This window comes from Rhopalosiphum padi, chromosome 1 (assembly GCF_020882245.1).
Source record: "Rhopalosiphum padi isolate XX-2018 chromosome 1, ASM2088224v1, whole genome shotgun sequence".
NCBI classification, from domain to species: Eukaryota; Metazoa; Arthropoda; class Insecta; order Hemiptera; family Aphididae; genus Rhopalosiphum; species Rhopalosiphum padi.
In genome coordinates, this window is record NC_083597.1 from 25,834,456 (window position 1) to 25,905,669 (window position 71,214).

At 28.0% G+C, this 71,214-nt stretch overlaps 4 protein-coding genes across 7 annotated transcripts; 3 read left to right on the forward strand and 1 right to left on the reverse strand.

Annotated features, from left to right (window-relative positions):
* Positions 1–29,083: 29,083 nt before the first annotated feature.
* Positions 29,084–34,004, reverse strand: LOC132917087 (dual specificity mitogen-activated protein kinase kinase dSOR1). Its single transcript, XM_060977637.1, has 8 exons — positions 33,809–34,004; positions 33,508–33,736; positions 33,204–33,316; positions 33,022–33,130; positions 32,782–32,958; positions 32,528–32,714; positions 32,176–32,345; positions 29,084–30,400 (listed from the first exon to the last, which is right to left on the reverse strand). The coding sequence occupies exons 1-8, from the start codon at positions 33,907–33,909 to the stop codon at positions 30,281–30,283; spliced, it is 1,206 nt and encodes a 401-aa protein (XP_060833620.1). The 5' UTR covers positions 33,910–34,004; the 3' UTR covers positions 29,084–30,280.
* A 1,155-nt stretch (positions 34,005–35,159) lies between these two features.
* LOC132917301 (eukaryotic translation initiation factor 3 subunit E-like) lies at positions 35,160–38,164 on the forward strand. Of its 3 annotated transcripts, none has more exons than XM_060977984.1 (10): positions 35,160–35,263; positions 35,378–35,482; positions 35,677–35,793; positions 35,870–36,031; positions 36,722–36,844; positions 36,918–37,150; positions 37,220–37,337; positions 37,426–37,637; positions 37,710–37,944; positions 38,014–38,164. In XM_060977984.1, the coding sequence occupies exons 2-10, from the start codon at positions 35,393–35,395 to the stop codon at positions 38,038–38,040; spliced, it is 1,317 nt and encodes a 438-aa protein (XP_060833967.1). In that variant the 5' UTR covers positions 35,160–35,263; positions 35,378–35,392; the 3' UTR covers positions 38,041–38,164. The 3 variants fall into 3 exon arrangements, with proteins under 3 accessions (XP_060833967.1, XP_060833966.1, XP_060833965.1); XM_060977983.1 differs by having other exon boundaries at positions 35,187–35,282; XM_060977982.1 differs by having other exon boundaries at positions 35,205–35,482.
* A 5,139-nt stretch (positions 38,165–43,303) lies between these two features.
* LOC132917122 (large ribosomal subunit protein uL22) lies at positions 43,304–45,950 on the forward strand. The gene is made up of 5 exons (XM_060977700.1): positions 43,304–43,446; positions 43,594–43,682; positions 43,753–43,887; positions 43,957–44,152; positions 45,767–45,950. The coding sequence occupies exons 2-5, from the start codon at positions 43,602–43,604 to the stop codon at positions 45,910–45,912; spliced, it is 558 nt and encodes a 185-aa protein (XP_060833683.1). The 5' UTR covers positions 43,304–43,446; positions 43,594–43,601; the 3' UTR covers positions 45,913–45,950.
* An 8,898-nt stretch (positions 45,951–54,848) lies between these two features.
* LOC132918146 (SKI family transcriptional corepressor 2) lies at positions 54,849–70,591 on the forward strand. Of its 2 annotated transcripts, none has more exons than XM_060979261.1 (3): positions 54,849–54,989; positions 67,014–67,134; positions 68,299–70,591. In XM_060979261.1, the coding sequence occupies exons 2-3, from the start codon at positions 67,018–67,020 to the stop codon at positions 69,634–69,636; spliced, it is 1,455 nt and encodes a 484-aa protein (XP_060835244.1). In that variant the 5' UTR covers positions 54,849–54,989; positions 67,014–67,017; the 3' UTR covers positions 69,637–70,591. The 2 variants fall into 2 exon arrangements, with proteins under 2 accessions (XP_060835244.1, XP_060835245.1); XM_060979262.1 differs by having other exon boundaries at positions 68,323–70,591.
* Positions 70,592–71,214: the final 623 nt, after the last annotated feature.

Sequence of the window (71,214 nt, forward strand, 5' to 3'; positions counted from 1 at the left end):
AGGGGGTGAACATGTACTTGGAGAATCACCCTGTATAAATAATATCATGTTGCGTATAATATACGACGTGGGATACATTAATACAATTACAATATAAAATATCGATAACGTAGGTATGCGTCGGGTATAAAACATACGGCCTGGAGTAGGACCATAACATAATATGTATTATACAATCTCGGGATTCGCGAGAAGGGAAAGCGTCGCGTACCCAGTTCCCACGGTCATTCGCGTGCAGCCATATACAATATTGTTGGCGTGGAAGACACCCTTGCCGGGAGTGGGGTGGACGTGCAGGGACTGGGATCCTGCCCCGGAAGAATCATCACATTTTGAGTTCAACACCCACTGTGATATATATACAATTATTAGTGAGAAGAATTCCCGGTAAAGCCGGCACATGGCGAGCAATATAATAATAATGATGTCATAAAAATATCATATCGTTCATCACAACATCACCACCGCGGCCACCCAGTTATTGTTGTTATTGTTTTATTATTGTTAATTTGCCGACGTATGACACTGTAAAAATTATACGAGTGATCGAGCTGTATGAGTATATACGTTGAAAAAGAGATATTAAAAAGTACGCGTTATATTGTAGTAAATGCGTAAAACTAATCTTTTGTGCGGGCTTAATACTCCTGACGTAGGCGGCAGGTAAGTATACACCGACGCAATTCCCTTTGAAATCTCATAAAATATTTACATGTGAAACTATTTATATACGCACCAGGTCTACAGGGCCAGCCGAGCCAGGTTAGTTTGATATATAGTAATTAGTAGACCAGAATTATAATTTATAATACACTAATATGCATATAGTTAAGATGTCTTAGTTTTACTTAAAGTGATAATATAACTAGGCAATATTAAAATTAAAACAATAAAATACTGAATAATTTTTAAATGTCATTATAAAAAATAATTAAAAATTTTATGATTTAAAGATTTTAAAAATATTAATTTGCAACAATATGTGTCTATTATGTATATTATTGTACAAAATTTTATCAAATTTCAATATTAATCTTGACTTTAACATTTAGAGGTATGAGCTTTATAGCTTTATTGTAATGTATTAAAAAAATATATCTTTAGTGAATATATCTAGCGGTGGGGTTGGTGATCGCTCTGCGGTTCTCTTCAAGATGCCAATGGAAAAACATGTTACACAATATTATTATTATTTTAATCGTGTGTATAAATTATTATTTATTGTAAACAAAGACCATAATTTATTTCAATGAATTATTTGATATTTAATTTATATAATTATAGACACGCGTCGTTCAAATAAAAATAAACTATAAAAAGTACATGTATGTACTAGAATAATATGTAAACTTTTTATTTTAAATGCTTTATACAGTAACAATAAAATTAGTATACTCAAAGCATTTCCAGTGATTTGTTAAATTACATATTTTGTATTTTAGTAAGTTATAAACATTGGCGAGTATACAGATATGTTCATTGGCGGGGGAGGGTGTACGTTAAAAAATTATAAATAATCAATGATTAGTAATTTTTTAACCATTTTCACATGTTCATGGTTTAAGACCTAAAAATGTTACTAATAAAATTATCAAATGACAAATATATAAATTCATTTTGTGTTTACAGTTGTTTTTTACACATTTTCTACAAGTTACTTGATAAGTACGAACAAAGTAAAACCTATCATGTGATTATTAAGTTATATATTATACGATATACCTTATGCATATACCTAGTACCTATACCTATACTTTTATCGCATTTATTTTATTACATTATCACAATTACTTTTGGTTTATAACAGCATAAAACAATATACATATTGTATAATTACTATTTATTAATATACGTCTTTGTTTAAATTAATTCCAGAAAAATATTTAATGCAAATATGCAATCAGTAATTTATATCATGTATATGTATAATAATATATGTGTGGGTGTATGTGTATGTGTTTGTGTGTGTGTGTGTGTGTGTATGTGTGTGTGCGTCTATTACATATATTAAAGTAAACATTTAGATTGGATTGTCCTTCTATTGCAGCATCACTACCTTAATGTGAGAATGAACTCAAATAACATTTAATAGGAATGATTGTACAAGTGGTTTTTAATACAGTGTTTAAATGTTGTAAACACATACTTTTTAATCTTTTATATTAACATATATTTTTCTTCGTAGATCTATTACTTACGTGTACAAATTATTGTAATAAATTGTTTTGTCCTTGTTAAACACCGTCGGTAAGTATTTAAATACCGATGAATTGTTTAGCGTAATTTTTATTAATATTTTATCCAAAATTAACATTACTTATTAGCATTATTATACAATTATTTGAATTATTTAAAATAAGATATATTTTAAAATTATAATGAATTGTATTTTTATGAGTAATATGCTTGTTAATAAATATGTTGTGCGTGTCTTAAATAACGATTAGTTTTATATATGAAGCCATTTAATTGCTGATAACATTTTTAAAAACCTAGATTAATATAAACAATACATATTACACATAGAAGAAAGAATTATTGCATTATATATTATTTTATAATTATGAATTATGATGTATAAAGGTACAACATTTTAATACTTATATTATTTAGTAAATTATTTGGTTTTAAAATTATAACTAAAAAAATATTAAAAATATAAAAATTAAAAAAAAATGTGACAGTAACAAAAGAAATATTGTATATTTGTATATAATTTACCTACGTACAATAGAAACTATTATATAATATAATGGTGTATCCATGCCTGTCATATGTTATTAAAATTGAATTTATTCATCCATAAGGAATATAGTTTACGATCATACTACAATCCAGAAAAATTGTATAATAACGTAGTAATCAATAAATAATATAACACACGTTAAAAAGGTCCTTCATCGATAACGTTTTTGTTCTTGCATAATTTTATTTGTATACATGTCTAATAAACTTTAAAATTTTAAACAATTTTAGGTAGTACAGATATTATTAAAATATTTGTTTGGAGTAATGAGTAGTAATGAGTACCTCTCGTAGTATCACCGATAGCAGTCGAAATAAATATTTTTCAATTCACACTGTATAGTGTACAATGTTCATTAATCTATTTATAGATTAATTAATATATTCAATATTCATTACAATAATTAAAAAAGGCCAATTATTAATATTTGCGAATACGATTTACAGATTATTTACACATATTAATATATTATCTATCTATATTCTATACTATCATTATCATCTATCAGTTCGATGCATTCAAAAATAATAATGTAAATCGAATACAGTACCTTTACCAATTGCGGTCACCAATGTTCGATATTACTCAACCGGTAATCAATGAATCAAAGATCAATTATTTACAAAAACTATACAAAAAATAAGACTATATAACATAAATACTTATAATAAGTATAATATTAGTTACATAACGAGTAATTCTTTAAAATTATGTCAATTATATTTAATGTATGATAAATTATGTCAAGAATCAGCTATAAGTAGATATATAAAATACGATTTTTAATTCATTAATATGATTGAGCAGGACGTACAATTTCATAGGATTTAAATAAATTAGAACAAATTAATAGTTAAGAAAAATAATATAAGTTTATAAAAACCAAAAGAGAGCTTATTTTTTTACACAAAGAAAAATAATAATAATATGTCAATATGTGTATATCGTAGATATATTGAATGTTACATAGATAATAAATCTATAATATAATTGTTACACAAACTTTGAATTAAAATAAGAACAAAAATTGCGCAGTCGTTGACGCCACGGAAGTGCTGAAAATGCAACTCATTGTTCATCTCTCTATAAATCTCAAACTTCTTCTATCCTTATCATTAAGGGTACATACCAATCATTTTATAAATAACGCACCACATACTGTTATAATTTATAATATTATAATGCGCAATAAATTATAATAAAAAACCGATGAGTAATCAGATTTCTACTAAATTCAATTTTGAATACAATTGTAGTAACAACCAACAAACATCCATTTCATTTCATTTTTTGCTATAACATTTTTTATTTATTTATCGGTGATTAATGTATTATTGTGTTAATAATATACGATTTTATATAATTATTATGTTTTTTACTCGAAAACTAACTGTATAACGCTGTGACATGAGATAATCTATTGGCATTGTATGCAAACCTATATGATATTATTGAATTATACGTTTTTACGTTTAATAGTCAACAATTTAACGGGGTTTAAATAATGAAATAGGTAGGTATATCTAATTACGCACTAACACGCAGTAACGCGAAAAAATAATTGCCCACCGACCGTGGCCTGATGGTATATTGTCGGGCACGTCGCACGTGATCCGCAATAACATATTTTGTTACGCGACTTTAATATAGGTTATAATAATATGTAATAATAATAATAAAAAAAAATAATAATATAATTTGCGTGACAAAAATGTAAATGTTATAGAAGGTTCGGTTTTGCACGGCGTGTGCCCATTAAACAACCAGTCAAATGTTCGGCAGTTAATTTCCTGGTCAAACGGGTAAGTTATAGAGGACACTACGACATCAGCCACAATATGTATTTTACTGTTTTAGATTTATTGACATGTCTACTGGTAACAATATTTACAGTAATTCACCAAAAGCATGAACGACTCCCACCTCTTCCACATTTATATACCTATTAAAAATATTTAAATTCTGAACTTGGAATTTTTAAATTCTCAGTTTATACCATTTATATTAGGATGAGTGTCATCCAGTGTTATTAACTCATTTAAGATTCTAAGTGGAAATCTAATGATTTTTCAAAGTTGTGTCTGTATCTATGTCTCAGGGACATACACAGGGGTGTGTTTTGGGTGTTTAAACACCCCCCGAAATATACTTGGGTTTTTGCATGGTGATTTACTTATTCAATTTTAATGTTAATTTTGTTTTATCAATGTTTGTATTTTAAAAAAGTATTTTAAGTATACCTAATTTTCGTAAATTTTTTTTGTATATTTAAAAAAAGTTCTATACTTTTTAATAACTGATTTTTAAAAACACCCCCAAAACTTTTTTCGGCGTACGTCCCTGCAGGTGTGTCTATACTGAGACTACTGTCTATACACTTTTTGAAGGAACTTGTAAAAATATTTAGATTATCAACTTAAATAACTTTTCTAGTAAATCTAGTCAGTTGTTAGGTACATAAAAAAAATTTAAATACTTTTCTTAATAAATGGAAAAAAATAAAAAAAATAGTTAAAACGGAAATTTTTATGCAAAATTAATTTTTGATAAAATCGATTTTCTTGAAATATTTCAAAAACGAATAATCTTAGATTTTTTTAACTTCTTGAAATGTTTAAAATTATTTTGATTAACAAACGTATAACATTTTTGATTTTTTACATTATAATGTAAATATATATGTATATATTGTTTTATATTATAATATCTCATATGCGCATATGCCTGAATGTTAAAAAACTTGTTTAAACAAAACAAATGCAATATTTTTGTTTATTTTAGTTATAGTAACGTATTATTTCACGAGGTGAAAACTAAAGAAATGACATGTTCCCAAATACACATTCGTACATTTCCATATTTTTTCTACATTAAAAACACAAAATTATATTTTGCATTTTTCCTACCATAAACCATAATTAGTTTTTGCTAAATAATTACTAATTATAATTTGAATTATTTTGTTTTAATATAATAATACTATACTAATCATGGGACTTGAAACTATATAATAACTATATTTTATTAATAATTTATATGCACATTTTCAAAACATTCAAACGTTGAAATTCATTTAATCTAGTTATTGCTTATTCATGCCACAGATCTATTCACACCGTTCTACAGTAAGACAGCGTTGACACACAATTTAATAAGAATAATAAATGAAAATGAAAACGATATAAATATGTACTAATTATAGTATTACAATAATTATAACTAAATAATAATAAATAATAAAATAATAAATACATTGATTCCGGTAAAATTTAAATTAACCTATACTGTAGTACTAATAGTAAAATGAATTACTTAGTAAATATCAAAAAAATATATCATAAAATATACTTTGTAATAGACTGACAAATCGTCATCGCTCATTTCAATCATTAAAAATATAAGTGTCTAAAAATTATTGTCCTCAAGTATAATATAAGAATACTTAAAAATTCCAAAAATCAGAACTTGATTAAATTCATTATTGAAGTGAAAATGAGGGTGAGAATACTGAGAACGCTTGGTCGACCGTATGTCCGTATATAATGTTAATGTTATTTGTCAAATTTGTGTAAAAATAAAATGGCTTATAATATTTTTTATAAAACTAAAATTGTGTTTCGATCAATGATAAAATAAATTAAAATACTATTATTTGTGTGGCTTTATTTCTATTACTATATTATTATATATTAATACTGTGGTTGTCCCGTAGGCGTATCAACGCTATTTGACATTCTAACCACCATAATTTACATATTATTATAATTATGGTAATATGGTATTTGGGTTGTTAATCTTTGTGTAGTCGTGTTTTTTATTCAATTCGACAGACGTATTTTCGAGAACGTATTTTTTATTGTCAACGTTTAAAATATACGATACTTATGTATCCTGTACTCTGTAGGCTGTAATAAGTGAAGTGAAGCGTTCGTATATTAAAATATTTAATATCTGTTATTAAGTTCATAGTGGTTTCTTTAAATTGTTAGTTAATTTGTTCCCCTTGGCCCTTATACAAAACTAGGACACCTATATAAACTAGATTATACGGCTTTATTTCCGTCTTGGGAAATGGATTATTGACTTATTTCGAATCCCTTGAATAATCGACACTGATGTAATATTAAATCATATAATAATAATACTATGGAATATAGCAACATTACCTATATTATATTTAATTAACAAAAAAAAAGGAGATCGCTTTGCCTATAATATATTTCTATTTTCTAAAGATATTTTATAATATAAGTACTTACCTATATTTTTTTCTTATTGTATTAAATTATAATATACGATAAGTTACATTAATATTTTGGAATATCATTATCTTTTTATACATATAGTCATAAGAATAATATACGTAATGGTTAAAACTTTACTTTTTAAATTTACGAATAGTATTTTTTTGAATTACACAAACATAATTATATATATTAATATAAATAAAAATTTTATAATTTTTTTACTACAAACTAAAATATGTAGTTTGTAAATTATTTTTAATTTTGACTACTTTTGAAAAATGTTAACTTAAAATTCTTTAATAAAAAAATGTTTTAATATTTTTATACTGATATAAGAATAATTCATATGCAAATCTGTACTAGATTCTCAAAAATTTTGATTCTGTGAATAATTTCCCATCGTCATTTATAGAAAAATAATTTAAAAATATCAACAATTTCTTATGCATAAAAAACTTTCAAAAGAGTCAAAATATTTTAAAAATGATACCATGCATATAGAAAATTATAATATAAACATCATGTTATTCGCTGTTGAATTACAATAAAATTACGAAAATTGTTTAAGGAGAAAAAGTTATTTTTATTTTACGGGATAAATATGCAATGATTGATGCAGTGTCGTAACAATTTAAACTTCAAACATTAGGAAATATGTAAAAACTGTTTACATAAACACATAGTGAAAATTTCAAGTATTTGTGGTTATTCGTTTAAAAAAAAAATCGGTTTTGTTGAATCTGCGTAAAACTCCACGTATTTCTCGATAATAAAATTTAATTTTAAAAATTTTACTTTTGATTTCTCAAAGTACTAAGAAAATTCAATTTACTTACAGAAACCACCCCTATCTTTAAAAATCAAAGCATTTTTACTGTCCTATAAAATATTTACAAACACAAAAAAAAAAACATTGTAAAATCAATATGCACATTCATCATCACTTCGCATAGAATCTAAAATAAATTGCTTAAAGTCTTTAAACATTCAATAAAATATTTTGAAAAATAGAGGCTGATGAATGACGATTAACACACTGTCTTAGAATCTTATTTTCTATACAATAATTTAATATTGAATCCTGTTCCGAATACAGTCATACTGAGTACTGACGTATACTCAATGACAATAAGATATACTCTAGAAATTATAAATATAATATAATAGTATATAAATAGCAGACAACTGCAGACATTTTCCTGGTTTTAAATAATTATTTTGCTAATCATTAACTTACTAAAGACACACCGGGAGCTTATTTTCGATAAAAACTTGTGTAGAAAACTTAACTTGAAAAATGTCGTTAGGCAGCTGGATGCTGGAATACCTATACAATTCTGCAGCGTTGACTGGAATACAGTTTTACACTTTTCTACCGTCATTTTATGGAATCTGAAAAATTATGCACTGTTTAATGCAAAAATACATTATTTTGCGTCCGAGTTATTATTATTCTTATTATTTACAATTCAGCCCCCTCCCCCGCCATAGATACGTCCCTAATTTAAATCGTTCTTTTATAAAATCCTATAGGATTGTTGATAATTGTATCCAAAGCTATGAGTCAGTCGTCTGTCGTTTCGATGTACCGTTCCGCGATTGACGATTGTACATTTGTACTTTTGTGTGCGCGGAAAGTGCGTCGTCGTGTCCACTTTATCGGCCCATGTGTCGTTCACTGTATAATAATATGATATTGTTGCACTGTTCGTCACACAAAGTATATACTTTGTAAAATATTGTACGTTCTTCGGGTTCTTCCAATAATATATCTATGTTTAACTTACATATTATTATTGTTTTAAATATAATAATTGTTGAAAAGTGATTTTTATTGACATTACATAATAATATCTACCGGCTACCGCCTTTTAATTTAATTGTTATTATATGATTTATAAATTGTGATTAATATCGCTAATAATCCTGTAAAACAAGTGGCACTGCTGAAGGGTGATTTATTTTATTTATACCTGTCGTGTCTTATATTTTCTAATTAAATAATATGCTTATTCAGCTTATTGTAAATTGTTTTTATCACAGATTGTATATTAAATTCTTAATAAATATTGCTAACGAATATGGGTATTGCAACATGATTTCAGCAAATATTAATATTTTTCTTTTGCTATCGTTCCTCTATCTACAAATATAAGAAGATTGTGAGTTATGATAAACATTTTATGTCAGTTTACCTTAGTTATTTTTGACATTCGTAGTCATAATAAATAGGTGTTATTGTCTTATCTTTTTTTCCATCGCAAAAATGTAATGGACGATAACGCAAAGTTTTTAATTAGATAAATCTTATGGACAAGGCTAAATTTATTAATTTTGCCACTCCACCTTGTTTTCATAATGATTTTCTTTTATGTAATTATAAATTAGGTATATTATAAACATTTTGTTTTTTTCGAAAACATCAATAATAATTTATATGTTTAATAAATATACATAATATAAATATTTTATTAACTGTACAATTATAAAATAGAAATTAGCGTATACTGATGAAAAACTTAAACTTTACGCCATGACTGTTGATTGCGAATTCGTTAATTATGTAAGTATAAGAATAAATTTAAAAAAAATGTATTTCTCTTAAAAATAAGTATTATTAGAAACATATTTCTTTTAATGTTTTTGGTACCTATTTATACTTTTGATATTTAAATTAGACGAATTTAAATGTACGATTTCTTATAGAAATTATATTAGGTACTAAATCATCAGGAAACTCGATTGCTAGTCAATCTATACTGCGTATATAATTAATAACTAAAAGGTTATTTTTAATTTACGTATTTTGTTAATATTAATAATAATAAAATGGGTATATAATGTTCTAACCACTCTAATCCAATATTAAATAAGTCGAAGTTAATTAAAAGAAATTTTATAAATTAAAATAATGTGAAATGTGGTATTTAAATTTTTTTCACCAATTGACTTTCCTATTTAGCTTGACTAAATTTTTATACTTCATTGTCTTAAATAATATATTGCATATTGGATTCCTTTTTCAATTAATGAACAAATATGTGGATGAGTGGAATACAACTCTGAATTGAAAATTTTAGCCACATTTTTTTAGGAAAATCAGTCATCATAATAGATATCCATAATAATATCTACTTTACAGTAGGAACTCGTATACTCATATTATATACTGTACGTCTGTACATATCAAAATAATATTATATGATTATTCGCTCGTTTGCGTTTATCGGTCTCGTGCAGTAAATATACATTCTTCTTTGACACCAATAGTATAATGACTGAATTGTGCTAAAAATGTTATGATAACGTGCTAACATAAAAATTCCAAGTATAATATGTACGTCTACTGCGCAATAGACATTCTGACGCCCGCCGTAACACGAAATTCGCATGCGTATGGGAAACGGACAAAAAAAAAAATATTTTTTTTTTTATTTCATTCTCTTTCAAGATTGAATAAGCAGGCTGATCTTTTATAATACCATGTAAAGGGATGTCAGTCGTGCAGTTTTACTGGGCTCATAAACATTATATAGATCTCTATTATAATATCATCTATATTCTATGCCCGGGCATAAAATAATGCGGGAAAACAGGATATCGCGCTGGCTGACTGGCTACCCTGTAATTTACGTTGAATTTTGTTTTTCCGGGCTAACCTAGATGCAGCTTGCAGAGGTCCAGTTGCCAGTTGGCTGCTGCGCGCCTGCGCTCTATTAGTTTTTCTTGTGCCATAAGCTGCCCGCAACACGTCTATTACTATAATATATCATAAACAAATATCACACGATGATATTGTCTATTTGCCTGCGTTTTCTTATGCGAATTGCGTGATCGCAGCGTCTGACATTTGTTGCGTAGGATGAAACCGCGAACATTTGCAGGACTTCAGACGGATGTACGTGGGATTATTATTATAATAATCCAAAGAATATAATTACTTTTGTCCTATGACTATTTCGTGCACGTACGCGTATTTACAAGTCCAGACTCCAGAGTAGTCGAAATAATGAATTATCTGCTGCAGTTACTGCGGACCTACAAGTCTCTTGCTGACGTATTGCATATACAGTAATAATATTGTAAAAACATATAACCAAAGATTACATTATATATTCATAAAATGTAATCATAATAAAATACATAATACGTGGTGTTTTCCGTATATATGCGAATAAAAAGTAGGTCGTAGTTTTTGCCAAACTCGTGGAAAAAGTATCATATTGCCTTTTTTTTTGTTTCAAAGCCATTATATTATTGTTATATGCGTTATGCCCACATAATAATATATGGAGACTCTTCCGTTATTATAATAATATTTTTTTATGCAATTACGTCGATAACTTAATGATGTAATAATGTTAAAATAGTTGAGACTTGACATCGATTTGAGTTTGAGCAATACAATTTATTTTCATTACACGTGTTTATTCAATTTAATTTATTAATTACACAAGATTTTCTTTTTCCCCTTGTTAAAACTTAAATCCATTACACGCTACACTGAAACACTGAATGTCTGCTTATAATACACGGCTCGTTGCACTATATATAGGATTAATTTGTTTGGCGGATGTCGTACTGCAATAGACTGTGAATAGAGAAAAATCTGTTCACTGAGATGTATTCTGCAAAATATAGAAACACGTGAAAGAATTTTACTTTCCGACGAATTTCTTTTTTTGAGACGTATTATTATTAGCTTACGTTCTCGTTCAAACGCCGTTTTTTTGTGTAATATGTATTTAAAGAATGATTTTTGACAATTTAATATTAAATTGTATATAAGCCATACCTCTATACCTACATATGAGATATCTCTATAATATATGATTAGATTGTATGATTGCGTATGTTCATTGTTATATTTTATAATTATTGTCACTACACGTGTTATTATTTTAACGAATGCCACATTTTTCTAATATTTTTTTTAAAAATTAATACGTTTTTGAGCTGCATACAACTTTTTTATGTCCACTGTTATTATTATTATTGTTTTTTTTTTTTATTCGGAATTGTTGTATTGTTATACCCCTAGCAGCGGATGATTAATATAATTACGATGACATATTTTTGTAATCATAATTTCAAAAACATATAAAGAGCACTAAGTTTCTCTTTTTTTCTTTAATAATGCAGTTATTTAAAATCTGATTTTTGATATATTGAAGTATAGCATTTGAAGATTATATTTTTGAATACTTGAGATTATTTTTTATACCACTTCTGTGGTTCTGTGGCAATAGAAACTTCTGTTTTTTTTTTCAATGGAAATTTCCCTTTTTTCTGTGAATTGTTGAGCAGATTTTTTTTTTAAATTTTGATGTATCTAAATTGGAATTCGAACAAGAGGTTTCCGAGTTGTTGAACTTGAAGTATAAAGAATAATAGTTCGTGTCTATAGCCTGGAAGTCAAGTCGCCGACAATCATTTTTCATATTTATTTTATGAAATAGGTAAGATAAGAGATACGATAAAACGAAAAAACGAAAAAAAAAATATATCTGCCCAACAGTTTACAGTATAATAAGGGAGGTTCCTATTTGAAAAACAGAAGTTTGTATCACCAAATAACCACAACCTTAAGTGATAAAAAAGATTTCAAATATTCAAAATATAATTTTCAAAACAAATTTTGAATATTCCATTGTTAAAGAAAAAAAGGTGGGGGAATCGTCTTATATATGATTCAATATTTTCTTATGCCTTGAAGAAAATATCAGCTACCAGATTTTTTAAATAAATTCATACCATCACGTTAAATAATTTGCATTATTCTTTTATATACGATTACATTTTTAAAACATTAGTTTAGTGTCTAAATAGTATCATCAGTTGATATCTGTTGGTAGGATGATTAATTATACTTTTAGTAATTTTTGTTTAGATATAATTAAAAATAATAATCAAAAGATCTCTTATTTGTATACATTGAAATTTTATGTAGGTCTGTCATTTAGTATTTGAAACATTTTCTTACTTTTAATAAATTAATCGATTTGTAAATAAAACAATGTTTTTCTAGTTTAATTGGATAATAATTTAACTGTAGAAGTAATCAATAAACATTCAATATGTTAAAATATACCTAATTGTTTTCATATTTTTTATTGATTTCAATTTAATATCAATATACATAAACTACGAATTTTTATTTGGTTATATTTTATTGTTATTATAATGTGTTTTTGATACATAATTCAATAATTGTATTATAATTATACTTTGATACTGAATAGTGAATACAAAAAAAACCGTATAGAAACAATTAAGTATAGTTTAAAAGTGCGTAGTTTAAAATATTATATGATAAATCATTATTGAATTGAATAATTATAGACAAAAAATTAATATAGGTACATTATGTATTTATGTGTATTAATAATAAAATACTCCTAATGATAAAATGTTATTGTAATATGACGGAAATTCGAGAATACGTTTTTAAGTATTATTAGTTATTACGATCCTACAGTTATACTTATTTTCAGATATCTACATATCTTTTTCAATATTGCTAAAAATTAATTTAGTATTTACATTTAGGATAATTACTTCGACATAATCGCAGTCTAAATTCTAAGACCATATTTGAATGTCGTTTAGAAAATGGTTGTAAACTTATTGTATTTTTCTTGTCTTGTATAAATAAATCTTGGCTTGGGACACTTCTGCTATATTAGTACATTACGCTCGCGAATAAACTAAAATAATAGTTGATGGATTGAAGTATCAATTTATTTTATCGACCATTTGTGAATTTCTGAGCTATACTACGATTCATCGTTTACAATAATATAGGTAATAACGATCATATTTCATCATTATTTTTTGATTATTACAAGTATTTATAACGCAGAAGTGATAAATTTAAGTGGTCTTTTTTGTAATAAATACCTACATATATTTTCAACCGCTTTAAAAGAAACTTTTATTGATTACCTATAATCTATATTGTGTTATGTATATTTTTGATACTCTTTTAGTATTATTCTATAGGTAGATACTAAGAATAAAATAATAAATCAATATTATATAATTTAATGTCAATGTTAAAATAAATTCTACTTCGTTGTAGTAAAACTATTCGTTGTGAGCAAATGTAAAAAAATTGTATATATCTATGAAATTTTTTAAATATATTCTGATCGATCGAGTGGAATATGATTAATTGAACTTGTTGCTAATCCAATAAGTGATCACCGAACTACTAAAACAGAGTATACAGCAAATCGATATGGTATGATGTAATATTTCCCGAAGTTATAATCTACGTTTCGTTTTTATTTAATTTTTCTTTTGTTATTTGACGTTCACGTCGGTTGGTTTATTTTTTCTCCGTTTATTCTTACGACGACGCGTTTTTACTTACTACTTATATATGAAATCGATTTTGATGTCCATAGGTAGTAGATACAAAATTGTAATTTGTATTTGTCTTGCTATATATGATGAATGACCATTGTCCAATGACCATGTTACACATACTGTATATACTGTTGACAAACAGACGGACACATACAAAATCGGTCCCAGAGGGTGTAACTAAAGAAGTTTAGATAGCATAGTGAGTTTATATAAGGTATTTTTTTTTATAAATTGTAATACGAATCTACAAAATAAATATAATAACGTTATAGTCTTACTTTTCATTAGTGTATAATGTATTATGTATATAAATATATATATTATAAGTAGGCAACGGATTAATTGCTCTAAAAAACAAGAAAAATGCCTTAAAAAATACGATTTAATGCACTTATAACAGACATTTTTTTAAAAAACGCTAAAAAAAAAAACAATAGTAGAACACTATAACTGTACTGAATATACTGCATAATTATATATACTATATAGAGTATAGACATATAGTGATTAATGTTGGAAATAACTAGGAATTTAAATATCCAGTATTTGTATTAGCTAAATCATTGATATAGTTTATTGTATGAACCTAAACATTCTATAAAAAAAAATATGTCTAAGCTCTTTATAAAGTTGTAAATACATGTTTAATCATTCACCATTATCCGATAACATTTTGATAATACATTTTAATAAAATAAAGAAAACTATAATATTGTTTACTGAACTGTAATAGAATAGTCTTAGTGCTGTAATATCAATATTAAATATTATATGAAGTTGATATGTAATGCTTGATTAAGAAATTAGCACAAAATACCATCTCACAAAATATGTCATGTAAAAAAAAATGCCTTAACATTATGAATATTATAAGTTTGTAAGTAATAAATTAGTAAATTAATCACACAAATTGTAAATGTGTCAAAATCATGTGCTTTTCTGTTTTCTCTATGTGTGTAACATACTAACATGTCATTTATATCAATTGAACTGTGAATTTTGATGCTGTGTCTATCCGTTTTCTCGTTATTTTACACATTAATAGTCAGTTATAAATATTATATAGTATAGAATATTATACATTTATACTCATACACATACACGCTTTATACTACCGTTTGACGTATGGAGCTCGCACGGATTTTATTAATAGTAACTATTTATCTATTATATTACGGATTCATTCTTCTGTCCTGCTGTCCTCGTCCTGTACACTGCACGTCACATATTAACTCCGGAATTATCTGTTCACAATTATATGTATACATCTTATTAGTTATTGTGTATGTCAACCGTAATAAAACTTTATACTTGTCGTACGATGACCTTTGGTTTGTATTCAAAAATTATTATCGGACTCGATTGACTCGAATCATATGTTCATTTATATACCGCAGCAGCACGCATGGTGTGTGACTACGGTGACTCAGACTTCAGATGCTGTAGACGGGTAGACGTACAGAGTATCTATACATATTGTATATATATTTAGTTAATATGTATATAATGCATATGCTATGGCCACGCGGTAAGGAGCGCAAAACCTCAAGAGCCAAAGTATGCATGAATATATTATAATGTATTCATGATGTTAAATAATAAACCTATTGCATAACTTAAAATATATATATACAAGAACAAGATCCAAAACAGACTAAAAAGATTTCTAGTTCAGAAATACGGTGTAGCCTATTATGCACATATAATATACACATACGGCTATATACGTCTTGCATTTTATAATATGCTATTCCCATGCTCACGACGTAAATCCGCAGTGAAAAAAATTAAGACAATTGATTTAATCAATAGGCGCCAAGTTTTAAAAAACTTAATGGGTGCCTTGGTGCCATAGGCATATAAATGTACAATTTGGGGGGTAGGGGCTTAGCCCCGGGTCAATATAATGTCTCCGTAAAATCCAATATTCTAATGGGTGCCCAATATCCCATAATAATTTCAATGCGTGCCTGAGCCCCCGGGCGCCCATATACGATATACATTATATGATTGATTGGTATTCGGTTTGTTTGTCAAGTATCATAAATCATAATTTGTCAATTTCAAATTTCTTACGCGTTTTAAGATTTAACTTTTAACTGATCTATGTCGATGTCACTATACACGTACGCAAACGTGTCATTATCATGTGGTATCGAAAATAATATTATGCAAACACTGAAACACGTGTTTTGTTGATTGACGGGAGAATTGCCACAAATACAAATATAAAATTCATCAGCGTAACTATGGTTTTAAAATCAATATAACTAAGATCGAACATCGTTAGAGAACTAATTGGCCAAATAAATGTATAAAATGTATTATATATAGGTATAGACTATAGATACCGAACACGATATACGTTTACGGTAAATGGCCTAATACGGCATTTGATAGAACACACGCGTATAATAATATATAAGTATGAAGACTGAAGAGGGATCCTATTGAGTATTCTTGAAATAAATTTCTTTTATTCTCACTGCAAGTACTTAACTATACGTCTATACCCAAAACTGTTATATGTATAAGTGATGGTGATGCGTGGACTATAGCCAGTAATGGTGGTGTAAGTCAGTGGTCTTCAACATTTTCGATACGTTTTTCTTTCATTAAATTGTTATGGCTCACTTAATCTCACATTCGCACTGATGCGTTTGACGTTCAGTTATATTATCAAGCGCATACCCAAAAAGGGTTGGTTATAGCTTTATGGGTTCAAATACACTCTGAAATTTCAGCAAAATTAACATGCATATTTTTATAGAGTAAAAGTAGTTTATGTCAACGAATTTGTTGTTATAAATGTATGAAAATGTATAACCTTTAAACCCCTTCAAAATATTTTTTTCTATACGAGCCTCTATATTAAACAGATAATATTCAGATATAGTATAACTAAGTCTCTTTATTGTAATAATTATTTTCACCGATTACCGATAAACTTTGAAATACGAGCAAATTATACTACACACGTATGAAGCTCTAAATAGAATATTCAATAAAAAATATGATTGTAGCTTGCAGCTTGCAGATCACTTTAATAATTTAATGGACGTGTTAAATTTAAATTCAACAATAAATTATTGTTTATGATGAAAAACGATTCAATACTAGAAAAAAGTGTTCCTTAGACACAAAAAACACACATTTTTGACATTTTTCAATCATTGAGTAATCAATACATTCATCGCTCTGCTCAAAATCTAAAACATGTATAGGTAGTTCTTAATCTTTAGGTGGTCGAAGCGTTTTTATTTGTTTAATATCATTAATAAGAAAAAATTATATCTGTTATAAAAATTAAAAAATGTGATATTTTTACGTTTTCTGAATCTAATTAACTCTTGATATATTGATCTTGTCGAAAAAATAAAAACGCTGCACACAGTTAAAATTCTCTTCTATTGCTGAAAATTTGGTTAAAACTATCGTGAAAACACCTAACAGCGCGTTCTATCGGTCGTCAGTCGGTTTCGTTTCCATGCGTGGCGTCCTGGTAAATTATGGTAAATTTTTTACTAACTTTATGTTCTATACGAAATCATCAAATAATCACCAATCATTCGGGATTTGTAAATTTGGAGTGAAACAAACCAATCTTTACATGGTTTGGTGATTTCCTTGTAATAAATTTTATTAAATAAAAATGTATTGCTCCATAAAATCGAATCAAACATTTTTTTTCCTTTTTCATTGAAGTAATATTGCAATAAAAATTATATAAATATATTCAAAATGCTTATTATTCTTGACATTTAATAATTAGTGGTAAATTGTAATTATTGTAAGTTTACTGTATGTCTGGCCGTATAGGCTCGCAAATACATTTAGTACAGTGGCCCAAAATTTGATGTTGATTACAACACACAGCCAGGGAGACTACAGAGTGGCGAGTGGTGCCCTATCCCTGTATTATATGTAATTTCTATTTTTGTTCATATTTTTTCCCGGGACGTCACGATAAGTGACTAGGTCCCTAGCAGGTAGAAGGTACCCATTATTATCGCAAAAAAAAAAAAAGTATAAATGACACATTTTATAACATGTTATAAATATATGCATATATTTAACCTGATAACTCTTATGTAGACATTTTAATCATATACTCGTATCTAAATAAAATTGTATTAATGAAATAATAATAATGTTTATCATTATCTTCAATTTTACTCCCCCCCCCCTCTGAAACGGAATTGATGTCCGGATTTGGTCTAAAAACATTATGGTAACCCTAGTATAATAGGCTATACGGATATGTATTTAAATCTACTAACAGTACTAACATAGGAGTGACAGGACTGTTGTAGGAGTACTATTTGTATCTCCGATGATGCACAGTGCAGTATAATATAATAAAGCGTTCGCACGCGTAAAACTATAATATATACGTTATTATTACCATTGTATAAGCATTACACGTACGCAGTATTGTTGTATACCACTATATTCGTGTGACTTGCGACTTTTTAATAACCATCCTTTTCGTTAACGTCTCGTATCGACAATAAGTAAGTATTTAGTATTTATATAATTATATTTACCTACATAATATTAATATAGCATATATACGCGCGTGTACCTGTGTGGCTGTGTACGTGACTCGTGTTCGTCGGCGCCGCGCCTTTATCCACAGCATATTAAACTATTGACACGGAATTTACAACAACGCATGCAATAATATTATAATATAATATAATACATCGCGAAGATGAAAAAAAAATACCATAAATAAAAATACCTCACTGACGCAGTGTATATACATGTACCGATCATGTATATAATACAGCTGAAATGTTTAACGATTAATGTTTTATCTATATTCTATATACATACCGGTTTACAAGCACATTATCATATTATAAATATATATTATTATATTATAGTAATAAATAATATATAAGAGACTGCCTGGGTAGCGCGCTCGATGAGGCCTCGCCGAGTCGGCGAATAATAACAAATTAGGGTTCATTAACATCAATTATACATTGTGCTCGCGGCTCGCGAACAGCTCCTCTAAACTTCGGGTTTTTTCACGTGTTTATTATAATGATAATAGTATAATATAATATTACAACCATCGCTGCACCGCTTTTTGATTGCGGCGCACAAATTACTGCAGGTGTAGCTGTACATATATAGGTGACAAAGAGCTGATCGTGCGATACAACATTATTACACGTGCGTGAAAATTCGCAAAATAATGTACACTATCGTTGAAGCAAATAAGTATTGGGGAAGGATATATAACTTATAAGGGTTCAGTGCGGTCCTCCTCGAGTCGTTTCTGCGCAAATCATATTTTTTCTTATTTACAATGAGTGAATCATACATATTATATGACCTAGATTCTAAGTATTTAGCTGCAGAACTGCAGAAGTCGTGGAGATGGGAGAAGGGAGGCTCCCCATCCTCTACACAAATAAAGTATTTATAACGCAAGAGATAAAAGGTCCCAGCAACAGTAGTACTTTTTCATGCGTTTTTGAGTAAGGGGTATCATACCTGAGATTTCGCTCAAGACCTCGTATCAATATATATTAACTTTTATATTATGAATACGATAATGATTGTTATTACTACGAAAATACGGAGTGATCCAGTTAACAATTTAACATAAGATATCATTATTCATTCATTATTTGAGAAAACACTAACGTTTTTGTAAATATTTTCTTTACATAATTAAAAAAAAAACTAATTTTATAAAATTTTAAATTTTAATTCGTATTAAATCCGCTTTTTTATTTGCATTTCATAATTTAATTTTTGAAATACTTCAATATCGATTTAAACCTCTGATTTCTCAAATTTATTTTTGATTTATTTGTTTGTAGAGAATGCTTCAGAATTCAGATAATATGGATTATTTTGTGTTTTAAGTTTCGTATTATTATACTCCGTGAAATGAGTTAAAAATTTGAACGTACTCGTATATGCTATAAATATGTATATTGTATATGTTAAATTTCCTTCCATTTGGGATTTTTGTAGTGAGAGCTTTCAAAATGAATGTAATAATTTTTTATTATCGAATATTTAAATTATATTATAAATAATCAACTTTGCTCTAAAAACTACAAAATCACTAAATATGCAAAAATATGGACTTTAAGCTTTTGTTATTTTTCACCGGGTTGAGAAATTTATATTTCCCAACTTATTACTTAGCAATACATTTAACAACACAAAATAAACATGCAAATATATGCAACAACTACCGAACCCTAATCATAATCTAATCTCGTTCAAAATTCGAAATTTTCAATATTTTTATCGTTAAAATATAATAATATATTCTGTTTTGAAATATTATAAGAAATTAAAAATGATTGTTTTCATTAACAAATATATACAATTTTAAATATGATTACGATAATAAATAATAAAAAAAAATATTAATTATTAATCACTTAAATTTATGCCAAAAAATATTTTCATAAATGTCAATACAGTGTTAGAAATAAATTATTTCAAATAATAAGTACATATTACATTATATAAATACAACTATTATATCTATAATCTATACCGGCACAGTGGCGAAGATTTTATTCGCGAAAATATTTACAAATATACTAGTATTATTTTTAGTTATCCCCAATTATTTTAAAAAGGACTGAGAATTTTTAATTTTGAGCTCTCAAAAGTTCCATCTAAATCCAATTTGTTTAAGTATACAATAAACTTTTATCAAAGTTGATTAGCAAAGAATTTTTTTTTTTAGAAATAGTGTCTTCAGAGTTTAAACACAGAAACAGAAACACGTATAATTGAAAAATCAATACATTCAACGCTCTGTTTAGAATCTCAAATACATAGATATTATAACTATAACGTAGATAAGTATAAAAAAAAAAATTTCGAAAGTATTTATTAAAAATAAACTTTTTATATAAAATCGTTTAACCAAAATATTAGATTATATATATATATATATATATAATGCAACATTATTTTCCTCCCAAATATGTAATAAAAACAAAAATAACAGCTGTATGACGTTATACTCGTATTATGTGTGCGCTGTGGACTATACAATTTATTTTTAAAAATGTGTAGAATAAAATGTCGTGTTCTGAATTGAAAATAACTCAATCTAACTTGTAGCTCACTTTTTTTTAAATCCAGAATGAAATTAATTGTTACCCTGTCCTAGTGGTACCTATAACCTATGTAAAATCATCAAGTTCACAGCCCCGTGTTCGCATATATAGTGTATAATACGTACAGGTACTTAATCTATAATACTTAGAGTGGATTCGCGATAATGAGTATTTTGACTAGTGATCATTACAAATAGCAAGTTCGAAAACTTTTACTATTTCTGTAAGAAGTAAGTACTATCTATCAGTCGTATACTGCACATTTTCTATTCACCTACCCAACTCGTTTACGGTCAACCCGCCATTCTAAACCTATTTTTATAATAACCACCTAACACTTATACCTATATGTTTAACATTAACACGCAGGTAAACATGACTAGACAATATTATAATGGAATAATTATGTCGAATTCCATTTAAAAATTCGAAAAATAATTGTAATTGTATAATACAGCTTTGATTTTAAAGTAAACATAAATCGGTATGGCGTATGCATTGTAATCAAATGTTTAAACTTCTGCAATCGTTATAGTTTTTTTTTTATAAATTATACATGCAACATGTAAATATGTAATATGCCTTACCTACATAACAAATTATATAGGTACGTACACGTTCATGGCATACGTTCTTATCTTTTACATATATATGTTTAATAAATGTATATTAAATGGAATTCGTATCGATTGTTACAGTTAAATTATTTATAATAATTATTAATTAATAATCTGTACATTTCATTTCGTTGGCCTAATTGTGTATCATTTAAAATTTCATGAATATTTGTTTTTTGTCTATAAAACAAAATACAATTCAACTCCAAATCGTACGCGGGACGGTCAGTTTTAATTTTGAGCATGTTTATCACAGTAAAAATCAAAATAATAAATCACTAAGTATTTCGGAATTCTGTTTTCTGATGCGGACCTGTAGGCTGCGATAGGATGTTGGTCTGGAAATTTTCATATCCTACAATACAAGTATTAACCATTATTATATTTATAATTATTTACCTGAAATATCCACAAAAAATCTATTGGTATAAATAGTTTATATTGGTAGTATTAATATATATTGTAAAATTAAATTAAAAATGTAATAGATATCTTTATACCAAAAATGGGTTCAAAAATAAAAATTCCTTAGAAGTATACTGGTATATAGACTTACAGACCGCCACTCCTCAGAATCATTTTTTGTATGCCATGATTTATCATTGAATCCAAATTTAATACATCCATTAAATAAATAGTAACTTACTCAATGATGAGATAATTCAATAATCGACACCACCAGAGTGATTTTCCCACTTTTGTTTATAATGTAACTTAAAATATGATAATTAATAAATCTTATTAAACGTAATTTTAATTTATAATATTATTCACTATAGCAAAGTCCAACAGTTTTGAATAGGTAAAGAAAGAAGTCAAATGATTAGTCAGGTAATTAAAATGAATAAACAAAAATAAATGTGAGTCTTGTATGGTTTTACTAACAATTAACTTAATTGATTTAAAACTGTAATATCAATAATATCATTTAATTACTTTATTCGCAATTCGTGTAATACTGCAATGACTGGTAAATAGAACAAGTTTAGAGTTATTATTCGTTTAAAAAATATAAAGAATTTAATAAACCTAGAAAATACCACATACGATACATACGAGAATAAAATAAATAGGAATGTAAGCGAATCCTAAAAGATAATAAAAGTCTATGAATCTCTGTATCTTGCGTGGATTGCTATACGATATTACAATTTGGCATTTGCTATAAAACGCTTAAGAGTTAAGAGGACGTCATACCCGAATGTGTTGTCTGTCTTACGGACGTAAGACATAGCAAATTTGCGTTCAGCCGATTCAATTTCATGCTGTTAGCTTTAATATTTAAGTCAATTTACCTGTTATCAAACTCAAAGGTAATAATATTATCTAGGGCATCTCATAGGCTTTTGTTTATATTTTAATTTTTAAACGAGTTATGAGCATTTTAAAGTCTTAATTTTTACATAACTATAACTCACTTAAAAATTAAGATATCAATAAAAGCTTATGAGATTCCCTAGATAATATTATTACCTTTAAGTTTGATTAAAAAAAAGGTAAATTGACTTTAAGATTAAAGCTAACAGCATAAAATTGAATTTGCCGAACGAAAATTTGCCATGTCTTACCTTCGTATGACTGAGACAACACATGCGGGTATGACGTCCTCTTAATAATGTAATTTTATTAATTTTGAACAGATATCAGTTTAGAGTCTAAAATTCTAAACCAAAAACATGTCACTATATTATATTATAAACTTGATACCCGAGGTATATTAATAAAAATTAAAATAAATCTAAAAATTATATTAAACAAAGTCTGCTCCAGCACTGAAGCAGGAATAGTAAGATGACTACAATCTACAATAGTCTAATTAGGCAATAATTCTAACTTAGTTATTAATTTATAGATCAGGCACGTGTACATGTAGGGGTTTTGAGGCCCTCAAAATTGAGGGTTCAATCAATTAAATAATTTTTTAAGTACTTACCCGATTGTTTAAAATCGTTAATATAAGCCATTAGGTATAAGTTTATTTTACCTAATTTCTCTACTGTGTTTCAAATTGACAATTTTACGTATATATTTGTTGTATAGAACTTATTGTCAACTTGAAATATAGATGATTGATAAAAGAAAATTATAATTATTGTTGGTATAATGGTATACTATATGTCTATATATATAATATAACACTTAATACGTATGTTTGTATGTATAAACACAACTATACTATATTATATTTATTCGTCTATGGTCTATAGATAGTTATCGCTTAATGTTTTTCAAAAATACCAACTCGGTATAAAAAAAGAACAGAACGACAATTTCAAGTACAAAAGTCAATGTGATAACTGATAATATTGGTTAAAAGCATGAACATTAGAGAATGTTCATGGTTAAAAGTAAGCTATCTTCATTTTGAATTGCTAAATGTCTCGATACACAATAATAATACACATGACGTATTGATGTACCTAGGTATTTTATAATAGATATATTAATATACTATATACTTATTCAATACAATAATATCTACTTTAGTTTCAACACAAGTATATAATAATAGATTCTTAGTGGGGTTCATGGTTCATTATCTTTTTCAAATATATAAATAAGTAATAATAATAAGATCCAAGTTGATAAAAGTAGAAACTGTAGACCAACATTATATAAATTGTATAATGTTTGGTGGTTTGGCCGGGTCCGATAATAATTTGCTGTAATAGAATAGTTTATTCTTTTAGCTAATACATTTTTAGTTGCGTTTAATAAAATTAACCAATTAGTCATTACTCATTACTCATTAGTAAGACGTGAATTTATATGCATTAAAATCCAACCAAATATGCGATAAAAAATCTTAAATATGCATAAATAGTCAAATAAATGCACTTAAATGTTAAAATATGCTTAAAAAATTAGCAAAAAAATATTATTTTTTGGACATTTAATTGATACAATACATTTTAAAAAATGTATAAAATTATTTAAAATTTATCTTTGTATACTAATTTTATTTCCCCGATTATTGATCTATGGTCATATTTGGGAAAACCGTTTATACTTACAACTTACAAGTATAGGTACCTATTAATTTATGGTGGCGGCGAAATGTCTGGGTTCGGTAATTTATTTTAATTTCAATCGAAACTATAAAAATATAATATTTTTTTCTAATATTATAATAGACAATAGTACCTATATATTTTCAAAAATGTCTGAAAAAAAAATAACATCAAAATATGCACTAAAAGATGAAATATGCAATTAAAATTGTAAAATAAGCAATATGCAAAAATATGCACTAAAAAAGTTAAAATACTTACTACTTACTACATATCCATTAACTAAATCCTAAATACAGTAACTAGTTTTAACAAAATAGTAACTATAGACTATAGTTACCTTTAGGTAATATACTTTAAGTAGGTTTTCATAAAATACATATTACATATTATACATAATATATTATAGAAATACGTTATTTTCATTTTGCTGGTTTTTTATTACCATTAATCGTATTTAAATGCATAAATAATTTGCTTGTTTTCCACTGCATTTAATAAAACAACCAATTATCAATAGTCATGTTATATTAACGTTTGACTATGTAGTAACTAGTAGGTACAAATTGAAAAATCTAATTATATTGTAGATACTAGATAGTTTCAAGTTAGTAATATACTAAATTACTAAATGGTAATATCCAATTGGCAATAGTATTATTATTGGGAAGTATAAATATAAGTAGGAACTAGTTTAATAAAAAGTTGTTTTAATCATTATTCATTAGTTCATTACCTATCCATTGTATATCATTGATAATTAGTAAGTGTAAATCTAACAAACTAAATGATTAAACAATCTAAATGTTATTATTAAATAATAATAATAATTGAAACATGTAAATGAGTCTTACACGCCTATACCTATACTTATTTAGTTATTTATTTTTAAACACATAGTAACGTTCTGCAGTCTGCACTCTGCATATAAATATATTATTATAATATGATTGATATAAGTATATTAAAGTGATTTATATTATTATAGCTTTTTCTGAATTAAAGTAACATAAACCATACAGCCAGTCCTTACCGCGGGGCTGGATTACCGGAAAATGCACTATATATAGAGTCCTAAAGGTAATCTGGGACCTAGACACCCAGTACTCGAATTGGTCGATTTTAATCTTTGCCCGAGGAAGAAAAAGATCTATTGCAAACTCGGCTACGATATTTTTTAGGTTAAAATTATTGATTTAATTTATATGATTAATTCGAATCGGATTAAAAAAACGGCTCTAATTTTATCACATCATGAAAGGAAAATTTTCATTATCCTTCAAAATGTTTTTTATTAAATCGTTGATAATTGTGAAGGTTATGTAAACAAAAACTAAAACATTTTTAAAATTTCAATACGAAAATAAATTGATTGTTTTTCAATAAGTTAAATTGCCCACGATGAGATATTGGCGCGTTTTTTATTACCCTTAAAATAAAAAAATAAAAAATATTTTATTGGCAAAAATTAAATGTTATCGGGCGGTTTACAGTCGAGCTTTTTTTATATCCGCAATTGTAGGACAATGTTGAACTACACTTAAATTTGCCCCCTTCCCCACCAAAAAAAATACACTTTCGACTTTTCAATTTTTTTAAGTAGATGTATACCCGCGTGGCCGCGTGTCTTTTATCCACGATAGTATGAAATTCCATCTTAAAATGCGCGTATCATATAGTATAGACAATTTCACATTCTGAAGAATTAATTTTATTCTATGATTTTTAATATAATAGTGAATTTGCGTTTTACCTAATATATTCATAAGAGCGATTTCTATCTTTTACTTGGGGGGGGGCTGTAAGACTTTTACCAAACAGACTCGTGTAGACGTGTTACAGTCGTATCCCTGATATCCCTCTTTAGCTTACGTTAACTGGTACGCTAGCGAATAGATAATGATGATTTAATTTTCGCTATTACTTATTTATGTTAATTAAACTATAACAATAAAACAAAAACAAAATACTGAACTTGGGTACGAACAATAAATAAACAGTATATGTTCTCGATGGTATAAATATATAAATAAACCTACTAATAATTTAATAAATATTATATTTTCGGAAAAAACTATACCAATCTACTGTAATACTAAAAGTAAAATAAATGTATAAAAAATTATATTGTGGAATATATTTTTGATATAGCTAGGTAGGGCAGGTAGGTTGAACGATGGTTTCCGCTTAGAATCGTTTTTTGTTTGCAAATTTGCAATGAATACATCACTGAATTTAAATTGAATACACCAAATGCCAACAATAGAAACCCATTCGACACTTAATGTACAGCAGAGCGGTACTCACTTACTTACCTTTTTTTAGTAAACTTGATTAAATTTAAAAAAGAAGTATATAAATTAAAAAGAAAAAGTATTTAAAATACTTTACTAGTTATTTTTTTAAATTTTTAAAGTACATATTTGTATACTTAAAATGTGTTTGAATACCTTTATTGAAGTAGGTAATTTGCAACATTCGTTCAATGTATACACCAAAAATTAACCAAATGGCTTAAAAAAAGCTATAAAATACTTTAAAAATGGAAAAACATCGAAAAATGAATAAAAATTCAAAATAATCTATAATTCTATTAAATGAAACAATTAAGTTATTGAATATATTATGTATCAGTGGCGTCATTTCACATTTTTTAATGGGATGCAAAACCAATATCGAAAATCTATTCAATCTATTATTAATAGTAATATATAGTAATACTAGTCACTCGCATGGTAGAGTCATCCCATGAATTTTTTTCAACACAGTTTTTGTGTAAATGTAGATCATTTTATTGAAATTATAGTCTAAAACAAATAACAATAATTTTGTTCGTGGGATGCATTTGTACACCTTTGCATCCCACAAATGACGCCACTGTCGCCACTGTAATATGTATGTAAACTATTCAAATAGGTATTTAAAATAATAAAATGTAATGTTTAGATCTACAGAAAAGAAAATTTAAATTATTTATTACATTTTTTAAGGTGATAACCATGAAGAAAACTAGTTTTACAAACACTTTGAAACATTCTATTAATGTAAATATATTTATTTTAATTATTTAACCTAAATATTAAATACTATAGTAGGTCAATTCACTCTCAGAAAAAACGATGTTATTAATATTGTACCTATTGTACCTTTTATACTCTTGGTCTTGATCTTTGTAATAAAAAACTGCATCAAAATTTGAAGGTGACAATTCATATACAAATGATCAATACATTGAAAAATATAAAATAAGGTTAATACTATGGAATAATCATATAATATAATGTAATATGTATAACACTAGTCAAAAATAATTAGTTCAATTTTATGAAATTTAATATAGCAGTACAATAATAATTGATTACATTTATAATGTTTAGAAATTATTTAATAATAATAATAATAATAATAATAATATATTTAAATTTAAATATGTGAAACTTATCTATTGTCATTAATAATATTGTTTTAATTATAAGATGTGAAGATTAACTTTTTTTACCTGATATACATTTCACTCCTTACATTTTTAAATCTCTTAATATATGCTATAGTATATAAATTGTCAAGGCTTTGAATAGATAATTGGTATCGATGCATTTCATTGAATACCTTTAATACAAGGATTATTTATTATAAATTTTATATGCAGTCATAATGTAATAAATAAAAGAAATCTGCATTTATTTTATAGATATTGATACGGGGATAAATTAGACACACTCTTAAACCTTGATTTTTTTTTCATACACACACCACTAAATATTATTATCAAGGATGTTAAAATAATATTTTTTTTTAGTTATTAATTATGTTATTTATAAGTTTGTAAATATTATTCAAGGTCTGTTTAAAAGTAGAAGGATCATTAATTCTTATAAATATTGATAAATATATTTTTTTGATATTAGAGCTAAGTAAAAAATAAAGAAAACAATGAAATATAACACTGAGAAAAATTACTAGTAAAAAAAACTAGTAAATATTTCAAGTGAACTATTTGTATAATTGTTTAATTAATTTAAATCAAAAAAAAAATGTATAATATTTTTTCTATGATACATTTATATAGTATGAATAATAGTTATAATTATATTTAGGAATAAAATATGACATATGGTTTTCATCCCAATATTTCGTCATTAAATATTATAGTATAATAATACATAGTTTACTGCTCCTGCTACTACGGCTCCCATTGGCCTAATGATATGCCAAGACATTCAATGTAATTTTGATTATTTTACATTTTTAAGTACTATTCTATGTAATAATAATCATTACAGTTAATAAATAAAGTAACATCATAATATAAAACAATGAATATACGGGTAAACAATTTAAAAATAAATATTTCTAAATATTTACTAAAAGCAATCGCATAAATCTAAACTGGTATTTTAATAAAATGGACGATGGTAAAATGAAAAAAAAGTGAGTTAAAAGGGTGCACTTTGAAGTAGCAGGAACAACTTATGAACTTAAAATAAATAAAGGTATTTACATTGGAAAATTAAATTTAGCAAATAAAATATAATATAAATAAATATAAATGTTAAAACTAATTATCTACATAACAGTAAAAAAAAAAAATATACAAAAAAATCACTGAATTAATTATGTTGGAAATGTTAGAATTAAAAGCATAATAGATCACACATATTAATTTTAAAAAAAATTTTATAACTTGATTAAATATAATTTAATTATTTATTTGCTCAATAATTATATGTACTACTAATATTTTAAGCTTGATAAGTGTTAACTCCAAGACAAAAATGTATATTATGCCTATCATAACCCAACTTAAGCCTGTGAATAGAAGCAGGCAAGTAGGCCATAAAGTTAAAAAACACAACAAACTAATACAATTTAACAATGGAAATAGAAATTAATGCTTTTATCACACAATACACGTAGAAAAGTTTATAAAAAAAACACCCTTGGGATTATTAATTATAAATTATCCCTAATATATTATAAAATTACAATCAATTTCCTAATTAATAATTATATAGTTTATAATTACCACCCTATCAAAGGCTACATAAACACAATCAAAACAATTTCTTGGCAAAAGCAATTATATTATATTAAGCTTGGGAGGGGCACACCTCTAGACATTTCTGTCTAAATAGGAGTCCACAGCAGTGAGCCTTTGTATTAGGAGCAGTGAGCAGACTCATGAGGCTGAATTCGAAGCCATTCTGGTTGGAGTAGTTGGAGTTAAACCTTTTATCTTACAAACCCAACCAGCGATATCAACTGGTTCGCTTTCTGCCTTCTTTATCCATTGATGATCCTATAAAATATAAAAATAATTATTTTAACATATTGTTTTACTATTAAATGTATATGATAATGGCTTATTTATTTAATATAAATAGTATATAAACTCTGAAATTATCATAAAAGTCACACAAAAAGTGTTAATGTTCTGTTGATATGCCTTAAAGCCTAAAGTTTGTATTTAATTGCATACCTACTACCAGTGATTGGAAAGAAAGGCGTTCACGTTCATATTTAGTGAACGTCATTCGTTTTTTCAAATAGAATGTGAACGACGTTTATATTTTTAATGAATTTGATCGATTTTTAAGATGTTCAATTTATTTATCATTTAATAAATATATGTATAAAATATGTGTTTTCCCATTATAATTCCTATGATATTTATTTGATTGTAACTCAAATAACATGTCAGATATTAACAATATAATTCAGATACTTTATAAATTGTATATACTCTAAAGTACAGAAATATGCACTACATGTCAAAAAATGACAAAATATGCAAAAATATGCAAAATAAAACTTATATTTTGGATCTATTGACTACAAATCAAACTAGTAGCTTACCTAGCTATTTTTTGGACTGTTAAAAAAAACATGCAAATGCATATAAATCTGAGCCCTAATTATAATAATTCAATGTATACTTTTAAGTTGAGATTAGGCAACAATGTATACACATGGTATTGGTTGTTATATTTTTAACATTTTAATGTACATATAAAAAGCTGTTTAAAATTTTATCAAAATAAAAGTATACAAAAATGAACTGCCTTTATTTATTATATACATAACTGGACATGCATTTGTAATTTTAAGATACAATCATTAAATTTGGTTTTAGATGATAAACTCCACTGAATAAAACAGAAACTAATAACTGATGTTAGGGTGAATGTAATGTTAATATTATTAACTTCATACAATTAAAAACCAGGAAAGTCTTGGAGGTCACTCTGCTGTATATTAGGTGTAATGGGTATATTAAATTTGAATTCAATAATGAAACATTGATTGGATGCTCAAATTTTTAGTCAAGTAGATTATTTATTAATATAAAAATAAAAATTTGCTTGATGGTTAGACATTATGAATTTCAAATTCTATTTACCATTTCTTTAAACAAATATTTTTTATTTAAATTTAAATTTTAAATATTCATCTAAATATTGTGAATATGTAATGTATAAGTTGCTTGTCAAAGACAGTAAATTCATGATTAAATTTATATATTTATAAATTACAGGGTTTGGTTTAACGTCCATTTAAACTATTTGTTGCAGTTAATAGATAGGATAGGATTAATAAGCTAAAAATATTTTAATATATTATAAGAACTAATATTGATTTGATATAATTAGAAATATCTAGGCAAGTAACTTATTTATTGTTAAATTAAATTTAAGAAGATAAGTAGACAACTGATAAAAGTGATGTTTATTTTTTGAATGTGATTATAATTTTAATTTATCTAAAATTCCTTTATTTTTTATCATGTTTTACATAACATAAACAATTTATTTATCTGCTATAGCAATGTAGATGATTCAATAAATGAATCAGAAAAATTTAGTTAAAATTGATTATTTGATTTTCAAATTAAAAACAAATAACAAAATTATTTAAGAATAATTTTTGGCTAATGATGAGACATAAGTTAAGTGTAGAAAAAAATGTAATATGACAACAAATAACTAAATTCAAGGTTTTTCCAAAAAATTATTGCTTCTAAATTCAAACTCAGCAATTAGAAAAGAAATTAATATTAAGTAATAATTATCTTACCATAAGCATTTTGAAATCTCCTCTCTCATTAGGATTTTTTTTTAAGCATCTGTCTACAAAATCTTTGAAGGCATCAGAGAATATACCAGCTGGTAAAGTTGGAGGTGGTTCATTAACTATGTAATCAAGTAGTTCGAATATAGCCATTGGCCTTGGTCCATTCCCGTTTGCTAAAATAAAATCATATGGATATAAATAAGGAATCTATGCAAGTCAGGAACTCATAAAATATTTAAGAAATGTTAATATTTAAAAAAAAATTTATAAACATAAAAAAAGAAAATTTTAAATGTTGAATGAGAATCAAAAATTGTCAATATTCAATCATTAAATATATTTGAAACTTTCTTACCGAAGACATCACCTTCAATGTTTTCTATTGTTTCAGTCGTCTGAGATCTAGGTCCAAATATTGACGCTAAAGTTTTAGCATCAGGTGCAGGTATGGGATACATTCCAATGGCCATTTCAACCAAAGATAATCCCAAGGACCATATATCACTTTGTAATGTATATTGTGTACCTTGTAGTCGTTCAGGCTTAAATTTAAGTTCAATAAAATTAGTTATTAAAATTAAATCAGGGTTTTTTTTTTTTTAAACTTACAGACATATATGATCTAGTACCAACAAATGAGTTAGCCATGGAGTCTATCAATTGTCCAGACACACCAAAATCACATATCTTAATTTCTCCTGCACTATTTACCAAAATGTTACTGGGTTTGACATCTCGGTGAATAATTGAATGTTGTTCTCGTAGATAAATTAGACCTTTGACAACCTAAAGAAAAATTTAATAAATATATGTTTTTTCTATAATAAAAATATATTGTTGTTGACGCACAGCAGCAGTTATAGTTCCAAGCATTGGCTCGGGTATTCGAGTTTTTTGCAATATGAGATCAAGGGAACCACCGTCCATGTATTCCATACAAATACTAATTTCACCATCACTATAATCATATGGTAATTATATAAGTCCATTAAATGATTATTTTTACAAATTATTAACATTATTAAAATTACCTGTAAAATGCTCCATAAAAACCAACTATATGTGCGTGGTTACATTCGTGCAAAATTTTAAGTTCCCGAATAATTTGTTTTTTTATTGCAGGCTTTACTTCTAAGTGTATGAGCTAAAAACAAAGTTTTAATATTTATGTATAAATAAAAGTGAGGAGTAAAATCACAGAAATTATAATTATAGGAAATTATATAATACATTAACTTTATATTATATCATTTTCTACAATACATTTTAAAGGTTTAAATATAAAAAATAATTATACACGTTAGAAAATCGATAGAGATTATTAAGTTCTATTACTTTTCTGGCCATAATGAGTCCGCTAGACTTGTGTTTAACTTTCATGACTACTCCACCATTGCCAGCACCTAGTTCACCATCTTTCATTTTCTCAAAGTCTGCATCACTAAGTTCACCCCCAATCTTTTCTTTTTGACATAAAAATAATTCCATTCGTTTTCGTTGTTCGTCATCCATCCCAACTCGGTCCAACTGTTCTTGTAAACTTGCTACACTTAACTTGTCGCATCTATAATGTACACAACAATTATGTGAATGAAGCAGACTTAACAGACAATTTTAGTCTTTGTGGTTTACTTACCCTGCGTCTGATGCTGCCGATAATGGTGCAGATGGTGACACAGGCTGTTGGTTGTCAGCCACACCAGGAGGAAGGGTCAAGTTTAATTTGTTTTTCGACATATTTCTTAGAGGTCCTAGCAGAAGAATTACTTTAATGATGAATAGAATAATAGATGAATGATGATTGATATTTGACGGGGTAACGTTATCGTTGTAGTAATGATAAGGAATGTGTTAAGGACCAAAGTCAATTTGGATTTTATCCACCATGGTTAAGGACCTAGTGGTTCATCTCAACCACGTCGGTGGTACGAATAAACATTTGTCCCAAATATTGTTCAACAAATAAATTAAGTATGCAATAATTAATAAAGGTATACCGGTATAAGTAGATACTAGATAGTAAGATAGACGTTAGACGATAGTTGTGAGCAATTCTGTAAAAATTTTTGTTCGAACAAAATATAAGCATTGAAAATTTGGAACAAAGGTAAAATTTGAGAATTGTAATTATTGGAATAAGGACTCGAAAACAAGTTGTGGAACAATAGGAAGTAATCCCAATTATTCGAGTAACAAAATTATTATTTATTAATTCATTCAAAAATATCATGTTCTTAAACAGTTAGTCATACAGAGAAATTTACAATTACAATATTTGCTAACCGTTGTTAGTAGAATAATAACGTTTAGTATCATTTAGAGTATTTAGACAATTAACTACTTAAGATTGTCTCAACATCACTAGTCTAGTACTCTATAGTCAGGCATTGTATCTGAGATTCTGAGGACATAAAGTCTTTTTCTTCTTTTCCGGGACGTCATGTCTTGTATTTTGTAATATATATATTTTATTCACGTTCTTGTATTTTAACACCGACCACCGTAATGTGTGAAAAGTTAGAATGTTCTCGTTTAAGGAGTGAACGCGTTCCGCAATATAAATTTGTGAGTTATACATGGAAATTGGATATATGGACTATAAATTTAAAATATAATCTTTTAAAAATGTCATGTATAATTATAATTATGTAGTAATGTCTAATAAACTACACGACACATGTCTTATTGAAGTGGGTTACCAGATTGTGGTAACAAACATGACAAAGTACAAAAAATAAAAATATTTTGTCATGGTAGCAAGCTAGCAATTGTATAGTAGACAGTAGTTCTGTGACGGTACTACCACGATGTAGAGAAGAGATATATTTAAGTATACTTAATCTATGGTACTACGGTAGTGAGCTTTAACAAAAATATTGGTAAAAATTATTTATCAAAATTCAACCTGGCTACACTGAACTCTGGGACAGAGATAATTTATCTAGATCTTTCTATTTGTTTATTCTCTTTGGTCCGAGTCATGATAAAGATTTTTATAATACTTTATTATCATGGTACGAGTGGACTGAGCGTCCGAGTAGGATTGAACATATTTTGAACCAATTGAACCACGATTTAAGGAATATAGAAGGTACCTTTATAGTTTATAGGTACAATATACTTCATCTGTTTCAATTTCGTTTTACACTACGTTCTGGTAAACACTAAATAGTAACTCCATTATTTATTTTTCGTACGTCCGTAGTTGTCAAACATAAACATGGCTAAGTTCGATTTGACGAGTAAGATGACGAAATACCTGGACCGGCATTTGGTAGCTCCGCTGCTGGAGTTCTTATGGGCGAAAAAGGTGAGTTTTTCTGTTATTACTATCTCGACCAAGAGAGAAACTTAAACCGATTGAGTACAGTTCATAGTAGGTATTATGTTTTGATGAATTTTTGGTCATGAAAAACAATTTGTCCCTCACATAATGTATATAATTTCTATCAAAAAGCTTTAATTTGTTGTATAATTTGTACTGATCTTATACTGTTTATTTAGATCTACAATGAGAATGAAATTTTGCAAGCCAAATTGGATATTCTTAATAAGACTAACATGATGGATTATGTTATTGAAATTTACAAACAGTTGAATCCCGATAAAGAAGTACCCGAGGTATGTACCTAGGTTTATTATTCTTGAACTTAAAACCTTTGATATTTTTTATTTAATCAAAAAATTATAATATTAGGAAATGAAAACAAGAAGAGATCAAATTGTGTCGCAGCTTAATCAATTTCAAAGTGAAGTTGATGTTGTGATGAATTTTCTCAAAGATGATAAAGTCATGAAAAATATGGAAACTATGAGGGATCCTAAAACATTATCAACATATTTGACCAATGAATTCGACGTAAGTGTTATTTCTGTTCTTCATAAATTATTATTAATTTTATTTAAAATTTTAATTCTTAGAAACCTAAGTTTAAGATTTTATAGTCATTTAGTATTACTGAGTACTACCTTCTCACTCTGCAATTTCTGCTTTTTAATAAAATAAAAAAAAAAGATTTTATTTCTTCTAATTTTTTTTAAATTTTCTTCTTTGTGTTAAGTACTTTTAAATTACTTAAACATATAAGTAACTATAGTTAAATGTATTTCTAAAACTTATAAAATATGAATTCTAAAAACTACACTTTATATATTATATACTTAAATGCTATAGTTTTTTAATTTATTTATAGTTAAAAATCTTAAATCTTTATAGATTGTTAAATAATATATTTATATATTTAAAATATACCTTATAAATGGAATAAATTGGTCATTACTCATTACTATTCATAATTGGAATATTAGTGCTAAGAGTTGAGGTTTTAGTTTAATGCATTAGTAAGAATATGAACATTATGGAATCCTTTTTAAGATAATTACAATATAGAATTAAATTTTACCGCCATGGTAGTTGCAAAAACTGGAAAGTATTTACCATTTAAATTAATTAAATAAAATGATGTAATGGAAGTCTAATTATCACTTAGTATTTAATTAATAATAATTAATAACTATAATATAGCAATTTATTTTTTTGTTTATTTAGTTTAAAGTAGAAATGATGGAAAGTATGTACAAATTTGCCAAGTACCATTATGATTGTGGAAATTATGCTGGTACGACAAGTCATTTATACTTTTATTTATTAGTTATGTCGCCTTCTGACAAGGTAAATTCATCAATGCGTAAAATTCTTATTGGATTTTTAGTATTAAATTTATAATATTTGAACTATTCTTTAGAACTATTTGAATGTTCTTTGGGGAAAACTAGCATCTGAAATTCTTATTCAAAACTGGGAAACTGCTCTGGAAGATTTAAACAAACTACGAGAGTACATTGATTCCAATACTAATGGTTCTCCATTACATTTGCTACAACAACGAACATGGTTAATTCACTGGAGTCTATTTGTTTTTTTCAATCATGTTAAGGGACGTGACCTTATTATTGATATGTTTCTGTACAGGCCAAAGTAATATGTTTTGAATACTAATAAAAATATTATATTATATTATATACTTACAAATTATTTTCTTGTTAGCTATTTAAATGCTATTCAAACCATGTGCCCACACATTCTTCGCTACCTGGCCACTGCAGTAATTATCAATCGTTCAAGAAGAGCAGCTATGAAGGATCTTGTCAAGGTTATTCAACAAGTGAGTTTTAAAAACATTTCATAACATTTAAATTAATTGTTAATTATTATAAAATTTAAATATTTATTAATACTAATATTGTGTTCAGGAATCATATACCTACCGTGACCCTATAACTGAACTTCTAGAAAATCTCTACGTTAACTTTGATTTTGAAGGAGCTAGAGACAAATTACATGAATGTCAAATTGTTCTTTTTAATGACTTCTTCTTGACTGCATGCCTTGATGATTTTGTAGAAAATGCTCGTTTGATGATTTTTGAAACTTTTTGCCGTATTCATCAGTGTATTAGTATTGGGTATGTATATTATGTATACTATAATTATAATTTCTGATTTCATAACATTTAAATCATTTCTTTATTGTTTAGTATGTTAGCTGAAAAGCTTAATATGAACCCAGAAGAGGCTGAATGCTGGATTGTGAACCTTATCAGAAATGCCAGATTAGATGCAAAGATAGACTCAAAACTGGGACATGTTGTTATGGGAACACAACCTTTGTCGCCCTACCAACAGCTTTTAGAGAAAATAGATACATTATCAGTACGATCAGAAGCACTACAACAACTCATCGAAAGAAAAGTCAAAGCTAAAACTCAAGAAGTAAGTTTAATTGTTAAATGTTTTAATTTTCTTTTGTAATGTTTTTTCATAAATCGATATCTATTTCAGCAAGATCCACTTTGGTACAATCCCTGAAAAGCTGTTAACAATGATGAGATATCAACATGTGTTTTTTTTCAATAAAACAAGAATAATATTATTCATGAAATGTTATTTTATTTATTTATTTTTAATTATTTAAATAACATTTAAATCATCATTTGTTGAAGTTTTTTGAAATATTTAAAACCCTTAATATCCTATCTAATAAACTAAAATCAATATTATAATATAATATTATCAATTAAGATTGGGTGTAGATATCTTGAATACTTGAAGATACCAACACAGAATAAATAAATATTCTGTGATACCAGTTTTATTTCTATTCTGTCCTTTTTCTAATGATGGTGAGCTGCATACTGGTGTTAATCATCAAATGAATAAAAGTAATTAACTCCCTATTTTTTTATTCTCAATAAAACGCTTATTGGTGGTAATTGTGGTATTAAATCGATACAATCTAAATCATAAATAGTAAATTTTTAATTTTTTAGAATCTTATCTATAAAATAAATGAGTAGATATAAATGTAAGAATTAAAATTATTGAAATATATATTACGGTATGTATTATATATACATGTATAATAATACTAGCATAACCGTCTCGGCTCTGCCCAAGCATGAGTGTGAGCAATCACAGGTAGGAGTAGGTTGCAAATAAATCTAGAATACACAGAAATTATTCGAAAAAATTTTTATTAACGTATTGTATCCTAAGCAAAAAAAAAAAAGTTCACCTTATTAAAAAAAATGAAATTTACAAAATTTCTGTATACATAATAATATTTTTTGTTTTATCCGTCGTATTGATTAGAACATATTTTATAAAACAGGGGTGGCCAACCAGTCGATCGCGACACCCTTTCGCATTTTCTTAAATTTTTGAATTTTTTTCAGAAAAAAATTGAAATATTTTTTAAATTTGTACCTATATACATATTTGTATATCCCACGAATATAAAAATTATATTTAGAAAAAAAGCAATAAATAACTATAAAAAACGAGATTATACATAGCTATATTGACAACCTTTTTTTTTTTTTTATTTGGTCGATCGTGACAACCTAGAAAATCTCGTAGGTCGATCACAAGTCGATTAAAGTTGGCCAACCCTGTTATAGAAAACATATAACTATTTAATTAAATAACTAATTCCATACTAACATTTTAGTGTAAACGAAACATTATGTACCAATGAAATGAACTCGTCTCTTCGAGTGGTTTCTGCTAACTAAACAGACACGCTAGTATAATATAATATAGCAATAATAGTACCTGATATTATATAAACCTATGATAATAAAATTGTTGAAATAACATGGTATGGAAAGTATTTTACTTCTAGGAACAATTTTTCATATCTACTCGCCGATAAAACACACAAAAGAAAAAAGGTCAGGTTACAGGTAGCTGGAAACCCGCGGGCCACCATACCGCACAATATGTATAATAATAAATAATAATATATTATAATATAGGTATACAATTTTTACGTTTATTTTAATTAATAATAACTAATTATTTATTAACTTTATAAGACTAAATTTATGCATAAAACCTTCTCCGTGATGTCCTCTTTAATTTAAAAAACTACACGACGATTGAATAAGTAGTTTCGGAGTTTATCTCGAACATACAAACAAATGCTATCATTTTATATATTAGTATAGAAGTATAGAATATTGATAGATGCGATGATCGATTTTACAATCTTGATAAAACATAAAATACTGTTATTGGGCCAAGATGACTAGATGACAACCCTATTTTAAGAATAGTAAAAAATTATATGTACCTATTATATATAAGTAGTTTATTTTCTGTTTACATAGTGAACAAAATAATAATGGATTAATGATCATGTCCAGTTTAATTTTGTTAACACTTGTTTCATCCCATAAAAAAACATCTATCGGGAGCTACAATTGAGCTATATTGAGAAAATCAAAATAAATTACTTCTCAACACATTATTTCACTGCTAATTATTATTAATTTGTCGTCTAATTAATTATATTTATTATTATTTAAATATATTAAAGTAAATGAATGAAGAGGTACGTTGTTATTAATAATTTTATTTTTATAGTATTACGATATTATAAATATCTTTAACTACGATCTCTATTTTAGTAAAGAGTCTTTAGTATTAGCAAAAAATAGTAAAATCAAAAAAAAAGATAAAAATAATACCTAAGCACGTAATTTATTTACCACCCGGCACCCACCCTTTCAATTTTGACAAAGAAGCCGCTCCAAAGTAAAATTATCAACACGTTACTGTGCACAATTATACGGGGACTGGTAAACGAAACCGATGGACAATGAGGGAAGATGTTAGATGATTTCTTTACATCTAATTATTTTGTTCTTGTATAATTATTTTATAGTAATATAATATTATATAATTAGATAATATTTTAGTAGGTATTTTACAAGAATATAATCGATATTACATTTTATTCTTAATAATATAGGTATGTAGAAATATGCCAATTTTACGTAGAAAAATAACAGCTTTAGTTATGTAATTGACAATTGTAATTTTAAGTATTTTAAAAAATAGCACATGTTTTATCATCGGATCATTCGAATCGGGTAATATTTTAGAAAACCATAACTGATAGCTGGCTGCAGTTTACATCATGAATTGTTATGATTTATGGCATGTCATTTGAATTGTATATTTGTATAACTGAAAGAATATAATAATTCATCGGTTTACTGTATTTTATGCATAATATTTTTTTGAATATTTCCTAGACATCTACGGGTAACGTAATACGTTTAAAAGTAATAAAATATTATGCTAGCTGCTCACGGTCACAGCTTACATACAAATAGCAGAAACGTAATATATAAATATGTACAAGTTATAACCAAATCATAGAGTCATTATATATTTATATTTTATTTGCATCTATATTAATTGTATTACACTGCATTACATATTATATTTCTCAATTTCTGACTACTGAGTTGAAGTTGATCCGGTTGACCGACGACCGTACACTATTTTAATGTATATACAATTGTTGTTTCCATTGTTATCATTGGTAAATAAGTAATATAAATAACTGACATAATACTTAATATTTTTCCAAAAGTCTAATGTAATTTGAGAATTATATTATAAAATGTAATGATATTGACGATATTGTCATAAAAACGATTAACTAAACATGATATAATTATCGGCAACATAACCACATTGCAATAATGTACCTATTTTGCCTATACTATACGCCAGGTAACACTTTATTTGGAGCAATGTATAAGTATAAACAGCAATATGAATAATTATTGAATATATGATTACAAATATTTGTATTTTAAATACTCATACATTTCAAAGTATTTAAAATTATTATTTATTTTGGTGTTAAATATAATTTAGATGGCAGATATAAAATATATTAAAAATATCACAAATAAGAGTTCTTATAAAAAACGCATCATCTATTGCTATCCATGGCAAAAGGTAATCGTTGATGTACACCTTTGTACACGTTGCATATTTGTTCCGTAAAATATAAACATTATAAACATATTTTCATAAAATATCTCATTAGTTCATTTTCCAGTTCAAGGTTGTGTTAAATAAAGCTATATAATATTCATTTTCTGTAATTAATTGTATTAATACATAGAATCAAACAGAACTGTAACGCCCGTAACTATAGGGTGAGTCGAGCGAAGTGTCTGATGTTGGGGGGCGTAAAAATATTAAATGATCAACTCAATAAAAAATATTATAGACAATACAAGATTTTTCGCCAATCCGTAGTCAGATATAATTTTGAGAATAACATATTTGTGGCTAAAAAAAAAATGTGGCACGTACGGCTATAAATTCACCTCATTTTTTAATTCATTTTCCGGTATATTTAATTAGATTCCATTTCCACCAATTAAACATTTTGAAAACATTTTTTTTTTGTTTTACATTGGAGGTTGTATATAACTATATAAGTACGTCAAATACTCATTTTTATATTTTCAACTTCAAAATTAAAATTAAAATATTAAATCAACTTTTTTTCTTATTAACTTATTAAATAGTAAATACTTTTTTATGTATATATTATATTATTATATTAATACAAAATATCAATAATAATTTTTTCTGCAGGAAAAATTGACGTTTCGGAATCAAAATTCGAATAAGTAGTTTTTAATTTATTTAACTTTTTGTCCTAAAGCTAAAGGTCCAAGATAATGAGTTTATAAGATATGGGGGTTACGGCGATTTAAAAATATTTAGTTATTATAATATTCTATCTCTATATACTTACATGATTTGGCCGGTTGCACAAAAAATATCCAATATTTATTTTATTGATCCGATAATTTATTGGCTCCATAAGTTTTATTGGTTTGATAAAATATTTTATCGATGGATAAAAACTATTATATACTATTAAAAATCGTTGCACAAATCATTGTTTATATATTATTATATTATATTACATTAATTATATTTGTGAATATAAAATTATATGCAAATTGACATTTTATTCAAAAAATAATAAAAAATAAATATTTCATTATTATGTTGATAAACTTTCATTAATTTTATTTCAACGTTCAACCGATATAACTTATTTGACCGAAATCGGGACTATAAATTAATGAATCAATAGTGATTAACAGTCGATAACTTATTGTATCAATAAGGTATTATGACTTTGTGCAACGTATTTTAATTTTTATTGATTCATAACTCAATTTAATAGACCAATACCTATTTATTGAACTAATATAGTTTCGTGCAACCGGCCCTAAGTATAATATATAATAGGTAGGTACTACTGGTACTAGTTAAAAAATTACGTCTATATTATATTTTTGTAAAACCATTTTTAAGGACTATTATCTTTAATACAAACATTGTAATAACTAACGACAAAACGTTTACACAGGTAGATTGGAATATTATAAAATATAAATTAAATAGTTTTAGTTTTTAAGTAGATACTTGAATACTTCAGCTATAATAATATGCACTTTTTTTATGAATTAAAATGATTATTGGTAATGAAAATATGAAATATACAATTTTACGTAGTACAATGATGTAGGGGTATTGACGTATCGTGGTAATAGTTCCTAAATTTAATTATTTTTTAAATTCGAAGTAATATTAAATCGTGAAAAGTATTTATATTTTATTCGTAGGAATTGATTTTCACAGTAACTGCATTATAATAAATTCGGTGTAGTTGATCGTCGTAACTTTCAATGTTCGAGGTAAACACTGCAACCCATTCCAACCATGATGGTTAATGTTATTTTTTACGTTCAGATGAAATGGTCACACTGATAACTAACCTAAAATTATCATCCGTTCGTATCGTCGTCAAACCTAAACAGAACATTTGTATTCCACTATTTCCATTTATGTGTTAGTTCTTTTTGTACTCCGTCTTTTTTTCGTGTAAGTGTTGGCATATTTATCTGTTTCCATCCATACATTTATTCTTATATTACCTAAAGAAATATTTTATTTCGATTCGTATTCTCTCGCTTTACGTATATTCGTCATAATTTTTGGTATTAATTAAATTTTTATTTTGTTTGACAGACCCAACCATGGGTAGATACGCTAAGGAACCGAAAAACCCAACCAAGTCCTGTAAGGCAAGGGGCTCCAATTTAAGAGTTCACTTCAAGGTAATATTGTACATTTATTTGAGTTGACGCGCCGTGATTTAGTTGTAATACGCTGTTTTTGTTGTTACAGAACACGAGAGAGACAGCTAAGACTATCAAGAAGATGCCTCTCCGTCGTGCTGTACAATACTTGAAAAATGTTAAGGACAAGAAAGAATGTGTACCTTTCAGGAGGTTCAATGGCGGTGTTGGTCGTTGTGCTCAAGTATGAAATAATAAGCTATATTGTATTTGAAACATTTTAACTTAAATTCTATCTCATTATTATTTGCAGGCCAAACAGTGGGGTATGACTCAGGGTCGCTGGCCAGAGAAGTCTGCTGAGTTCTTGTTACAGTTATTGAGAAATGCCGAATCTAATGCAGACATTAAAGGTTTGGATGTAGATCGTCTGTTTGTTGAACACATTCAAATAAACCGTGCTCCTTGTCTGAGGAGACGTACTTACAGAGCCCACGGTCGTATTAACCGTAAGTTGAATTGATTTTTTTAAAATTTTGTTTGGTTTAATATTTCATATAATTGCAATATTGTTTTTGAATGGTTTATATGTTATTAAACATAAATACTAGTACTTGGAGTTTTTAATCGACAGTATAATTTCCTACCTTTTTTATAATGTATTGCTAATTTACATGACTGAAAAAGCACAATTTATAATTTAATTATCTTATAGATTTATAGTAAACAATTCTTCATTCCAATTTTTATGATTATTATAATTGTTATATTATTAATTATTCAATCTTATACCAAATAGATTTATGTAAATAATATATTTTTTTATACACTTATTTTTATTAACTTCAATAATTGGAAAAAAATCATAAAATAAGAATTACGCTCAACTAGTTTTTGGCAAAATTAATTTCTTTATTTTATTATAATCAAAAACGAATAACTATAAATTTAATTTTCACTATTGTTGTTTATATTATCATTGTATATTCATAATATAATAAACAAAATATTCTAACTGTTTTTGAATTATTTATTGAAATATTTGATATTTCTTTGATAATTTAATTATAAAAAAGTACAACAATTAAATGTAAAAATTAACCAAGAAAATTGTAATATTGTTTAAACTTAAAAATTTTGGTTTCGTTTAATCTCTAAAATTAGCAAATTATTTTGTGGTTAAAATTTCATATTTTAAGATTTGAAATTCTAATACACAATTCTTTATAAGTACGGTAATGTCGTTTATAGTACTAAAAAATGTTTGTTAAAATTTATTTTTAATTTAATTTAATCAATCATTCATTATATTATTTTTATCGAGTGCATAATATTATGAAATGCCAGATTATTTTGTTATCTACAACAGTTGACTTTAATGTATTATATTATTATACATAGTTATGTTATACACACAGTAAATTAGTTATTAACTTGATTTTTAATGGTTATTTGATTATCCGCACCCCTTGGTCCCATTTAGTATAGATCAGCGTTTCCCAAAGTGTGTTCTGCGGAACTAGGGTTCCATGTTCCGCCAGATGTATGTGATTATTGAAAAAATTATATTATATTTGGATTATTTATATTATTAAAAATTATTTAAAGAAGGGGGTTCCGCAAAACTAATTATTTCTCAAGGGTGCCTTGGTCGTAAAAGTTTGGGAACTGCTGGTATAGATAATCAACTAATGAAAAAATTTTACAGGAAAGTCAAATTATTTTTTGTGAGCATTCCAAGTTCTAATTTTTATGACATAACATTTTAAAATAATAATTTTTGCATGTATTTTAAAATGTACATAACTCTCTTTTAAATTAAAATACAAAAAAATGACCTATGAGGTTCACTAGATAATATTATATTAAAAGGATGTTGCACCCGCTATGTTGTCTGTCTTACACACGTATGATATTGACCAAACGCAATTATGCTATCTGAGTAGAGCTTGTTCAATTTTGGTTCCATGTAGAGTAAATATACCTACTAGTATTATAACATTAAAAGATGATAATATTTTGGAGGATAAATTAATTATTTAAAAATAAAATTTAAAATATTTACAAGTAATATGTGTATTTCATATTGGTTAATTTTTTTTTTTTTTTTTTTTTTTTTTTAGCGTACATGAGCTCACCTTGTCACATTGAAGTTATTCTTGCTGAAAAGCAGAAGTTTGTTGCTAAAGTTCCCAAGGATGAGGCTGAAAAGAAGAAAGTATCCAAAAAGAAGTTAGCAAGACAAAAGGAAAAGTTGATGCACGAATAGTTTGATTTATGTATGACAAATATAAAACATTGAAAATATTTTTTTTTTTTTTTACAAAATTTGTATAAACATTCCTTAATGATTTTAAGTAATTTCCTCACTTTCTTAATACTATAAATATTTTAAATATTTCTATATGCTCATATTTGAATATCTTTAAAGTTAAAGTATAATCAAATTAAAATTATTATTTTTTTCTATGTTGGGTAGTAAAAAGGTAAATTAAAAAAAAATTATAGTTGAATTTTCATATGTTCAACAAGTGATGAAAGTTTAAATTTAACTTTATAAAGTTTGTGAGAACTATAATTTAAAACTTTCTTTTTTAAAATGATCTTTAATTTCTTATAAATGAGATAATCAAAATACATATTTACATTATTATTGGAATAATCTTAATAATAATGTATATGAATTTGAACAATAATTACACTAATTTTTAGCTAAAAAAAGAAATGAAAAATAGCTAACTAAATTCAAAATTTGTATAGGCTCTATATCAGGGGTCTCCAAACTTTTTTATTTAAGGGCCAAAAAAAATATCAAATGCTCTTAGCGGGCCAAAAGTTTATTAACACATAATTTTTAATTTTCTATATAATCTATATTTTATTTCACAGTCTTCTAAGACCGTGTTTTATTTACTGTCCTATGGGTGCTGCGGGCAGTTTAAAACTTGTTCGCCCCGGCTCTATATTATAGTATTAACAAATTAAACTAAATAGTTGTTTTTTGTTGTATAGTAAAAATGTGGAAGTCAGTAGTTAATGAATTCACAATCAATGTATCATGTCTTTTAATAGTGTAGTTATACTATAGTGTGTGATTGTTTTTAAATTCCTCATGCTTGATGTCTCAATTGAAAAAAAACCAATGATTTTATTTTGGTTTAAAATATTAACACCTATGTTGATTGATAGCATTTGTTATACATATTTTCTTAAGAATTTATTAAATTGCAATATTCCGTACACAAAACGACCAGATTCTTTTTAAAAATATGAATAATAATAAATTATTCTTTAATTTGTATTTTAGTAGTGATAATTGATTTTACAAATCACCTATTAATAGTTCTTTACCAGGTTTGTATTTTACAACTAACTCGTATTGTTGCAGTTTTATTAAAATTCTTTGTTATCTCAAATGCACACTACTAGTGGTTTTTTAAGTATGGAATCTAGTGGACGATTGTCAGTTTCTACTTGTTCTTTTCTATCACAAATGTACTGGTGAAATCAGTTAAAAATCTAACCTAAATCCTCCTCAATTTGAATATATTCTTTCTGAGTATTTAATTTTTGCTAATATGTATCATTACATTTTATATGTTAAACACTTAATAATAGATCTACCTGGATGTGTATACCAATAAATACGTAATGTGTGTGTATATTGTAATGCTTAAATATTTTTGTTAGGCCTAGAGTTGAGGTAAAGGAAAAGAATACTATAGGGGTCCGATGTAGTCGATTAATTGTTCACCAGAATATTATATTAAAATTTATTTTTCATAAGGGGAGATATCAGATAATGCATTTGATTAAGAAGGGGTAAAATATATGTACCACATGTATCGAACGGCGTATGTGACGAGAGACGAATTAATATGTGTTGCAGATTGTCTATATTGATTAATATTATTGTCAGTTTCGGAGGTGCTGTGTACTGCGTATTTCCTGTAAAAAAGTCGTATGTTTATACATGTAAAATTTAAGGGGGAAATGATGTAGTATGCCCATTTTCATTCTACAACCGTTTTCATCTAGAATCCCAGAATCGTTATTCGTAAGCAATGACTTACTATTTAATTCAAATTGACTACCTACTTAATATTACAGTAACTTATGTCTTATTCAAAGACGAAGTACCTACATTCGACACTGTTTTTACTGCATAGGTAGCGTTTATCTGGGTAAAGGAACTCTTTTCTCCAATTACTAAGAAGAATAGTATAGCAGCAATCTATTTTTGACTCGCTAAGTATTAATGAGATTAACTTTCCTATGAAAAGTGTATTGAAGTTGAAGATTAAATTACTGCTTCAAAAGATGGTGATAGACAAAAAAGATATAGGTATTTAAAAAAAATTATACATTCATCAACTAGGTTTATCGATTTCATTTAAATTTACAGTAGGTATTTACTATTGTATAGGTAAACACCTTTTATTTTAATTTATAAATAACAGTGTTAATAATTATAGTTAATTTATTGGTTTTGAATTAAAAATTGTTTAAACAGAATATGCATATCTAATTTATTTAATTATTTTATGCACAATTCAGCAATGATTAACACCAGTACACCACAATATAACATAGGTACCTACTATAGACACTATAGTACTATAGTGTACCTTCAAAACAAAATTAATGAAATAATGATTCTGTGTCGGTGGTATTATTTGTCAAACCATTGTTTTAGTATAAAATTAATCTGAACTTAAATATAATTGAATAATTAAGATGTTATTATCAGCATGAGGTATTTTACGAAACATTATAATCAATTTATTTATGAGGGAATATAAATAATAACTTATTGTTAAGTCAGAAGTCGGCTACATACATTTATTATATATTTATAAATTTATTATTTTACGTTATTCTTCATAATATATTCATCTTTAAATATCAATTAAATTAATTCATATTTCACATTATAATATAATTTCCTTAAACACCTATATATATATTAAAGTATATTTGTCATGTTATAAGATCAGTGACTATAAAATGTATCAAAATCCGTTTGTATGCTGTATTGTTATGCATACAATTTTTTTAATAAAAAAAAAATTCCGGAAGTCAAACACGTAAATACCTATTATTTAAATGTAATTGTAGTTTGTTACTTAAACAAAAGAAGAAACATACTGCAAGCTATATAAATATATAATATTAATTATACATATTATATATATTGGGAATTATTAGTTAATAGAAAACTACAGCACCACTTACAACGTCATAGATTAAAAAAAAAAGTAATAGAGAATTATTCTGTCCAATAAAAAACACGTTGATTGTGCATGTCCTTACTCATCACACTGCTGTTATCGAGACTAGATCCACTAAAGCAGGGTGTCACGTGGAGATCAGGAGATGAGCAGAAAAATTGTTTTTCGTCGGTCCACCGCGTATTTTCTCGCTGGATAGAGTATAGTTGTTACACAATGCACACCCGCTTGATACTATACTTACGCTGGTTTGGTAACAAGCATTTTCTATTGTGACACGAGATTTTTATATATTAGATATATTTTATTTATATATTGTGAGCATTTTGTAATATTTGTATACTTAATATACTCCAATGTTGTGCATTATTGAGTAGTACCTAATCTATCTTAAATAGTCTACAATTGCTCTATATTGCCCTTACATAAAACGTAATATATTATATAAATATATCATAATAAATTTACTCTGGCTGTCATCACTCATCGCCCATAATGGCCATTCGACAGCGAAAATTACAAACATTGTACGCGTTGCTTATAATAATAATCAGATAAACAGTTGACAAAAGTATCTATATTATAATTAGGTATTTAATAATTTTGAATATTGATCATTGAATATTATTTTGATATTTTCATCGCGCCCGATATCATTATTATAACTTACATATACCTACACCATCCGTACAACAAAGCTTGCATTATGTTTTATCGCATTTCAATACCTAATCGATAGAAAAAAAAATATTTGTGTACTACGGTTGAAAATGTTTCGAGCGAGATGGTCAATGCTAATAATACAAACTTATCAAAATATGGTGAAATATCTGGTAAATAATTTATTCAAGAATATTAGCCATATATTGGGGTTTAATTTGAATATTTTATAAAAAATGTAATGGTTAATAAAAAAATGCAAAAGTATTTTTAACCTTTGTAAGTTTCTATCCTTAACATAAAATTAGTATTTATTTTCATTATTTAAAAAATCTTATTATAATTGTTTTTTGAATTCATAAATCTGAATTTTAGCCTTTTAGGTATGTAACTATATATGCTACAACCACACATCGAAAATTAAATTAAGAAATATATCTCAATATCACTATATCAGTATATAACCATATAGTATACATTAAATATGACTGTTAGAATAATTGTTAATTTTACTATCTTATTTTTTAACTGTTAGGTACTTTTATTTATTTTTATAGAAAATTTGAGTGGTGTAGGTTGGAGGCCTGTGAATGGATGTCGATCGGTACTCGGTAGTACATACGGAAAAAAATTACACAATAAACGCGCGCGTAATTCGGTAGTTCAACATAACGAACAGCCAGCTGGAAAATTGTTCTCCATCGTAGCATATTTTAATAAAATAAATTGCTCTGTACTAACCATTCTTTCCAGATACAGGAACGAGACAAAAAATGGAAGACTAATATGGCGGACCTCTCAGCTGGACTGGTGTTCGGTGATCAGGAGGAACCGCGAAGGCAGCTCAGGTAAACCTGATGTCCACCCTCCAACAACTGCTGCAGGACCCAGTGCGGGCAGCTATATACCCAACCTAATCCGGGGTTGGGCAGATCGGATGGCGGACAACAGTTGCAGCCGAACAGGGCTCCACTCCGATCACAGCCGTCAGCAAAAACAACCACCGCAGCAACAAGCAGCGGTAAAAACGGTGAGTGGACCAAGTTTTGTGATGTCCGGGAAGTCGGAACCGGTACCTAAGGCATCAGGGGAACCTTTCGCACTAGCGGCGATGGTGAGAACGGAAGCACAGTAGGCGTGGAACCGTAGGAAGTTCTAAAAGCTGAAGGAGAAGAGGAAGGTCAGTGAGTAATTGACAAACCAGCAACTCCGGCTAGCCAAACAACGTACATGAAGTTGACCCCCCCACATTGTGCAATTTTTTTCGGACAAAATGTTAAAAATTATTTACAATTGTTTAAAATTTGTCCGAAAAAAATTGCACAATGTGGGGGGGGGGGGGAAATTTCATGTACGTAGCCTAACAATTTGCACCGATCTTGAACACGGAGGCTGTCAGCCGACCACTGTCGGAGCCAAAACCAGTTGTAGCGATGGAGCAGATGGAAGTGGACCTACTGGTGACAAAAGGAGAAATGCCCAATGAGCTGGTACCAGCCACCAGTCAGGAGCAATTCAGCCAAAGCGCCAACGCATTTCAACATACTGCACCCTGTTATAGACCCGATATCGATTTGATGCCTCTGATTGGTCTATTTAATTTTGCCTCTTAATAGTTCATAATGATAATGATAATTTTTGACGTTAGTTGTGTTATGAATAATATATGATTATAAAAAAATATTCTTCTTATTATTACCTATAATGAAATTATTTTTGGGAATAAAAATTATATAAGGAAGTTAGGAATAACTTACGGAATATTGAAGATATTGATAATAAATGGATTAAGATACCAAAAACTAACTAACATTAAATGGAATGTTCGGAGTTGATTATTAAATGCTGAAAATATTGTATCATATTGTAGGTGTTAATTACTATTTACTTAATATGTATAAAGTGTATACATTTTAATTCTAATATAAGTAATAATTTATAATAAGATTAAAATATTTTTAGAAATCTATTTAACTAATTATCATTAGTAGTATAACTAAATAGCAAATAGGTACATTTTATTAAAAACAAGACGCGTGGCAACATAATATATTTTTAACTTTGTAACCATGCCCGTACTAGATTGAAGCGAAAATAGAGTGTCACATTCCTCTTATTTATTAAATACCATAATATAATATATTTTTATTATTATTGATAAAAATCAATATTTTTTAATCACCAACAGTATCAAATTCACAACATATATACCTATTCTGGGTAGACTTATTAAGTATATCATTTAGATTTTTATAGTCATTTATCTAAACTAAAGAAAATTTACGGAACATTAGAATCCTTTATGAAGACTTATTTGCTTTTAAAAATAAGCTGACAAAAATTTAACTCATCCATTACTGTGTCCTAGGTCCTTGGTATCTGCTCGATATCAAACTGTCAAAGTACAGTTGAAACCTGCTATACTCAATAGTCGATACTCGATAATAACGATAGATCCAGGCAGTTTTTTAGAACTCAACTTATATGTAGGTACTCGAGCAATTGTATACTTATTGTATTTAATAGCTTATTTCTATTGAATGAAAAACTATATTTTTTTGTGTACACAGATAATACGAGTATAATATAATACATTATAATGTACAAAAAAAAAAAAAAAATTTAACATTTAATTATTACACCAGACAGATAAAAAAAAATTGGATGGAGTTAAACGACGCGACGGCTTTGGTGTAGGTTGAACGGTTTTGGTTCGCGTTCTAAGTAGATAGATTATAGATAAGTATTATAGACACTTATATTTGTATACATAATTATAGACCTTATAGGTTATACTCATACACAAACTTTACGTCCATAGGCGTGCGCAGACTTTAATTTCCGGTCGAGCCTGGAAGAATTAGTGCCCCAATACTTGAACAGTGCCCCTAATTTTTTTTGACACATTAACATACTAGCTACATACATTCTAATTGTAATAATTGTAAATTTAAAAACTGTATAATATGTATATACCTATACAAATATAGAATCAAGTTGTATGTGCAATGTGTATACGATATTAATGTGCTAGGCATATGTACTTGTATATTTTTTAAGTTAAAAATAAAATAAAATATTATATTAATACATACCCAACGATATTTTTATATCTATCTATACATATAAACTTAGTAGGTAATATATAAATGTGTAATTACTAATTATGTAATAATTGATAAATGAGTTTTCTTATTTTCCATAGGCGATAGGCCATTGTCTATACTATAGACTATAGACTCTTTAGTACTTCTTTAGTCATACTAAAGGTACATATTTTGACATGTTTAAGTCAGATAAATAAATCAATAAAAACTATGTGGTGACTGGTGGTACACAAATATTTTTATTTTATTTCACTAGGTATTACGACAAAAACAATTGTCGTGATCTCCACGAATATAATGATAGAGTTAAATATAATATACACAAATTTGAAATTTTACTATGCCCCTAAAAAGATTTCGGCTCGCTCCATGCGCACGCCTACGTCCCTACATATATATTACTAATATCATGCGTCGTGAGCCGAAATATATGGCGCGATTAAGTGATTGAGTAAGCAACGCAGTTATATGTATATTTCTATAATATATAGTTATAGTTTATACTATACCACCAACGCTTTTCGTGAATCCAATTTCAATTCACAGGGTATAATGGTATATTGAATCATCAAGTGTACGGTAAATAGAGTATATATATCGGACGATTATATCGTATAAAGTAGGTAGATAAGTATCGTAAAAGTTAACAATTTGTTTTGCTAACTTAATAACTTGACAAATTTAAAAGGATTTAATAATCAAATATTGATTTATAATGTAGCCATAGCTATTGCTATATAATATAATGTTAAAATAATTAAAAAATATCACATTTTTACTTTTTACAATACTTGATCATAAATGCAAGTTTTTAATTTTTCAGGTTTAGTATAATTCAAAAAAATATATACTATAAATTTGCACTGTTAATGTTGTTTTTTCATGAATATGTTTAATACATTTTTAATTTATTATATAGATATTTTGTCACCAAGGCTCAGATTAAAAAAGTTAATTTACCATAGTATTTAAATATTTTATGTTCTGTGTTCAACAATATCAACATTTTTAACGTCCACAGGTGCTATTTTTTCTGTTTAAACGTAATAATAATATAACGACGTATTATTAAACGTTATTTTCTGCTTATTGTTATGAAATATTTATACATTATTTTAGATTCTAAGCGGAGCGACGAATGCGATGAATTCGTTTTATACGTTGGTGTTTATAACACGAAATTAGATCGAATAATTTTTGAGTTATTAATCTTAAATATAGTTACTATAAAGATAGTCCATGATAAGTAATTATAAAATAGGTAAAATCTGTTATGAACTAAATAACTAATAAGTTAATATACCACATATCTAACAGTAATAGAATGGTGTGAATGGTAATTGTATTAAAATATATCTGAATATTTTGAACATTTTATTGTTTGAGTATAAATATAAATTTAAGTGATAGAGATAGATGATAGTCAAATATTTAAAGTAGGTATCTACTATTAATATTTTTTGAATGATAACAAATATCGTTTTTTCATAATTGTTTACTAATTACTTAGTAGATTAATTGTAGATTTTTTTTTTATTTACTTGTTATTATACAATATACTAAATACAAAAGGTTTTTTGGGATTGTTGACAGTTTAATTCATTGATTTCTAATATTAGTGGTCTAAATGTGGACTCATCTTAGAAACTTCGTGGTGCCAAAAAATTTTTTTTTATTTAATCAATTATTGAATTTGAAAGAGATTATAACTTGTTAAATTAAAGAATAATTAAATGTATAGTGAATCGACATTTTCATATGTGAAATTGAAATGAGTGGTCGCGATTCATGGCTAGAGTTGAGTCAATAGACTCATTTGGTTTGGATAGAAATCATCTAACATTTTCCAAATACAATACACCCTGTATTGTATAAATATAGATACGCACGGTGTGGTTTTATGAAATGTATTCCGAAATCACCGCGTATAGCTGGAAGGGTGGCGGTAATGGGGACAAGGGGTTGGTGCAATTTACTTTGCCCTGCGGCTTGCAGAGTAAGTACGCACACACTATATATAGAAATAGCGTGTCAGGGTGGCGGTGTCGACGCTGTATTTAAGGACCACCCGCCAAAGGGTCGGCCAGGCAGGACCGCGCGTGGCAAATCGCTTCGGTCTCAGCCATTGGCCCGAGTCCGAACTCGGGAAAAGGACCCGCCCAGGGACGCTGCCGCCACCAAAGCTTTTAGCCGAATGCGTTGACGGTGTAATCAACCTTCAGCCTGCACTCGCACTGCACCGGAGTATGTGACACGCGCGCGACGAAGACGACCGCTGCACACGACCGACGGAAGTCTTAAACAAAAGTCGCCGTCTATAGTACGTGCACGACAAAGAATACGAATAGGTAAGTACTAAATAATACCTATATTGACTATACCTTCTATACGCAGATCATTACTATTTTATTTTAACTGTTTGTGAAAAAAAAATGGTTGTAAATTGATGATTATATCACTTATATTTTTTTAAGTCCAATATCATATACATCCTACAACTACTGATACATTTTTAAAAGATACCTATATATAACACCCCTTACGTACGCATTGTCGACAAAAATCAGTGAATCAACTTATAAACCCTAATTCAGCTTGGTATACAATCTGACAATTATAAACGTATACCATGTTTAGAAAGGTGGATTTTGGACGATAGGTCAGAACCCAATTTCTGGTCCTGCGAGGTTTATGTAAATTTAATAACGTTAAAATAGTATACATTTCATTCAATTGTTCGAAGTAAAATATAGAATATAAATAATATAATAGTAATACTAAATTAGTTAAAAGTGTTGAAACATTATTTTTTATATCGATCTAGCTGTTTTATTATAAACATATGTCTCAAAAAATTAATAATATTTAAATAGGATCGTGAATCTAATAAGGTTGAACGCGAAGACTATTGGCTTAAAGTACAGTTATGGTACAGACATCCTAATGCAGTTTGAAAATTCAATTTTATATTTAGGTATCTGTTATAACATTATAGCCATTATACTGATATTATAATAAATATGTGGATACCAAGTTTATCATTTTCTATGTTTTTTAGGAGGCAAGAGTAAATCAAAGTTTAGTCTTACATACTTTTTTATGATTTATTTTGATTCTCTGAGTATATTAATTTTTATTTAATTGATGTTATTATTGGATACCTAACCTTGTGGCATTTTAAAATTTAAAGGCAATATTTTAATTGATGTTACATTTTATTATAATAAGAAAACTCACTTTAAAAAAAAGATTTTACTATCATAAATTATATAATATTGCTATATTGTATGTAACTGTTAAAATCACAGTGTAATTTAGGTATCTTCATAATATTTTAGAAAACCAGGTTATGGCTGTAAATTGTAATACAGTTACACCAATCGAGATCCGCGAGTAAAATTACATTACTACTTTTTATACATTTATATTCAGTTTTTTGAAATTCATATAATAATGTGTATACAATATATTAATTATAATATATTTTTAATTAAATATGATTTAATTTTGTAATTTTAAAGAAGGGATGCCATAATTTACACATTTTATGCGTCCTTATAATCATAAATAAATAAAAAAGAGTTAAAAAGTTATCAAAAATTCTTGATAAATGATAATAAATTTAAAAAACAAATGACTACTAGAGAATAATAAACTAAGTTGTTATAGATTCGATATTATTTAAAATATATTTTTATTCCATTTGTGTTTGTTTTTACATTTAAATTATCGAAGTTGTCTAATACACCAATCACTAACTAAGCTACTGTCAATATTAATATTTATGGAGTTAATTAATTTTTTAAATACAAATTGTTGATAGTTAATCTTTTAAAGTTGTATTACATAATATGTAAACAATATTGCTATAACAAACTTAAGCTTTGAGCTTACGTTTTAAGGAAAAGATTTAACGAGTAAAATCTGAACTTACTTCGTGTTTACTCTTAATAATAAAATAATAAGTCTATTTTAATTATTAATTCTTTTGATAAGAATATATATATATATATATATATATTATATTTCTATAAGTTTATCTTCAGATTTAGTACAATACTATAATATGTCTTAAAATATTATAAAAAATAAACCATTTAAAATTATTTTAATTTACTGTAGTTAACTGCTTATCATTATAGTCTATTAAAATCATCAAAGAACAAAGAACTTGCTTGCAAATCGTTTGTTTTATTATCAAATTTCGGACTAATCAACATAGATTTTTGAATAAAAGTATAGGAATTTTCCAAAATATATAGTTTTAAAAGGTAACGGTAAATAACGATTGGAAATAATGGTTTTTTTGTCTTTGTCTAACTAACGCATAATATATAGGAATTTAGATGTTCTTTATTTCTAAATGCACCAATATTGTTTTGAGAAGTGACTTATATTCTAAGAATAAATTTGAATTTTTCCTTTCGTCTATTTGACATCGAATTTTGCAAATGTTTGATTTGATCCTCAGATCCTCCTAAATATTAAAAAAGTGTTATATTTCAAGGTTAGGTTAGGTGAAGAAATTGCAATAAAACATTCAAAAATGTTGTGAAATTGATTATAGTTAATAAAGTTTATATCACTTCACTATAAAAATGGTATAGGTATGTTAGAAATAGAACATGTTTTAATCTTGCACGAAACATAAAATCCCCTCTTCAAATTACCTACCTTAAGAAAGTCTATGATAAATTTAAAACTATAAAGGTGAGGCACTTGCACCTCAATATTTCAAAACTTAAAACATTTTTTAAAGATAATAAATTTAATTTAATTAGGTATACATTCTAAAAGCTTAAAGCCCTTAATCAATAATATAGTTAATGTTTTGTGGCCCATGCGAAATGCACACTAAGCTGCACACCTAGTTTTTATAGCACGGCTTAGTAGTAAATAATGTTAGTCTCACGAATAACTTAGGTATACAAATCAAGTTGTAATTAAATTAAAATAAATGTATATAGGTACTTGTATAATTATTAATTTAAAATAAAATAACATGTTTTCTAACGCTATTTATCCATAAATATTCTATGTATCCGGATGATGAGTGATTGTAGGACTTTATAAGTAAGCAGTAAAATAATTTTTTAGCATGCATTGATTCATTGATATTGGTATGACAGTAAATGGCACGTGATTGCCGTGAAGGGTTGGCGCTAGAACCGCCATAAAGTTAGCTGCAACAAGACACATCTATAAATTATAATAATAGATAATAGCAAATACTTATGAAATATATCCAATACATATTGTTGGTAGCTTGTTGGATAGTGTTGGATTACTCTTAGACTTTGTTGGACTTTATTTTTTTAGGAGAACTATTTTAACTGCTGTGCTGCCAACTATACTTCAACAGTACACAGATCTATGTTAGCGAAATTTTACACGAGTAAAAAATATCGAGCTTATTTTGTTAGACTCTGATAGACCATTCATTTTGTAAACTTTATTTTAAGTGGTAAAGCTTTTTTTTATGCTGCTACCTTACATTAACGAACTTTATCAGAAGTAACAAATGTTTTGGGTTGTATTTAATTTGTATCTATTATGTATTGGTTGTGCTTTTAACTTTATAATATAAGATTAGACCAGCAGAAATACACAATTATTTTTTTAAATATTAATAAATTAGACGGAAGCCCTTTCAATAATATAATATAATTTAAATATATTTAAAATATTTACTAAAACAGACAAACATGACGTAAACTTAAATTTATCACGGTTAAAATCAAAAAAGTCCGTTGATGTCGATGTCTTATCAGCAAGGAATAAGCATAAAATACGTAGAAAAAAGAATTTTACGAATGTAGGAATAATAAATAGATTATTTGTTCTGGAAAAGTATGAGGGAATCTAAATTCCTATAAAACCCATATTGTAAGTCATCATTGATCATTGCATAATCAACCACTCAAAATAACATAACTATTGATCAAAATAATGATCAGGATCTAATTTTGACAATTTTATATCACTAAATATTATAATAATACCCGGCATCCGTACGCGTTTATATATTAAGTGTTATGTAATTAAACAACCTGAAAACAGCAAAGAAATTAACTCATAACTATTAAGACGATAATTTTAATTTATAATAATCATTTTTTATCTACTTAAAAGTAAGATAAGAGCACTATGTAAGACATAAATAGCATTTCATCACTAATTTTTCTTGTAAATTTGGGAAATATAGAAGCTTATAGTATAGTAACTTTGAACTTAGCTTTAGTAATTTATAATTAGTTTTTATTATAATTATTTATAATTTATATTATATTTATATTATGTTGATCACATGTATTAAGTATACATAATTACTGGAACTAAATTCTTTACGCAGTACGCACACATACATTTAGAAATATTATAGTATTTACAATCCCGTAAAAGTGAGGACGAAAAGTATGAGTAATGGTAACTGTTTGAATTTATAAAAAAGCGAACATTTATTTATATTTTTTAGTGGATTTAATTTTGATTACGACATTAACTACATGTCTACATGTTATATACGATTTGACCAATTATTATAAAGAAATAATATTTAACCCGGTAAGGTTCGGACGGAAAGCTTAATTATAATATATTAAAGATTTTCTTTAGTAATTGATTATATGAAAGTATTTATAAAATTGAATAGTTTCTTTTGTAATTATTTAAAAGATTCACTGCACTCTGCATGGAATTAGGCACTCGAAACTTAGGGTAGAATGTTGGATTATCGTTTATTTTTCTGAATGCAATGTTTTGAAATTGTTGAAATTTGTTGAAGTTCGATTATCTTGTTACTACACTGTATAGTTAAAGACGGATGGACAATAAATCTATATGCGATTTAATAGAAACTTATACACGTGCAGTTTAACTTTTAGATTAGTGTGTTTATTTTATATTGTCTATTAGTAGAATACAGAGTTTTTAAAATATTTTTCATGTCAAAGTTTTTAGTTAAAAGTATTTATTTAATGTTGAACAATATTACAAAAATGTTTGAATTATTTATTACCCACTTTTAAAAATAAAAATAATAATTTAATTATAATACTACAATGTTATAACATCATCAACTATACTGACATACTTTTTTTTAACGATTCACATGCACATTCTAGTTATTTAATAAACAATATCAAAGAATTTCAATCGATTAACCCTTGTTTTCTGAATGTAGGTTATTTTATTTCATGTGAAACAAACCATATTGCCTGACATGATAAATCATAAATATGTGTGCATTGAGTGATTTTAATAAAACTACAAATTACCACGCATAGCCGTATAGGTAAATGTCGTGAAAATAACGCAAAGCAAGTGATTAATATTTAATTAATAATACTCCTGTCGGGGAGTACCAACTAGGTAGGTACTATGTAATCATTGTGTACCTATTCGTGTACTATAAATTGCATATTTTGCAATTATGTTTATACAATTAGTTTTAACTTCCCTACCCTTTAAATTTTTCACAATTAGATTTATTACTGAATCGGATATGGCGAGATTGAGCGAAAAAATTCTTTATTGAAATTTTTATTTTGTTTGTATAATAATTATAAATAATTATATATACAGTTGAATATGAATTTATAAATACATTTTTCATTAAATAAATCAAACTATTTTATAATTAATTAAATTATTATTTGTATTTGAATTAATTTATAATAGCATAGATTCATGGTAAGGTAAAAACCTACTTGCTAACTAGTTTACGGTGTGTTATTTAAGTTAAATTTAAGTATTTAACTGTGAAAACATTTTTTTTTTTATCGCCTTTTATAAAAAAAATATCTAAGTTTTGTAAACAATATTGTTTAATGTTTGAACTAGATTTTTCTAGAACAAGTTTAAATAGTAAATTTTAAAGTTTCGTTCAGTTTGGGTTCGAATAAAAAATTGTAATTTTCTAACCTTGTATGCATGTAGTTTTTAATTTTTTTTTTATTGATTAGAATATTTGTTTTATTGTTGAATATAAAAGAAATATAAATGTATATACACATGATATTGTTACATTTAATTTCAACTAGGTACTTGGTTCCCAAACAATATTTAGTAAAAACAGGAATTAAATCATTTCCATCTTTGATGAAAAAGAGCTTGAATTAATTATTATAATTATGATTGTTAATTAATAAAACATATAGTTATAGACTATAGTTATCTAGGTAATACGCAATAATCATGTGATAAGCCGATATAGGCAGGTACACATATACGCGTATGTAGCCCGGTGCATATACGATATACCTAAAGTTTGTTCTCGATATTGACGCCTACATTGGATCTTATACTGCTGGCTTTTCAAAAGCTGCTATATACTTACACATCTCAATTCGACTTCCGCGTACTATAGTGCGAGTCTGCGAATAATATAATCACAAATACATAGGTAATGTTATTATGTAATATACAATTTACCGCTACGGAATCGATTATGCAGTGGTGCAGGGAATCATCACCTACCCCCAGATCATCACCACCACCATCACCACCACCTCCTGGTCTAAAAGTTGCACACACAATGACGATGAATGATAATATATGTATTAATGTATTATAAGTCGTACCTACCTATATATACGCGCTCCTCCGAGATTTATATATACGTAAACGCACAATCGCATTACGCACAGCCGTCCGACCGTAATTATTATTATTTGGCGCCCGCGAGCGCAGCAATAATATTTTAATAACAATATGTATATTGTTACGTGATTGTAGCTATAACGATTATATAATGATATTCGGTTAATAATGACGTTTCGACCGGGCCCGCCGCGGAAATACGATTATATTGTTGTCGGGCGGAAAACGAAATTAAACTCCTCCGCGCGTGGTTTATGTAATATCGAAACAGTATACACAATATTATATTATTATTATTATGCGTGCCATCCAATTCTCGCCCGAGTCGCCCGCGTACAATTGTATTATATTATTATATTATTATTATTATCATCATCATTATTGTTGTGCTAATATATAACGGTGTAATATTATGTACTATGGCGGGTATAATTAAGAGATTACATTATATGTGTGTTGACGGAGGGAGCACTATTACGACTCGCCCACTGCACGTATTTATAATATTATATTATAATATAGTCCCCACGAATATTTTTCATCTCGTGATCAATATGTGTAAATAATATTTAAAATTGTCCTCGCCGTACCTACCAGCGTTGTATTATATTTCGTTATTAACTACACAACTTGTCTAGGTCGTATCGACATTGCATTTAATATAAATGATGACTTAAGAATCCTCCCCACGGCGCGGCGCGCTATTAGAAAACGTCAGTTTGTAATTTGCTTCAAAATGTAATCTATACGTGTATTCGATCATCAAGTATCAGCATTTTTTTAATTAATATTTTTCGTATCAATTTTTCATTTAATAACTTTGTTTATAGGGGACCTTTATATTATGTAAATACGTTATAGTGATTTATTTTTTAATAGTAACATGATAGGTTGAATTGATTTTCGCAAAATATAATGCATTTTTCTTATATTATTAATTATTATAATATTATATATTTTTTCATATACATAGTATTGTTATTACCTATAGATGAATTGGTTAGAAATAATTAATCCAAATCTAAAATGGAGTAGTTTTTTGTATTTAGCTTCTTATTTCTTAGATTTCAATATCTTTAATCTATACTATCAAAACGTGTACATACTATCAAAAAAAAAAAACTATTCGATTTGAATTTTAGTGAAAATTATAAAATTCATATTTTTTAGTATCTGAAATGGAACAAATTACATCAGTAATATAATAGTTATTTTGGTGCAAATTATAATATGTATATATTTATAGCCTTATAGGTGCTAGGACTTGTCAGAGGGCGAATATTATACGCTGATTTCTGAATAATTCAAGTCACTGGTACAAGTGCATCCCCTCTCGTGGCATCTATGTATATATTTTGGTGCTAATTGATTTCAGCCACAAGAGACCACTACAGATAAAAATTCAAGCGCGTTTATTTGTATTCACCACAAGTGCGTGTTTTTCTGTTTTTATTTATCGCCATATTAAATTTTTAATATCTTTAATAAATTGCAATCGATGGAATTTATAAAAACATTTTCCCGGAGTGCTTATAACATTAATTAGCTATTAATAAGCCTTTCAATTTCATAATCGGTTGTTATTATTAAGTTTTAGTATTTTTATCTGTGTAGGCATTTATAATCACTTCTACAAGAATACGCCTATACAAGACCACTATAAATATAAAAAAACGAATATCAAATTAATTGTTTTTTAAAAATGTTATCATTTTTTTTCTACATTAATTGTTATTAAGGTATTACATCGTATTTTACTTTCTCGTTATAGTGACGTCTTACAATATTTTTAAAATCCGTTAAATTAAAATAATATATATGGGTAGGTATATAAAGAAAACAAATAAATGCAATTTATTATTAACCACTCAATATGCATAATATAATGCCATGTTTATATTTAAATATCTCAATCGATTTGTTGTTTACCCGTTTCGTAGAAGAGCTATAATATTTACAATTTGATCTAACGGTAGGTATACGTCAATATAATATGTTATATATTTATATAGGTACACGTGGGTACATTTTATTAAAAAACAAACTTGTAAAGGGTGTGTGAGAGAGTGAGAGAAAAAAATGTAAATTAACATTTCTTTGCATTACATTATAAAATATTTGTGTGTAGGTACAGCGAGAGCGGTTAGAGGTCGTAAAGAGGAGCTTAACATTATTCTTGTATACAGTTAAAGACACCGCCCCATGACCGAAGCGGAATGGTAATAATAATCGTGGCGAATGTTTAAAAATGCATTAAAATTACTATGTTGACAACGACGAGGACACGTATTATGTATATCTGTGCAAAATTGTATATATATATATTATACAGACAATACAAGTTTAAATAATTTAAGACGTTGCAGTGTATATACTGAACAAAAATGAACAAGCGCATATACTATTTATTTTATAAATACAAAATAAGTATAAAATATGAATATGGTGATTTTTTTTTAATGAAAAATGGTTTTTGTTTATTGCTAATATATCATGTATATTATGTGCATTATAATTTATATTATATTATATAGGAATTATGTCTATATATTATAACTCTTGTCAACCAAATCATTTTAAAAGAAGTTAATTTAAAAACCAATAAGATCGTTAGATTTGTTAGGTTCATAGTATCATTGAATAATTGTGCCGTTTGAAATTTAATCGACGTATGATGATGTACAAGTAAATTGTATAGAAGTCCCGTATGTATGAAAATATCCTAGACTTGTGGAAAACTAGGAATTATATTTATATGATAGTAATTATGTATGTACGCGTGTAACGGCCAAAGCCCGAGTATACTGATATAGACTTTAGGACATGACAATTTTAGATTCATCAAGGCTATAACATTTTATGTAACCTAAACTTACTCAACCTCAAAATACAACGTAATGTGAACCAAAATATTTTTAATATTTAAATTGGATCAGCCAGGACATACAATTTTAAATTTACATAAACTGTTCTTAATTGAAAAAAAAATGTTTTTCTAAATATTATTTAAATGTTTATAGAGAATTCGACTGATTTACACCAAATTCAAATGAAATCACTCCGTATTTGTGTTCTTATATTATATAATAAAATAAACTGCAGCAATAGGTACATTTGTGCAGGTTTTTTGTTAATTTTAATTAGAACGAACCCACCGCGCTGATAACACCGCCGTTTATATATACGTTACGCTATACTTAAATAAAAGCTTAATACTCACCCCCTCGCGACGCAGTCGTTTGGCGCTGCCGTATATATATATATAATAATATGTATATATATGTGCGCGCGAGGACCCGTAGTACTCTGGACGCGGAAAAACGTTTTTCTCTTTCGCAGAAATGTAACGAGTAATTATCGACGGATTACGCGGGTACACCCCCACTGGAGTCAGATTAACCCTCCGCAACCTGGCCGCATACACACACACACACTTATATGTATGTATATGTATTGAAACAGTTTCCCCTTGGCGCCCACTCCAAACAATACTACACCCGCCGCTGTTGAATAGCAGTCGTCAAAACCCGATGCAGTTCGCCGCGTTGCGCTCCTCTTCCTTTTCCGCTCCCGTCCTCACTCACGGTGTACAGCAAATCGGCTCTCGTTTAATTAATTTCGCCTTTTCGGTTTTCCACGCGCTAATGATTTCGAGTACACAACACGCTCGCCGTACATAATATAGTCGTCGGCGTCCCGTACGGTAGCGCCGAAAGATTTCGATTAAGACGGCGGCGCCATGCGGCTGTGCATCACCGTCGCCGGGGAAATGGATCCACTACACCTGCTGTTGTATATAGACTCAGACTAAAATATATTATATTTTTTCGTAGTACATAATTCATATTGAACTTTGCATAGCCGTGGAGGGTTTTGTGTGCGTTTCTAAATGATAATTCGATATTATGTAAATGTGTGCGTTATTTATAAATATTAGTGTATACGTTACTGAACGGTTTGATTTTGGTAAAACCGTGCGGAATTGATGTATAAAAGTGTACGGATTTGAATGTCGACCTTTTTTGAAAGTGTGTAGTTACGATGAACTCCGTTTTGTACATCTATAATATAAGGACGAGTAAATAAAATACAATATTAACGATAAATTGACGACGTGCGGTAATTAATAACCGTAATAAAATCGCGATTCGCGATTTACCCGTAATTTACATATATATTATCCAGAAAAGATATTTTTACAAAATATATAAAATTGTATTAATATTTAATATATATAAATCAATCAATCTTAAATAAAATGAAGGAAAAAACTGTAAAAAACAGTTGGGCCATTACACATTTTAAATGTTGTATTCTATACTTAGCATAATTTCGTACTACATTCAATTTTAGTCCCTGATCCGCAGCAAGGACGAAACGCGACGAAATTCGTCTCTGTCCTCTGTGTCTTTGCACATAGGTTACTGCGCACTCTCAGTTGTTTGATTTATCTTATTCCCTGCTCCTTCTTGTTCTACGAGCCTGAAGTCATCCTCAGAAACTATATGCCTAAGTTTAATTAATATACAGCTATACAATAAGTTGTAATATTATATGTATTATTTACTGCAGGAAATATTCGAGTACCTGCATACGCGAGTTTTAAAGTTTTTTACAAATGTCTACAACAGCGCGAATTTTAAGTTTAATTTTTCTTACGAAAGGATAATAATTAAACATTTTTAATTGCATCTCGTATATTCGATAAAATTGAAATATAATAACATAAGAGTTAATTATTCAGTATTGTATTTTAATAACTAAAAGCTTATAATTTGTATGATCAATTTTTCTTGTGGATTCATTCTTTCATAACCAATGTCCAATCAGTTCTAAGACGTAAAATACAAAAATTATATTTCTGATAAAATTAATGTTTTTCCCGGAGTCCCTCAAGGTGATAATTTATTATCTTTATTATTTTCTCTATTTATAAATGATATAAATAAAATTTTAAAACATTCAAATTATCTCTTACTTATAGATAAAACCAAAATCTACAATATTTTAAATGTCTTAATGATGCATTAAAACTTCAATGTAACTTGAACAGTATTTTATCAATAATTTAATGAGAATGATATGTTTTTGATTATTGATAAATGTGCTGTTGTTGAATTTTATTTTTTGAAAAAGTTTATTACGTTTTGATTACACATTAAATAGTTCAAATTTGAAACGCAATAATATAATTAAAGAGCTGGACAGTTTCTTTGCCTCTAAACTTTTCTTCGATTTTTATGTTCATTACATAAGAAACTAGATTTATTAAAACATGTGTAAAGATTTTTGCTACGAGTCAGCCTTTAAAATTCTGCAGTTTACATTAATTAGATTTCATTTTGACTCTGCTTCTTTAATTTAGTGCACTAACAATATCATCATCCGAATTATTAATCATTATATTATATCGTAATCATTATATTTACATAGTTATTTAATTGTTATATATTGTTTTTTATATCAATCTATCTATTTTTCTATATTATATTCCTCATTAATATAATGTTACTTATTAGATATATATTTATTTACCGCTATTATATTATATGTTATATAATTGAAAACTATTTTCATAAATAAAGAAATTAATGTTATTATTATAAATATAAACACTGTACAACTCTATAGCCTTTATTGCGTGTTCACTAAAAAAAAAAAAATATTATTTATTTACGTAATTGTGTTTAGTTAGTCACAATTTAAATTTAAAATCACAAGTAACAATAATCAATAATCATGTATTATTTATTTCGTAATTTTTTGTGCAGAAAAATGACGTTAGCGAAAATGGATCAGAGGTTTCAATTGATCAGTCATCACAGGGATGACAAACAGACCGAATCACCAAGAGCGCTCAATCCGGTGATCAATAATTCTAAACCGAACAAAGTAAGCTCAGAAATTTTAAAAATCTAACGTTTACACATTTTTGTTTCGTTCGATTGGTTTTTAAATGTTTAATTGAGCTGAATCTTAAATTTCGTTATAAAATATGCGTTTTAGATGTCTTATTGTTCATTGTTTGCATACGATTCAATTTATAATTATAATCAAATCAATGCCTGAGATAAAGTTAAATAAAGATACTAAATGGATTTTATATTTAACAATAACAAAACATTAATTGTACTCACGTTATGAAGTGGATTTATCAGGATAATTCTAGTGTTCAGGGTGTATAGAACAAGAAGGCAAATAGTTTCTTCGGGGTTATTGTATTATATTTATTTAGAAGTCATCAAGTGGCGTGGATAAATAGTCGGAGGGAGCGTGGCGACCTTTTAATAGGGGAATTGTCGTTCCGGTCGGAAGGCTTACAAGTTTACGATGCGAGTAAATGACAATAGCTTTAGCCTTAAAAAAAAAAAAAAAAAAAAAAAAAAAAAATGATAAAACGTTATTTTTATTTGTTTGCTTTAAACACTTAAAAGGCGCACCGAATCGAAGAAATTAAATTTGCAAAGACGTCGCTCCGCTGACAGATATCGAACGAATTATAACCGATCAACTCGAAATAAACAAATAATTAAATTTATGTTTCGCGTTCCGACTATATTTCGAAGGGTGTATACTGTATATATATATATATATATATTGTAAAATTGAGTTGAGAGAAAAATTGGATTTCGTAAAAGTAAAATTTCGGAATTAGGAAACGCGTTCGGATTTGTATAATATATTTACTCGATTAACTCAAATAACTCAAATTTGTATCATCTACGAGCCCATTGTGAAGCCAACATTGTTCAATACTAATATTATAATAATAGGTTGGTCGAAATGTATTATAATATTGAGCACAATACATTTAAACGTGTATATTCTAATATGTAGTCAAATAAATAAATTTGATTAATTATATATCTGGTGGGTATTATATCAATACATAAGGGGTAGCTCGTATGGTCTGAGTATACGACTACGTGCAGACTTCATAATATTTTACAAGTATACCTATTATATTAATAATAATTATGTAATATGATAATATTATCACAATCGTGGCGCGAGTCTCGTTGGCGCGGCGCGAATGCGGGCAAAACACCTGAGCAGGTTCTGTTTTGTTTGTCCAACCAGGTGGGAACAGTGATCCTGTACGGGGTGCCGATCGTCTCGCTGCAGATGGACAACCAAGAGCGGCTGTGCCTGGCCCAGATCAGCAACACGCTGCTGCACCGGTTCAGCTACAACGAGATCCACAACCGACGGGTGGCGTTGGGCATCACGTGCGTGCAGTGTACGCCGGTGCAGTTGGAGATGCTGCGCCGGGCGGGCGCCATGCCGGTGTCGTCGCGCCGGTGCGGCATGATCACCAGGCGGGAGGCGGAGCGGCTGTGCAACTCGTTTCTGGGCGACAACACGCCGCCCCGGCTGCCCGACGACTTTGCGTTCGCGGTGCATCACGAGTGCGCTTGGGGTTGCCGCGGCTCGTTCCTGCCGTCCCGGTACAATTCGTCTCGGGCCAAGTGCATCCGGTGCGCCGTGTGCGGTCTGTTCTTCTCGCCCAACAAGTTCATATTCCACTCGCACCGCACCGGCGCCGGGGCCCGGTACGTGCAACCGGACGCGGCCAACTTCAACTCGTGGCGCCGGCACATGAAGCTCAGTGACGACCCGCCCGATCACGTGGTGCACGCGTGGGAGGACGTCAAGGCCATGTTCAACGGCGGCACGCGCAAACGGGCCGTGTCCAGGCCGTCACCGCCGTCGCTGCTGCAGCAACAGCACCAACAGCAACAGCCGTCGCAACCGCTGCTGCAGCCGCCGTCGCACGCGCGACAACAGTCGTCCGCTTCGTCGTCGCCGCCGTCGTCCGCTTCGTCCGCTGCCGCCGCCGTAATCGTGCAGATGCCTCAGCCCGTGCTCCAGTCGGCGGCCCACCTGCACCACCATCAGCACCACCAACACCACCAACAACGATCGCCGGAACTGCAGCAAAAGAAATCGGCGCCGGTTCCGCCGGTACAGGTGCCGTCCATGCCGCTACACCAGGCCATGGTCGATTACGTGTGGCAACAGCGGGCCAACCCGTTCGCCGTGGCTGCTGCGGCTGCGGCTGCGTATTCGGCGGGCGGCGGCTTGCCCTGTTGGCTGCCCAAACTCGAGCTGGACCCACATCATCACAACGCCTTGGTCAACCGGGGCGCCGTCGCCACCGACTATTCTTCCGCTTTCCGGCCCGTCTATCCGGTTACCGTGGCCGCGGCCGCTGCTGCCGCTGCCGCAGCCGCCGCCGCTGCAGCCAAGTCGGCCGACGGCGACGACGACGAGGCCGGCGGCGGCGGCGGTTGTTGCGTGGACGGCGTGGACGACGATGACGATGACGACCACAACGACGACGACGACGACGAAATTGACATCGAAACGTGCCCCGACGAAAGGAACACGTAGGACTCGCGGATGACTACTTTTTTCATAATTATTGTTTATAGTTACAGTGTGTTATTATTATGCGCTATTATTGCGATATAAAATATTATAATCGACCAGTTCAGTTATCGTCCAGTGGCGTCGAATAATTTGTAAGTTAAAGTTTACGCGAGTGGGTGAATTTCAAAATCGTAAAACCTGTTCTTGTTTTTCACCACGAATTTCATATTACCGCCCAAACTATTACACTCGATTTTCAAAAAAATTGCTAACTGTTATACTTCAGTAAAATCGGGGGTACAGTATACTCGCCACCTTAAAGGTTGCTTACAGCGTGTAAGGTGAGATCGGCGCTACTATAACGGTTATTTTGTTGGCCACGTATATTATTAATTTACATATATAATATATTTATATATATTTCATTATTTATTTTTTAACGAAAGTTTATACGAATACGTATAATATGTTGTTTGCACATAGAAAGTGACTTGTCTCTTCTTTGACGCGCGAATATGTTTTTCATCGTAGAGGTACCGGTAGAGTGTATAATATTACATAATGTAATGAATTTATTTCTTATTTGCATATCGTTTATACTTCACCTTCTATAAATATATAATATGTAATAAGTCGCGACGCACTTAACCACTACTGTTTTGTCAAAATTACAGGAACTCTGCTGAATAGATATTTGCATACTCGTACATTATTAAGATAACAATACGTGTTTTATATTATACATATTACGTAAATTTTGTAATTCAACTGCCGCTTGGGTGGCCGACGATACGCTGTAGACTGTAGAGTAATAATATTATTAAACTTTTAATCGGCACATTACAATATTATATATATTATATCTATTGTTTATGTAAACATTTCGATGTCTATTTGTTAAACTTGAGTGATTGTTAAAACGTATGTTTAATTTCCCTCCCTCTTTTTATTCTATACATAGTACATACTATTATAATATATCATAATGATAATATAATAATAATATTAAATAAAATAAAATGGTTTTTTTATTGTTATATGTATAGGTACACGTACATACACATAATAATATAATATACGTATATATATTTTATACACACATAAAAAATACGGTTTGCGTATACAACACAACCATCCGGACTATATATATATATATATAGCTGTGACAGGCCGCGCGCACATTATTATTTAAATGAAAACGGCAACCCTCGGGTGGCGATTGGAGTGTAAAGGAAACCCGAGACTGACGTGTCGTATAATTAAAAGACGATCCCTGAGGGAGCGCAACGGTGGCGTTTGGCTAAGGTCAACGGTTGACATTTGGCGAGCCGTTTTTAAACGTCGCTTTTAAAGCGAATCGGAAACGGTCCCGGCCAGGGAATACTATATTATTATGTTGCTTTGCCCGTACAACCCAAATCGGATTACCGTGGGTTTTATTTATAAGGAAAACGATTTCATTTTTCTCCCGCCATCGCTCACGGTAAAATACCACTTTGCGTAAATATTACTGCGCACGCAGCAAATATCGTGGTGTGTTCTGTTTTTTATGCGGAAAAACGCGGTAAGTACGTCTGAGTGTTTGACCCGTCTGCATCC

Excerpts from the sequence above, each read along its gene's own strand:
- LOC132917087 (XM_060977637.1), bottom strand. The coding sequence starts at position 33,909 with ATGTCGAAAAACAAATTAAACTTGACCCTTCCTCCTGGTGTGGCTGAC. Across the intron at positions 33,737-33,808 it reads TCGGCAGCATCAGACGCAGG|ATGCGACAAGTTAAGTGTAG; the intron begins GTAAGTAAACCA and ends TGTACATTATAG. Across the intron at positions 32,346-32,527 it reads CATTGAAGGTGATGTCTTCG|CAAACGGGAATGGACCAAGG; the intron begins GTAAGAAAGTTT and ends ATTTTATTTTAG.
- LOC132917301 (XM_060977984.1), top strand. The coding sequence starts at position 35,393 with ATGGCTAAGTTCGATTTGACGAGTAAGATGACGAAATACCTGGACCGG. Across the intron at positions 35,794-35,869 it reads CCGATAAAGAAGTACCCGAG|GAAATGAAAACAAGAAGAGA; the intron begins GTATGTACCTAG and ends TTATAATATTAG. Across the intron at positions 37,945-38,013 it reads TCAAAGCTAAAACTCAAGAA|CAAGATCCACTTTGGTACAA; the intron begins GTAAGTTTAATT and ends TATCTATTTCAG.
- LOC132917122 (XM_060977700.1), top strand. The coding sequence starts at position 43,602 with ATGGGTAGATACGCTAAGGAACCGAAAAACCCAACCAAGTCCTGTAAG. Across the intron at positions 43,683-43,752 it reads ATTTAAGAGTTCACTTCAAG|AACACGAGAGAGACAGCTAA; the intron begins GTAATATTGTAC and ends TTGTTGTTACAG. Across the intron at positions 44,153-45,766 it reads AGCCCACGGTCGTATTAACC|CGTACATGAGCTCACCTTGT; the intron begins GTAAGTTGAATT and ends TTTTTTTTTTAG.
- LOC132918146 (XM_060979261.1), top strand. The coding sequence starts at position 67,018 with ATGACGTTAGCGAAAATGGATCAGAGGTTTCAATTGATCAGTCATCAC. Across the intron at positions 67,135-68,298 it reads ATAATTCTAAACCGAACAAA|GTTCTGTTTTGTTTGTCCAA; the intron begins GTAAGCTCAGAA and ends ACACCTGAGCAG.